Source organism: Salmo salar, chromosome 05 (assembly GCF_965601325.2).
Source record: "Salmo salar chromosome 05, fSalSal1, whole genome shotgun sequence".
NCBI lineage: Eukaryota > Metazoa > Chordata > Actinopteri > Salmoniformes > Salmonidae > Salmo > Salmo salar.
Window position 1 is genome coordinate 53,330,001 of NC_138295.1, and position 60,318 is coordinate 53,390,318.

General features: G+C 42.4%; 5 protein-coding genes across 6 annotated transcripts in view; 1 reads left to right on the plus strand and 4 right to left on the minus strand.

Annotated features, from left to right (window-relative positions):
• Window positions 1–11,094, minus strand: part of LOC106605077 (zinc finger protein 407) — a 157,684-nt gene extending 146,590 nt beyond the window's left edge. The window contains exons 1-2 of one of the 2 annotated variants that reach the window (XM_014200355.3): window positions 10,988–11,094; window positions 4,666–8,290 (exon numbers count right to left, since the gene is read on the minus strand). In XM_014200355.3, the coding sequence (XP_014055830.1) occupies window positions 4,666–8,209 (3,544 nt within the window). In that variant the 5' untranslated portion in view covers window positions 8,210–8,290; window positions 10,988–11,094. Of the gene's footprint in view, window positions 1–4,665; window positions 8,291–10,983 lie in introns of both variants that reach the window. The other variant, XM_014200354.3, reaches the window with a different exon arrangement.
• Window positions 11,095–21,463: 10,369 nt separating this feature from the next.
• LOC106605079 (nuclear receptor subfamily 0 group B member 2) lies at window positions 21,464–23,436 on the plus strand. The gene is made up of 2 exons (XM_014200357.3): window positions 21,464–22,328; window positions 22,643–23,436. Exons 1-2 carry the CDS (start codon window positions 21,797–21,799, stop codon window positions 22,882–22,884), a joined length of 774 nt encoding a protein of 257 aa, XP_014055832.1. The 5' UTR covers window positions 21,464–21,796; the 3' UTR covers window positions 22,885–23,436.
• Window positions 23,437–30,616: 7,180 nt separating this feature from the next.
• Window positions 30,617–36,720, minus strand: LOC106605080 (uncharacterized). Its single transcript, XM_014200358.3, has 4 exons — window positions 36,414–36,720; window positions 34,744–35,864; window positions 34,307–34,384; window positions 30,617–31,502 (listed from the first exon to the last, which is right to left on the minus strand). Exons 2-4 carry the CDS (start codon window positions 35,843–35,845, stop codon window positions 31,411–31,413), a joined length of 1,272 nt encoding a protein of 423 aa, XP_014055833.1. The 5' UTR covers window positions 35,846–35,864; window positions 36,414–36,720; the 3' UTR covers window positions 30,617–31,410.
• Window positions 36,721–52,917: 16,197 nt separating this feature from the next.
• Window positions 52,918–56,334, minus strand: LOC106605172 (trophoblast glycoprotein). The gene is made up of 2 exons (XM_014200550.3): window positions 55,820–56,334; window positions 52,918–55,003 (listed from the first exon to the last, which is right to left on the minus strand). Exons 1-2 carry the CDS (start codon window positions 56,077–56,079, stop codon window positions 53,989–53,991), a joined length of 1,275 nt encoding a protein of 424 aa, XP_014056025.3. The 5' UTR covers window positions 56,080–56,334; the 3' UTR covers window positions 52,918–53,988.
• A 151-nt stretch (window positions 56,335–56,485) lies between these two features.
• On the minus strand, window positions 56,486–60,111 carry LOC106605173 (transmembrane protein 222). Its single transcript, XM_014200551.3, has 6 exons — window positions 59,920–60,111; window positions 59,559–59,643; window positions 59,406–59,437; window positions 59,189–59,285; window positions 58,808–58,938; window positions 56,486–57,992 (listed from the first exon to the last, which is right to left on the minus strand). Exons 1-6 carry the CDS (start codon window positions 60,039–60,041, stop codon window positions 57,905–57,907), a joined length of 555 nt encoding a protein of 184 aa, XP_014056026.1. The 5' UTR covers window positions 60,042–60,111; the 3' UTR covers window positions 56,486–57,904.
• Window positions 60,112–60,318: the final 207 nt, after the last annotated feature.

The following is a 60,318-nucleotide window of genomic DNA, read 5'->3' on the forward strand; positions in this document are numbered from 1 at the left end:
ATTGACTGTAAAACAACCAGACACCCTGAGTCCAGGACATACATCAAAATTATTAAATAAGCTGGTTGAGAGAACGCCAAGAGTGTGCAAAGTTGTCATGAAGGCAAAGGGTGGCTACTTTGAAGTCTAAAATCTAAAATATTTTTGGGTTACTACATGATTCCATTTGTGTTATTTCATAGTTTTGATGTCTTCACTTTTATTCTACAATGTAGAAAATAGTAAAAATAAAGAAAAACCCTTGAATGAGTAGGTGTGTCCAAACTTCTGACTGGTACTATATAAAAAACAAAACACAAGCTCCTACAGGGAGTACATGGCTTTTCTCTCCTTCAATCTACTCCTCTCTATCTTTCCCCGTCACTCTCTCCATCTCTCTCTTACCTACTCTTCCTTCTTTTGCTTCTGGATGCGTAAATTGGATACCAAAGGTCAGGCAGAACACGTAAATCAATTTTGTGTGCACTCACTACCACGTTCCATCGTTAAAAGCGCTAATCACTCTGCCTGGCTTTGCAGGGAGGTATCCTTCTAATTATTCTCATTAATAAAATGGGGAGGGTGGGGTGGCAGTGGCATTTGAGAGAGTGGCACAGTCTCTGCCCGCCATTTGTCATTTAAGAGCAGCAGAGCGAGAGAGGGGGCTGCTATGGATCGTCAGCGCCCATGATGGCTAGACGGGACACCACCCCCTAGGCTAATAGAACACACTGACTGGGGAAGGCCTATTCAATCAAACAGGCGCTGCAGCATGCCGCAGAATAGTACTGTAGCATTGTAAATATGCCCCAAAATAATAGTCCAATGCTGTTTCAGTTAGCCTAGTTATAATATTTATGCATAAGTCAACTCATGATTGCAACAACAGTGCTATTTTTTCCTAAATGAATTGAACCCCAGCCGTTGTTATTTCTTTGTGTAGATAGAATATACACAAGATGTGTATGCAATTACAAGTAAGGGCCATTCATGTGGATGGTGTCGCACAGACTAGGGCCAGGTCCCATGCAGACAGACTAGGGCCAGGTCCCATGCAGACAGACTAGGGCCAGGTCCCATGCAGACAGACTAGGGCCAGGTCCCATGCAGACAGACTAAAGCAGCAGTTCTCCAGTACGACACACTAATCTGACTGGAAACCTCCTATAATATACTCGCTATGCAATCCGCTCTCCCAGTGAATATCCCAAGACTCATTGCAATATTTATTTCAGGGGCAGCCGCTGATTTGATTAAGCACTTTGTGTAGATTACTAATTTGTTCATACACGGTTCACTTGCCGCGAGCTGGAAGTACGACACGTTGAATTTTAAGCCGGTAACGAAGATTGAAAGGCAAGCGCGTGCTAACAAGGCCCGCAAACAGGCGAGGGAGGGGCGTTAACACATGAGCGCCGGTGAATCGGGCCTCTTCATTTAGCATCGATACACACCCCTATGATGTGCTCCCCAAAACAAACATACACACACGCCCAAGCCGAGGTGAAGCGAGTGACAGGCGCAGAGGATCTGGCCAGATGGCTGTGTGAGTGAGTATGAGACAGGAGGAGAGAGACGTAGCATCCCTCCCTTCTCACGTCTCATCATGTTAATACTCCACCACTCCACTTAAACAGCCTCCATGAAACTGAAATTGACTATTGAAATTGTTAAATTAATATTGCCAACCACACAGGGGCAATGTGGCTCCCTCACATTCCAGATGAGATGGGTAATGACCCGCAATGCGCTTTCTCTCTCTCTCTCTCTCTCTCTCTCTCTCTCCCTCTCTCCCTCTCTCTCTCCCTCTCCCTCTCCCTCAAGGGATACTTCAGGATTTTGGCAATGCTAGCAGATACCCATAGACTATCAGTCATTGTGCTAATGCTTGTTAGCATTAGCTCTCAAAAGTACCTCTAACTTCCTTCCTACTGGACACAGAGACATAAACATGGTATCCAGGAGTTCCTCTGACTCTGGCGAAGTAGATAAACCCCTTTTAAAACATATTTAAAAAGGGACAGATTTTTTTTCCCAGTGTTGAATTTTCAATCAAATGTTGTGGGAACATAACATCCATGTTTGTCTACCACCCCAGGATCAACTTTTTCATCAAGAGAGGCCCGATCAGACATCGTACAGCCAGACCAACACATACAAATCAAGTTCCTGTAACTCGTTTTTTTTTTTACACCTTCAGAAACTCATTGTGTGTGTGTGTGTGTGTGTGTGTGTGTGTGTGTGTGTGTGTGTGTGTGTGTGTGTGTGTGTGTGTGTGTGTGTGCGTGTGCGTGTCTGTGTGTGCGTGTGTGTGTGTGTCGTGTGTGTGTGTGTTTGTTTGTTTGTTAGAGAGAAAGAGTGTGTGTGTGCATGTTTGGCAAGTGTGTGTGGTGATTATGTGTGTGTGCCCATTACTTCAACCCACCCCAGGCCTCAGAAGGTCAGACAGCTCTCTCAAGTGAAAAAGTGACCAATTTAGCTCAAAATGCAAATCCAGTTGCATCCTCATTGGCAAAATGTAAGTATTTTTTTCCCCCAGGGGACAAATTGACAAATATGCGTGCAGCCTCCCACCATCTCCTGATTTCACTGATTAATCAAGTAAATAAAAAATCTTGGTTTAATTAAAACGATCTGGACGTGCTCCCAGTCCAAACACTGGTGGACCCCACAGTCCTGTTCCACAGCACTGGAAGAAGTGTACACGATAAATGACCACATACAAAGAGAGAATAACTCAATGTAATGAGGGAACTTAGCAATAATAATAACTAGCATACGGTGTCAAAATGCTAAGAAATAGGTGCATTCTACAAATAGGCAAAGAAAATGAACAAACTCATAAATAAGGAGATAAATAAGGAGATAATTCAATCGAAAAAGCCACCTAAAAAATAACGACAATACTCAAATCGAGACCTCCAAATGTGCCCTTGACTTTGATAAACACATCTTCTTAAAGTGTCACTGTTTTCATTTGCTTAAGTAACACTTTTCCTCAGCTGGGACCAGAGTAATGGCGTTGTTTACATGGCAATATGAAATACTGTAGCAGGCTCATAACAGAATATTACAAATTCAACAAAATATCACGCAAAGAATACATCAACATGTTGATCATTTGGCCTCATAATCTTTCTCTTATTGATGTTGTCTGTCCTTTCAGACTACTCGCCTGTACAACAAACAGAATTTCAATTCAGTCTTACTGTACAGTATGTGTGAGTCTCCCCATGCCACGTAACCACAAAGTGTGGTTTTGTTGAGCCACAGAGAAATGAGGGGAATGCCAAAGTAAAGACAGTTAGATGCTCTGCTTGTATGTTTTTATTTTTCTGAATTAATCAATCGTAAGACGTACCCCAGCAAAACAGACCATATGCCAACCTGAACCAGTTTGCAATGGTGAGACGATGGCGACTCTTCACCCCATATTAGAAGTTGAGAGGTCATCCCAAACAGAAGTAGGCCTAATCATGTCGTCTCAGTGATGGGTAAGGGCACACACTTAGAGAAAGCAGCAGCAGCCTGAGTATCTGAGCATTCTGACCCACATGACTACCATAGTGCATCGTGGCAGTACCTCTCATTGACTCTGCTACTGGCAACCTCTCCGTCAACTCTCCGAGACGGTCCACACACCTTAACCCTCCTCGGCCATTAGTCAGTCACTCCACACACAGAGAGAGAGAGACACAGACACACACACACACAACCTCAGACACACGCACACACAGAGAGACACATAATACACCCAGAACGACCATAGAGCTCTGTCTGTACTCCAATTAAAGTACCATTAAAGTTTGGGCTGAAAGGGGGACGGACCGGAGGAAGCAGAGAAGGGCATTTATTGATGGCGCCCTCACTTCTCATTCCTACATTAAGCTGATTTTAAAAGCAATTAATACACATGGTCAAGGAAGAGTAATGGAGCGCCCTCTATTCTTAACCCGCCAGACATTCCCCAGTCATAGACCTGACCAGCCGAACCCTGATTTGCATTATAAATGACAAGATAAATCTTAATGGATTGAGGATAATCAGCTCACCGTGTAGGCTGACACACACACACACACACACACACACACACACACACACACACACACACACAAGGGAAATGAAGGGCTTTGAATACGCCTGCATTGATTATTTTAAATTATTAGCCCACCTCCCTTTTGGGTCTCCAATGCTTTTAGCCAAAGCTTTAACACATTTACAGAGACTTATTGACTATAATTACAACCGAGTCTTGGTAATGGACACATCAATTATGAGTCGCACATGTCTTTGACCAGGCGGTGCACAGGGAATCCCAATCCGTGGTCCATTAGCATCTCCTGCAGCTCAGTCTTTTTCCGTCTCCATTCCTCCAATGCATGGCTTAAGCTCACACCACTACATGAACCATGCCTCTCCTCTGATACCTGGTCTGGCCCTGATACCGCTATATAGGCTAGACTACAGTATCTCAAAACCTGATGTTCAACACATGTAATGATTGACAATGCTGGTACATTCTAAGTGGTGTATACACTGTATAATAGCACCTATGAACATTAGTGATGCAGCTATCAATGACTTTAAAATAACTCATTTAAAAAAACGAGGTATGTTATCATTAACAAAAACCAAAAAACAATAGCAGTGAAGGTTTTCTAATAAATGTTTTGGGAGACAACGTACCTGTGTGTGTGCGAATGTGCGCCAGGAAGGCCATGGAGTTGCTGCTCTTGCACACCTTGCCGCAGTGCTTGCACACGCTGCCCTGGTTCTCCTCGCGCTCGCGGTTGATCTGCTCCGTGTCCTCCAGGACGTACTTGTTGACCTCGCGCAACAGCTCCTCGTGCTTCTCCTTGATGTGCACGAACAGCTCCTGCTCCGTCTCGAACGGGTCCGTGCACTTCACGCACTTGAAGGTGGCACCGCCTTCCGGAAGCTCCTCGATGCTGGCCTGCTCGTTGCGCAGGTGGGCGGCGCTGGTCAGGTGCTGGTGCAGGTTGCTCTCCGTGTAGAAGGACTTGCCGCACAGCATGCAGTGGAAGTGCTTCTCCTTGGACGGGTGCTTCATGGAGATGTGCACATTGAGGCCGCTCATGCCGTCCGCCACGAAGCCGCAGTCCTCGCAGCGGATGCGGGGGTTGGGAGTTAACCCCTTGGACAGACCTGAAGACCCTACAGGTTTGGTTCTTTTGATCTTCTGAAAACTGCCCGCCCCGGCCAGGCCAGAGTGGCCCTCAACAGAGTGAGCCATGCGTTCTTCATGCAACGCCAGCTCGGCTTCAGTCAAGGACTTGAGAGGTATGATGCAAGCGTCGAACGGCAGCGCCCTGGTGAGCTGTTTCTCTGGGGAAGAGATGTCAGGTTTCTCATCAGCCATCTCAACGTCGTCGTCTGAACAGAATAGTTCTGGTTCCGCCTCGGGCTCGGCCCCTTCCTTCTGGCCTTCCTCAGGCGGTGTTATGGTGATTTCGGCTGGTGCTTCCTGAGGCTCAATCGTACCTGGAGCTTCGTTGCTGGTTTGTTCCGAGCCACCACAGGACGCCTCACCAGCCACCTGGATCTCTGTGTTTTCCTCAACAACAGTGCCACTAACTTCCACTATTGGGGCTGCATGCTCATTGCTCAAAACGTCAGAAGTCTGTGTGGGGTTAGTGGTAGTATGCTCTGTGTCTGTGGGCTGGTCTGTAGCTGTGTCTGTGGGTTGCTCTGTATCGGTGATAGGGGGCTGGTCTGTGTCTGTGATGTTGGGCTGCTCTGTGTCAGTGGGTTGGTCTGTATCTGTGTCTGTGGGTTGTTCTGTGTCGATGATAGGGGCCTGGTCTGTGTCGTTGGGCTGGTCTGTGTCTGTGGGTTGGTCTGTATCTGTGGGTTGTTCTGTATCGATGATAGGGGGCTGGTCTGTGTCTGTGTCGTTGGGCTGGTCTGTGTCTGTGGGTTGGTCTGTATCTGTGGGTTGTTCTGTATCGATGATAGGGGGCTGGTCTGTGTCTGTGTCGTTGGGCTGCTCTGTCTCTGTGGGTTGATCTGTATCTATAATGTTAGGCTGGTCTGTACTTGTGCCTGTGGGCTGCTCTATGTCTGTGTCAGGGGGCACTGATGGGGAGAGATCCTCAGTGTGAGCATTGTTGTCAGCATCAGGGTCAGCTCTGTTCCCCAGCTCCATGGCCTCCTCCTCCGGCTGTGCCAGGTCTTCCGCCACAAAGCTCTCCAGGTTCTCTAGGTAGACCTCACTCTTCTGCTTATGCTTGTCCGTGGCGGCGTGGCGAGACATCTCTCGACGCGTGACCGCGTAGTAGCTGCACGCCAGGCACACAAACTCAAAGTCCCGGGTGTGTCTCCTCTTCACGTGGAGGTCGAGGGAGGGAATCGAATGAGCTACGAAGCTGCAATGGCTGCAGGAGTTGACCAAGTCGTACTTGCTCTTTTTCGGGCTGCTCACTTGTGCTTTGACGTCGTCTTGTGACAGCTCCCCTGTTTTGTCCGTGGCCCCCTCCTCTCCTTTGGACCCTGCTCTGACTGGACTATTCGGATGTATAGCCTCACCCTCGCTGACCTGAGAGCCTGACTCTTTACTCACGACCTGCACTGATGTATCCAGGTCCACTTGGCCATCGCTGCTAGCATCCTCCACGCGTTTAAGGTGCTTCTTTGTGACACAGTGTCGGTCCATGTCGCCTTTCGTCACACAGTTGTAAGAACAAAGCTTGCAGGTGTAGCTGTACTGCCGGCTGTGCTTACGACGAATATGCACATTTAGATTGGTACTATTGGAGGCGAGAAGGCCACAGTATTCACATGTAGTTGCAGCAGGCCCCTTTGGCCTGCCTCTCCTCCTCTTGGGGGGGCTTTTCTCGTCCGTGTTCTCTTCCATGTTCTCCAACACGGCTTTCGCAGCCTCAACAGCTTCCTCATTAACATCAGATCGCAGCTCTCCATCATGTCCGATGACCCCTACCGCCACGTCATCTGTCAGCATGTCGTCCCCGACCGAATCTGTGCTCACCTTCTCAACGCACTCCTCAAAGGAGGACCCTGTGTTTTTCTCCTCAGCCACACGCTGGTGGCTCTCCGAGGACACATGTGTGTCCATCCACTCGGATGTAGCGGTGTAGTAGTGGCAGACGTTACAGAGGAAGCGATGCTCGCCATGGTGCTTTAGCCGAGCGTGGCTCTCCAGCAAAGCAGAGTTGCTGACCCTGAATTCGCAACTCCCGCACTGCAGCTGGAACCTGGCACCGAGCGCACGCTTGGACGCCCGGGTCTGAGTCGTCGTGGGGGCAAAGATTTGAGCCTGTTCGGCTGTCTTCTTGTCCATGGGTGACGAGAGGCCAGAGGATTCCCTGCTTTCCGCGACTCGTTTGTTGTGCTTGTTACTAAGACAGTGCTTTTCGTAGTCGCACTTTGCCACACAGGAGTACAAGCAGAATTCACAGAAGTAATTCATCTCTTTGGTGTGGCGTCTCTTGATGTGTGTATCTAGGCTTGGCTTGTCCCTAAACTCGTGACCACAGTAGCTGCAAGCATGTATAGTCTTGGGCTTGGGGCCCCGTTTACCTACTATCTTCTTACCGGGGGTCTTTTCTTGCTCCTCCTCTGCAATCTCCTCTGTAGCAATTGTAGTCACCTTCATATCAAAAGTATCTCTCCCTGTCCCTTGTTTCTCAGCAATTTCCTCTTTGGCTATTATTGAAGTCACCTCCCCCTCAGAACCCTCTGCCTCTGTGCCCTGGCTCTGACTCTCTGTGGCATCCTGCTGTCTCTCACAGCTGCTCACTTTCTCCTCAGTGTCTCCACCTGTCTTGTAATTAGAACTCTGTGCTGTTGCTCCGGTTGTGGAGCCATCTATTTCAACAAGTACCTCAGCTGAGCTCAGACCCCTGGTCTTTCCTCTACCGGTGTGCTTCCTCTTGGAGTGAATCTTCAAGGCAGTTGGAGTTTTGGCCACAAAGCCACAGATGGGACAGGCACGGCCGTAACCTGTCTCCGGGGTAACGTTCACCTCAGCCCGAGGGGGCTGGTCTGACTCCTTCCCATCAGCCACCTTACTGCTGGTGTCCTCCTCAATCTCTCCTGTGCTGTCAGCTGTGACATCATCAGGCCTGGGCCTCTTTGCTAGGGAAGGAATTCCTCCACTCTCCATTTCCTCTGTGCAGACATTTCCTGTGTCCCCATGATGAGGCACCTTGTCCTCATTAATCTCCTTCCCTGACCTTAATTCTCTGTCCATGTTAGACAACTCCTGATGTCTTTACATGAGAAGAGGAAATTGGACTCTGTTCCAGCAATCAATGAAGTTATGATCCTGTTCCTGTAAAGTAAAATTTAAGATGGGCAATCCTCATATAATTGACTGTGAAATTAGCTGAACAAAATAAATACAACATAACAATACTGTGTTTCATATAACAAAACTGTGTTTCAAATGATATAGATGGAGTAGGCTACTCAGAGATCATTCCACATGTTCAAAAACGAAGTTGGCCAAATGTAGGTATTGGTCGCCATCTAGTGATTTCAGAATGAAACTGTTCAATGATAAGGTGGTTGACGTTGCATGCATGTGATGTTGCATTTGATTTTAAAAAATATTTTAAAAAACAGGGAAAGGCAGTGAGTGGTCAGTAGCATAAATTGAAGAAAATTACAATTAATTAGGCCTAGATTCTATTTACCTCTCCCCTTTAAATCTATTTAACTTCAAAGATACCTAATTTATAAACATTATACAATAGATTTAGTACAGCTGATGGTTGACACAGACGAGTCTCCTAAGAACTTAGCTGGCTTAGATATTTCACTCTCCCTTCTTGTGACCTATCTACTGTAGTCTACATTTAGGCACCATCTCTCTGGATGGGGTGCCAATCGCTTGTGAGAATTTTGGTCAAAATCTCATTGCTATGCAATATCTTTTTCAACCTGATGCCAAAAATATAATTCCCAAGTACGTGGGACTTCGCGCCACCTTGACATTACATGAACTAATTTTTGTTCCCCGTCGAATTTTATGACTACTCTCCTCAAACATTTAGATAATAGGTCAAATGAATTATATGCGTGGTCAAGTTTGCTTTAAAAGCAGGCAATGATTTATTAAAAAAAAAAATGGAAATGAACTAAACCTGACCTGCTCCTCTTACCACCTGTTCCAGTAGCCAGTCTAGCCACCCTCTCACATGCCTTGCCAGGACATGTCTTCAAAGTATTGATTTATCTCAAGATAGTGTCCAAATTGGTGAGAGATTACATGGTAATAACAAAAATATAAACGCAACATGCAACAATTTCAAAGATTTTGCTGAGTTACAGTTCATATAAGGAAATAAGTCAATATAAATAAATTAGGCCCTAATCTATGGATTTCACATGACTGGGCAGGGGAGCAGCCATGGTTGGGCATAGGCCCACCCACTTGGGAGCCAGGCCCAGCCAATCAGAATTCGTTTTTCCCCACAAAAGAGCTATATTACAGACATAAATACTCCTCTGCACCCGCCCCTCCCACGGGTGAAGAAACCGGATGTGGAGGTCCTGGGCTGGCGTGGTTACACGTGGTCTACGGTTGTGAAGCCGGTTGGACATGCTACCAAATTCTCTAAAACTACGTTGGACATGGCTTATGGTAGAGCGATTAACATGTTATTGTCTGGCAACAGCTATGGTGGACATTCCTGCAGTCAGCATGCCAATTGTGCACTCCCTTAAAACCTGAGACATCTGTGGCATTGTGTTGTGACAAAACTGCTCATTTTAGTGGCATTTTATTGTCCAGCACAAGGTGCACCTGTGTAATGATCCTGCTGTTTAATCAGCTTGTGATATGCCACATCTGTCAGATGGATGGATTATCTTGACTAAGGATGAAATGCTTAGATGTAAACAAATGTGTGCATATTTTTTATTAATACGTTTGTGTGTATGAAACATTTCTGGGATATTTTATGTCAGCTCATGAAACCAGCACTTAAAATGTTACGTTTGTTTTTGTTCAGTGTAATTTAAAGATTTGAAGAAAGTCAGGTGGTTACTGGAGTGAGAAAATACAGTATGTGACTAAAGTAAAATAATAAGAGCATGTTAGGGAGTACAATTATCTGACGAACTGTGCTAATCACTTGACAGCCAACCGGGTACATTTCACATATAATTGCATGAATTCAAACTTTATTTTCCTGCTGAAGACTCGTTTTTCAGTACGTCTCCACGTTGCCCTGGACAGAGTGGAGTGTTAAGCAGAGCTAGGCTCTTGCAACTGGGAGTCCGGCTTTCCTACCTAGTAACTCCTTAGCTAACTAGCTTAGCATTAGCTAGCGTTAGCCAGTTACAGCCACGAGGGTCTAACTAGCTAGCTAGCATGGGTGGTCCGGTGGTTATGCATGTACGATATAGTTAAGGTCGACGTTCTGCATATATATTGGCAGCAAATTGACTAACGTCAGCTAATTTGAAGACATTGCTGGTCGGCTATCACACTGCCACTGGCTAGTTGCTACCAATGCCAGAGTGCTGCCAAAAGTAGCTAAAGTAAAACTTCTCAATATATGGGTCATCCTTCCAAACGTATTTCTTCTAATTTAAGAACAAGGGTATCAAGTAATATTCGACTTTTGGGAAATTAGCGTCAAGGTCGGTTTGGATGTAGCTATTTCATTCCGACTGGTTCATATTTGTGTCAACCATCATTCCGATACCAATATGTTCAAAATATTCATGAAAATACACAAGAGCCAGAAATTTGAGTTACGTGAAGCCAGTCCTATCAGATAAGAGTATTTTCACTGTCGTCCAATGAGTGCGGCATAGAGGTGGGACTTGTTTGCTCTTATGCCCTAAAAACGACGGCAGCACAGAGGCCCAAAAAGGAAGCTAATGTCGACCTTTGAAATACATGTGTTTATAAGCTAAACAGTTGCTGTACATAAATTGTAAATATCCACAATGCTTTAGGTATTACAGACCCGTATTTAAGTAATCAATATGATGGTAGTTTTAACAGCTTACCTACAATTTCCCCAGTATTCTCAATGTCCGCGCTTTTCCCCCTTGGTCACAAGTGGCGTACCGTAGCACGTACCATACGTCACTCTAGCAAGCTGATGTGGTGTTCAGGACAACTCGGAAAGTTCCGATTTAGATGGATGATGGACACTTCAATTTGAAATTTCATCCGTCGTTATATCTTCTCCCGTTTTGGTGGCTTCAATTTCATGTTACTTTGTAACAATAACATTTATAAGATTCCTATAAAAATTATCTGCTGTTCATAGACAGGAATTCTTAGCGTGGTCGTTAATATATAAACAATTTCCCTCCGCATAGGTATTTCATTTGGAACAATATGGATATTTTGTATAGAAACAAGTCTTTATTTTTTAAGAACTGGTTTACTAATCATATCTTGCTGGTGAGTCAACTTTGTAATGCAGAAGGATTGTTACTCAATTATGAGGATTTTTTATCTCATTACAATATCCCTGTTACACCTAGAGAGTTTGCCATAGTCTTTGATGCTATTCTATCTGGAACTCTCATGTTGTTTATGGTGTAACCAGACCTCACCTTCTTGACATACCCTCGCTTAATCCAGTTGACTCTCCAATAGGAAAAAATGCGTTTCTCCTTGCTCCATCAGAACAACAGATTTATACGGGCTTTATTTCAAAGGGATATTGTATGCATTCCTTATGTCACAACTTACTGGAATACATTTGTCAATAATATCTTTTGGAAAAAAGTATGGTTCTTACCAGACAAATACCTTCTTATTAACAAGGTCAAAGAGGTCTCTTTCAGAATGATCCATAAGTAGAGATACTCTCAAAGATTGGCTATGAAAAAGCCAACTGACACTCTTGTGTTACTGACTTGTTGCACCCTCGACAACTACTATGATTATTATTATTTGACCATGCTGGTCATTTATGAACATTTGAACATCTTGGCCATGCGCTGTTATAATCTCCACCCGGCACAGCCAGAAGAGGACTGGCCACCCCTCATAGCCTGGTTCCTCTCTAGGTTTCTTCCTAGGTTTTGGCCTTTCTAGGGAGTTTTTCCTAGCCACCGTGCTTCTACACCTGCATTGCTTGCTGTTTGGGGTTTTAGGCTGGGTTTTTCTGTACAACACTTTGAGATATCAGCTGATGTAAGAAGGGCTATATAAATACATTTGATAAGTATTACCCTGCAAATCATTACCTGAAGAAACTCAAAAAAGACATTAACATTAACTGTACTTTTTGTGTTGAGCATCCAGAAACAGTCTTACATTTATTTTGGCATTGTCTACATGTAAAGAAATTATGGCAAGATATTCATAGTTTTAGAATTGTTAATATTCTTGATGACTTTAGTTTTTTTATGGGATAATGTGCTGCTCGGTTTCCTTAACTATAATAAGGATAAAGAAAAACAATTTTACCTCATGAATCTAATTGTGCTAATGGGAAAACTTCAGATTCATAAATGTAAATTCACAACAACAAAAAAACACTCTTCCTTGTTTTCTATAAGGAATTCGAACAGTATATTAAGACCATTCTATTTTCGTCTAATAAGAAAGCTGTTAAAACAATCAATACGTGTGTATATTTGAATCTTTGTATAATCTGTAATTTGTTGTACCCCCTAGCCTAGCATATGTTATCATTGTCTGTTTGTATACGTCTTGTACGTATACTGGGTTTTCTACGATTAAAAAACGAGAAAAAAAAAGGATGATGGATTTGGGTTTAATGCTGCGTTCATTGCTAGCCGGAACTGAACTGATTTGTTTAACGCAGCACGTGTATAACTACAACCAGTTAGCAAGTCGGACATTTCAGAGTTTCCTAGCACATGAACGCGCCATTATGGTGGGGACATCCGAAGTATCATAAACAGCACTGACCAAGATTCAAAACAACTGGGAACTATGGAGGTTGATTACCAGGCTTTCACTTGTAGACCTACATTTCTTACACATCAATAGAGATGGAAGAAATGAGATGGCAGAAAGGAAACTAGCCTACTTTTTAGACAATTTAGTTGCTCAAGAACAGGCATCAAATGAGCACACCTGTGAGCAGAGGCTCAGTTCCAGCAAGGCGAGGGAGGCAGAATCACAATCTAATAGTGTGTAGATTTGGGATGCAAGGTGATATGTAGATCAGCGTTCTGCACAGTCTGACTGCAATGTAGTTGATCTCAAATGCACTACCTAGACTTTTTTTTGTTGCACTGTCCCTGTATTCCACTGCTCTATTTCATTGGCAATTGTATACAGCCCACAAGTGGGAGCATCACTCCAGACAGACACACAATGTGTCAGTTAATTAATCACCGTAACCATGTCACATCCCTGTTCGTTGGTGAAGTTTGAAAATGGATTAATGCATGTGCCTTAGTTGATACGGTAGTCTATCCGGTCAGGAGATGATAAATGATACCCGTGCATTGAGTACACTGTTTACATTCCCAGTAATTTTGCTTAATTCATCACAGTCAAAATCATATGACATGGATGGTTAGAAACGCAGCCCCCATCTCCAATTTTTCATGAGGTTCATTAGTCATTTGTACCCAGCTGTCTCTACTGAGAGAGGAAGGGTTGACTATGTTGGACACTGACTGAAACTCTGCCCGTCTTCCTTGCAGGATATCGTCAATAAATAGATTTCACGCAACAAACCAACAGTTGCTCTTTGGTCCTTTGATTAGTTATCTCAAAGAAACATGATATAATTGCAAGTAGTAATGCAAATAGTTATTGATTTTTAACTACGACGGCTTGATATACATTTTGATGTAACCCCATTGTAAGTAATACAAAAAAAACACTGCATGAAAGGCTGACTATGCTTCTCCTAGAAGAACACTAGAGGGTGCTAAAATGTTGTTCCCATAGTAATACATGTAATAACACATTTCATTTACATCTTTACATTTACGTCATTTAGCAGACATAACCCATAATACCTGCATTTACAGTGCCTTGCAAAAGTATTCATCCCCCATGGCAGTTTTCCTATTTTGTTGTATTACAACCTGCAATTTAAATAGATTTTTATTTGGATTTCATGTAATGGACATACACAAAATAATCCAAATTGGTGAAGTGAAATAAAAAAAATAACTTGTTTAAAAAAAAAAAAAAAGATTTAATTTTTAAATGGAAAAGTGGTGCGTGCATATGTATTCACCCTCTTTGCTATGAAGCCACTAAATAAGATCTGGTGCAACCAATTACCTTCAGAAGTTAAATAAAGTCCACCTGTGTGCAATCTAAGTGTCACATGATCTGTCACATGATCTCAGTATATATACACCTGTTCCGAAAGGCCCCAGAGTCTGCAACACCACTAAGCAAGCGGCACCACCAAGCATCCGGCACCATGAAGACCAAGGAGTTCTCCAAACAGGTCAGGGACAAAGTTGTGGAGAAGTACAGATCAGGGTTGGGTTATAAAAAAATATCAAAAACTTTGAACATCCCACAGAGCACCATTAAATCCATAATTAAAAAATGAAAAGAATATGGCACCACAACAAACCTGCCAAGAGAGGGCCACCCACCAAAACTCACGAACCAGGCAAGGAGGAGATTCATCAGAGAGGCAACAAAGAGACCAAAGATAACCCTGAAGGGGCTGCAAAGCTCCTCAGTGGAGATTGGAGTATCTGTCCATAGGACCACGTTAAGCCGTGCACTCCACAGAGCTGGGCTTTACGGAAGAGTGGATAGAAAAAAGCAATTTCTTAAAGAATGAAATAAGCAAACACGTTTGGTGTTCGCCAAAAGGCATGTGGGAGACTCCCCAAACATATGGAAGAATGTACTCTGGTCAGATGAGACTAAAATTGAGCTTTTTGGCCATCAAGGATAACGCAATGTCTGGCGCAAACCCAACACCTCCCCACAGTGAGGCATGGTGGTGGCAGCGTCATGCTGTGGGAATGTTTTTCATTGGCAGGGACTGGGAAACTGGTCAGAATTGAAGGAATGATGGACGACACTAAATACAGGGAAATTCTTGAGGGAAACCTGTTTCAGTCTTCCAGAGATTTGAGACTGGGATGGAGGTTCACCTTCCAGCAGGACAATGACCCTAAGCATACTGCTAAAGCAACACTCGAGTGGTTTAAGGGGAAACATTTAAATGTCTTGGAATGGCCTAGTCAAAGCCCAGACCTCGATCCAATTGAGAATCTTTGGTATGACTTAAAGATTGCTGTACACTAGCGGAACCCATCCAACTTGAAGGAGCTGGAGCAGTTTTGCCTTGAAGAATGGGCAAAAATCCCAGTGGCTAGATTTGCCAAGCTTATAGAGACATACCCCAGAGACGAGCAGCTGTAACTGCTGCCAAAGATGGCTCTACAAAGTATTGACTTTGGGGGAGGTGAATAGTTATGCATGCTAAATTTTTCTGTTAATTTGTCTTATTTCTTGTTTGTTTCACAATAAAAAATATTTTGCATCTTCAAAGTGGTAGGCATGTTGTGTAAATCAAATGTGTAACGAGGGTCGTATAAAGGGGACCAAGGCGCGGCGTGTAGAGTGCTCATATTTACTTTAATGATAACACTTAAACAAAAACAACAAAAGGACAGCCAACAGTTCCGTCAGGTGATACTCACAAAACGGAAAACAACTACCCACCAAAACCCCATAGACAAACCCCAACTTAACTATGATCTCCAATTAGAGACAACACGAACCAGCTGCCTCTAATTGGAGATCATCCAAAACTCAACCTAGAAATAGAAAACAAGAACAAAACATAGAAACAAAAACATAGACTGCCCACCCATATCACACCCTGACCTAACTAACCAGAGAAAAACAGCTCTCATAGGTCAGAGCGTGACAAAATGATACAAACCCCTCCAAGAATCCATTTTAATTCCAGGTTGTAATGCAACAACATAGGAAAAATGCCAAGCCACTGTAGGTATTTGCCTGGATTAGATCCAATATGGATGGTGTGCAGTACTGCTACCAGGGTTGTGTCGTCTAATCATTTCTCATTCCTTTGTGCTGAGGGGGCCACCAGCTGATTTGCGCTCAACTGTCTAGGTGTTTTAGATAAGTGCAGAAATTGAGATGAGAAGAGTACCCCATTTAGGCTTTTTTCCTGCACCCTAATCCCTACCCAGAATCCTGAGCAATCTTGAATGAGATGGTCATATTTTAAAGGATTTGTCCCTCCAACGTAGACTTTGAAACAATAGGTTGCTTACTGTATAATAAAACAACTATTACAGATTGGCATATTTCAAATAATCCATAAGGTTATTTGAATCAATGAATCATAACCTTATTTTCCAGAAGGATGCTCTGTATGAAACAGAACAACATATGTCACGCAATGCCATGAAAATCCATTTTAATTGTGACTAAGTCATAAACTATCAAATGCTTTCTGAGTTCCTTGTTACTACAGTCTTGCCCTAGACACAACTATTGTAGAATACCTGTAGGTTATCACAGTTCAGCAACCTAGAGACAACAAAGAGGAAGGCCTCTCCTTGGCCTTGAACTCTGCTTTTATGGCAGTATTTTTGAATTGGAGGCAATAAAACGAGAAATATAGGTGGCTTCTGGGTGCTGACACCAAGAGACACAAATCCACTTCAGTCTGAAAAGTATAGATAATTGGGATGATAAAATGTGTTTTTCACAAGGGTCACTCAACTTTGAATTCAACTTCAGAAAGAGTTAGAATACAGATCAAATTCAAATTGAGTTGGAGTATATAAAATGGTGGCAACATATGTCTCCAAAGCTGCAGCAAACTTGTGAGGGATTGAAACAAACGTGTATTTTCCCATAAAACTGAATTTATAGGGAAAATAAGAAAAAGCAAAAAAGAGTAGTCATCCAATCAGTAAAGCAATGAAAATCATATCCTTTAGGCAAGTGTCATGATATACGAATAGATATACTGAAATCTTTTTTTTTTTTACTTTAGTTTATTTAGTACATATTTTCTTAACTATATTTTCTTAAAACTGTATTGTTGGTTAAGGGCTTGTAAGTAAGCATTTCATAGTAAGGTCTACACCTGTTGTATTTGGCGCAAATTATAAATAAAATGTGATTTGATTTGATATTGGCCTACTGTAAGTGATACTGTACACGTTTGAGGGAGCTCCAAGTCCATCGACAAGATCCTTCAGATAATTAGAGAGCATGCCGTTTTGGGAGTTCGACATGCTGTCAAGAGGCGGCGATGTCACCGACCGGCTCTGGTGCCCATATGAACGTTGACTCATGTGAACCTTTGTGACATGCACAGTAGATCAAGGCCAATAAGAGTTGTGCCGGTCACACACAGAGTCAGAGAGGATGGTAATATCCCGCTCTAGAGTTCAATGACCCTGGTAGCAGAGAGGAGAGATGCTGCGCAGCTTACGATCAACCCTTGTGCTTAATAAGTGATATTGTTCAGGGGAAATTGAATATGACAAAGAAATATACCACGATAATTACAATTGTATAGTAAGTTCATGACAATAATTTGAGTCTTGTTTGAACTGTGCAGTTAACATCCTCACCAGTAATGATTGCTGTTACTATCAACTGTTTCTGTTTTTCCAACACAGTATCAACAGTGTAACAAGCTGAAAGTAGAGGCGTTAGACATTGGCTGGGGTGTATTAAAAACAGTGTGAAAGCAATAAAGCATGTCAACAAACTTGTTACAAAGACATTCCTCAGGTGACAGCAATGGCCACTGCGTCACACGTCTCAGAGCAAATGTACCACTTTCGGGATCTTGTTTTCCAAAGACCGAAGAACGCAGCCCTTACGACATTCTTCCAGAATGAAGGACAGTGTTTGATTTTTACTATCTCTGCGGTGATAAGTGTCCGTCCTCCGTGCCAGTCTCAGACTGCTCCTCACCTCAATAAAAAAACAAGCCTTATCAAAGGCATTTACAACTGCCAGCATGCCTCAGGAGTTACAATGCCTGGATGCTTGTCCTGGAAAGTGGACACCTGCATGTCTGACTATTTCCCTGTAGAGAATGTATCTGGCAAAATATCCCCATGTTTTCGTTAAACTAGCTAGTTACGCCCGTGAGCATACAGATACATTACAAAAGCCCTAGAAGACGCCACAATACAGATCTCATACCTCCCTGTGCAGACTGTAACAGGTTATTGCCAGAGAAATGTTGTCTATCTTAAATTCAGTTGCCTTTTTAGCCAATTTGTCTCATCGTCCTTACTCAATAAGGACTATACCTAAAATTATGGATTTCAAGTCAGATGCACACCGATTATGCACACCACTCCACCAATGTATTTCGGCAACCACATCTTGCATCAACCACATCTTGGGTGAGGGCTGGCCTCCTGCGAGCTACTCAATTTGTTATGGCGGAGAGGTTGAGGTGTTTTGCCTAGTGCAAGTGGTGGAACCAGGGTGGATCCTCTTTGGTAGGGTGAATCCTCTTTCCACACCCTCCTCTAAAATCCTCCCAGCCAAGTCCATGGGCCAAATCCCCTCCCCTTCTGAAATTCAGGTCTAGGTGTACCCCGACAAAATCGTGATTATTATGAAGAGTTCTTCATAACCCTCATATCCCACAGACGTAACATGTTGATGTTTTTTCGTCTGTTTGGATAGACTCCTCAAAATACACCAATGGGCACCGTCTCGTCAGAATTATGTGACTAAAAGTGGAAGTCATGCAAGCATTCAGGTGACTGGCGATACCATTGGCGGCCTGCACCTGCAATCTCTTTATTGCAGTTGTTCAGCTCATGACCTTGACCTTGACTACTTTCAGCAGGAAATCTCTGATTTAGACATTTTGATAGCTACGAAACAGTATTTGAAAGTTGAAACAGTGTATCAGAGACTCTAGCTTGATAAAATATTATAAAAAGTATAAAAGATATTGAAGCAATAGTGTTGTGTTAAACAGGGTTCCCCTACTATGCCTCCTTACCCAAAACACATGCAGTGCCTTCGGAAAGTATTCAGGCCCCTTGATTTTTTTTAACATTACAGCCTTATTCTAAAATGGATTAAATTGTTTACCTACACACAATACCCCGTAATGACAAAGCGAAAACAGGTTTTTAGAAATGTTTGCTTATTTATTCAAAATAAAAAACAAAAATACCTTATTTGCATACGTATTCAGACCCTTTGTTATGAGACTCGAAATTGAGCTCAACTGCATCTTGTTTTTGTTTATCATACTTGAGATGTTTCTACAACTTGATTGGAGTCTACCTGTGGTAAATTCAATTGATTGGACATGATTTGGAAAGTCACACACCTGTCTATATAAGGTCCCACGGTTGACAGTGCATGTCTGAGCAAAAGCCAAGCCATGAGGTCGAAGGAATTGTCCGTAGAGCTCCGAGACAGGATTGTGTCAAGGCACAGATCTGGGGAAAGGTACCAAAAAATGGCTGCAGCATTGAAGGTCCACAAGAACACAACGTCCTCCATCATTCTTAAATGGAAGAAGTTTGGAACCACCAAGACTCTTCCTAGAGCTGGCCGCCTGGCAAAACTGAGCAATCGGGGGAGAAGGGCCTTGGTCAGGGAGGTGACCAAGAACCCAGCCGTCTAAGGCGGTCTAAAGCAATGCATCATGTCGGGAGGAAACCTGGCACCATCCTTATGGTGAATCATGGTGGTGGCAGCATCATGCTGTGGGGATGTTTTTCAGCGGCAGGGACTGGGAGACTAGTCAGGATCGAGGGAAAGATGAACGGAGCAAAGTACAGAGAGATCCTTTATGAAAACCTGCTCCAGAGCACTCAGGACCTAAGACTGGGGCGAAGGTTCACCTTCCAACAGGACAACAACCCTAAGCACACAGCCAAGACAACGCAGGAGTGGCTTCGGGACAAGTCTCTGAACCCAATCGAACATCTCTGGAGAAACCTGAAAATAGCTGTGCAGCGACACTCTCCATCCAACCTGACAGAGCTTGAGAGGATCTGCAGAGAAGAATGGGAAAAACTCCCCAAATAGACTGGCTTGTAGCGTCATACCCAAGACTCGATGCTGTAATCACTGCCAAAGATGCTTCAACAAAGTACTGAGTAAAGGGTCTGAATACTTATGTAAATGTGATATTTCAGTTTAACTTTTTTAGTACATGTGCAAACATTTCAAAAAATCTGTTTTTGCTTTGTCATTATGGGGTATTGTGTGTAGATTGAGGAGGAAAAAACAATTTAATCACTTTTAGAATGAGGCTGTAACATAACAAAATGTACAAAAATTCAAGGGGTCTGAATACTTTCCAAGTGCACTGTATGACACATGCTCACATCCTGTTAATTTATCAGACTAATAAAGTAATCAGCTTATCTGGTTCAAACCTCTGTGCTAGGCACTGCAAAGATAACAAACCATATCCACCAGTTTTTCACTATCTAATCAATGGCATGGGGTTGTTCAATGACAGACATGTTTAAAATCTATCAATTGATTGTTTAAGTTCAGAGAGACAAATAATCATGTTTTTTTTTGGCAAAACGCTTAAAATATATTTACATACTTTAAATGGTTGAGTTGGTTGAAACCAGAGATAGAATCTTGATCTTGTGGTTTTGGTCTTGAGATCACACAATGCCACATACGGTAAATGTGGTCTTGGTATTGGTCATTGGGTCTGGGTCCCAGCATCAATGTTCAGGTCTAGGTCGGGATCTCAGCTCATGGTCCCAGACCATAGTTAGTCTCTCAACTCGTGTGGTCAAGATATCTCTTGTCAGAGTTATGTGACTAAAAGTAGTGACACAACACAAAAGTGTCAGGGCACCTTGCTTTTTGTGGAAACCGGATGGGACGCCTTCAGATTGGCCTTGCTCTGTGTCTCGTTCTGGATCTTGTTTTTCCACATTTTAACTGGTCTTGGGCTTGTCAGGCTCTCGATACACTTGGTCTGGATTTCAGTCTCAAGAGTTTGGTTCTTGGTGTGGGTCTCAAAAGGTTGCGTATTGGTTTGGTCGGGGTCTGGTATTAGTTTGGGTATCGAGAAGTCTGCTGGACCGATTTGCCCAGAAAACACATTATTGGTGAGACAGGCTTCTGAGTCAGTGTGGAATATTCGGTGGGGACACATGACTGGGATCAGAGTTTAGGGCAGAAGGGCTGTAGCTTCCAAATCCACACTGAATTCCACCAAGTTTCACTATTATTCCGTCTGTCATTCCTGGCATTGTATACAACAAATCTGTAAGCTTTTGTTCAATGTAAGATATAATGTAACGTAATTTTTATCCAAGAAATCCATTCGGGTATGCAGGCCTACTGTTTTTGGTATATTTAGCCCTTTGGAAGCCTGAACTAAACTAAAGGTTGGGTACATCTCTCAAGGACTTAGCTGACAGGTCAGTGCTCCCTTACCTGTTTACATTGGCCCGTGTCCAGCATAGGTGTGAGCTGGCAATGAGCGGAGCTATATACAGTGTGCTTGAGTACTCCCACAGTCCTTGGTAGCTTGGTACAGCCTGGAGTAATGACAGAGTCACACAGATTAGGCTTACCCCGCCCGATATGGATATGCTCTATCCATTGGTTTTCAATAAGAATACCTTATCTGCTCTTTAGGGGACGCCGTCAGTCGAGTTGTCTGCTCTTTAGGGGCTCTTTGTTTTTCGCCGAGGACGTATTGACAGGTCAAGGTGCACGAGTTTAGCTCAGTGGGTTGGCCTTATAAATAGAAGCACGGTGTAAGGCATCCGCACAACCACACGCCACCTCAACAAGAGCCTGTCTTGGTAGGACAAGAACATTTGAATGTATTTCAGCTTTTCATTTTGTTTTTGAGAGTTTGTTCTGTATCTCATCAAAATGGATAACGCATGTCAATGTACAGATTACAATGACAGGCAGTCAAATGCTATCCTTTACAACATCCTCAATCAAGAAAATTCCAAGTCAGGCCACAACAACCTGAACTACAACTTGATACCTCCTAGATGCAACTGTGAGATGCGAAGGACAGTGTGCTTGAAAAGTCCAGCAGACATTTGCCAAGAGGCATCGGGAGTGCTGGTGAAAACAATTCACTTTATGAAGAACGTACCTGCTTTCAACCAACTCCCAAAGAACGATCAACTATCGCTCCTCCACAGTTGCTGGGTGCCACTCTTTATTTTGGGTCTGGCCCAGGAAGGCATGAACTTTGACGTCATCGACACCCCTGCCAATAGCATGCTGAAAAGAATCCTCTTGAATTCTCAAGAGAGCTCAGAGACGGAAAGAGAGCAGCCCACATTGGCTGGTGTGAACAAACTCAAGTCATGCCTCAAAAAGTTCTGGAGTCTGGATTTAAGTCCAAAGGAGTACGCATACCTCAAGGGCACCATGATATTTAACCCAGGTGAGGTTTGCCTTAAAACTTCAATATTTCAACCAGCCAATGGAAGTGTTTGTTCGGTAGGGATTTTACGTCCTCACAGCTGCTTGATGATCTAATAAACCTCCCTACATATAGAATTCAAACATTAAATAAGACTTGTTAAGGGCTTGTCCACACACGCAACAAAACATAAAATACTTTCAGTGAATCCAGCTGACCAGTAGGTTTACAAAAATCAATTGCAATATCATATATAACTGAACAGTACTGTACTGTACCCCTGTGTATAAAATGTAGCTTGTCCACTCATGATACATTTCTGTCCTCCTCAACAGATGTGAAAGACTTAAAGGCAGCTCTATTCGTGGAGGGCTTACAGCAGGAGGCTCAGCATGCTCTGAGGGAGGTGGTCCAACCACTCCACCCTGGGGACCGAAGCCGCTTTGCTCATATCCTGCTCGCGGCGTCCATGCTCAAGACCATCACACCCAACCTCATCACCGAGCTCTTCTTCCGTCCTGTCATTGGCCAAGCAGATCTACTGGACTTCCTGGTCGATATGCTCTTCAGCAGGTAGCTACTGCAAGGCTGATATACAGAGACCTGATATAATTTCCCGCTGGGACAATAAAGTTGAAACTTGAACTTGAGGGGTTTGGGCTCCCACTGTGAGGGATATTGAGTCCCCGGGACTGAGTTGGGGTGTCTGGTCATGTGGTGAAGAGATTGACAAATAAGAGCTCGTTATAAGGGGAAACAAAATAAATGTGTATTCTTTATTCCCAGTAATAAATGTCTGACCAAATAGGGAAATATTTTTTTTCTCTGGAAAATATGAGAAAAGTTTGCTATTGTTTACATCCAACTATGAATGAGCAACATTTACTGTATATTAGCAACATTTTTGGTAGAAAATTGAGGTCACAATGGCTGGTAGTTATAACAGACATTTTACTGGTTATATCAGACAGGCTACACTACGGTCTACAATACACATTCCTTAAAATCATGTATATTTTGCAGAATACCGTTTAGATACATTGTTTGTTTTCTGTATGTTTGCATGAAAAATGTAAATCATTTCTGGGACTGCCTCCAGAATATTTTCTATAAATATATTTTGATACAATTATTGGGTTATGTCTTTACAATTTGGAATATGGTTTGCGAGACAAGAATAGAAACAGCGTTAGCCAAGCCACAGTAGATTAAACGTCTCCTGTTCAAGAGGTCTATATTACAGCTGGCATTGCCATTCAAGGAGCTCTTCAAGCTCAAGTTAAACATATCTCTTCTAGTAGTAACTACTAATAAGCAGCGCACTGGAATAATATGGGCAGAATTCGAAGCCCACATCCTCCCCCCCCTAATCATTGGGTTAGAGTGTATCTGTGTTGGGAGTTGGGAGTGAGTGGAGTGGAGCATCAGTGATGTTTTCATACATAGACAAGGCATACATAGTACTCCTCAAGTTTACAACTTCCTGCTCCAGTTCCTGCTGATTCATATTGTGTTTGAACCCAAGTTACAGCAAGCTTTATCTGTATTACCTCACTGGTACAGAGGGCACTTTGGAAGGTGGTTTACCAGCTGGGTGCCCTGTACCGTCATCTTGCTGCCTCTCTCCTCTCCCGAGTGGCTCAACGCAGCAACGAGAGACAGCCTCAACGGAACTGCATAGTGACCGTCTCAACAGCCAATAACAGTCACTAAGCTCTCCTTATCATACCAATAAGATATGAGGAGGAATAATATTTTCAGTCTAATGAAGCCAAGGTCGGGCATGAACGAAAAATGTCACAGTGTTCTATATATCTAAATAAAGAAAACAATCTCAACATATGTAGAGTGTCACACCGTCAAACATTAGGTTGTAGTTCAGTTTCCCTAGACTGGACATTTGAACAACAACAAAAATATAGGTGAAAATATTACAAGTACAGTGTTACTGAAAAATAAGTATCTTACTGCTCTTTGAATACACAGTACAGAGTGTTTATTTATGCTGCAATAAAGATAGATCTATCAGATCTCAAAGATATATTATACATGATTTTATTTCTTTGTATTCACAAATGAGTATGGACATTTTTACTGAGCAATTCACAAAAGCAAAACCCTATGTCGAAACCAAGAAAAAGGCTTTGGAGCTTAGGAATATGTCTCCAGAAAACATTTAACATATATATATATAATAAATGCATGTTCAAATCTTCCAAACATCATTTAATGTAGCTAACAGTAAAAGTAATAAAATCAGTAAAGGACTTACACAATCAATACATTGATAGTAGAGAACATGGCATCTTTAAGAGAGAACTGAGAGTGAGGAGGAGCAGGACTTCAGCCCAAGACATGGTGCTCTGTCGCCTCCATGCCTGAAAAAAAAAACAGCTTTTTGGAGGTCCCTCATTTTGGTGTAAACACCAACTATGACAACCATTAAGGGCAGTGTCACACAGATTGACATCACAGAGAGAGGACTTTGGTCTGAGAATGTTGGGGTGAAGAAAAGGAAGGTCGGGAGAGGCTTTAGATCTGCGCTGGTGTCGATGAAGCGATCAAAAGGACAGAGAGATAAACCGGACCATCCCCATATTTTGGGCCATATTCCGTAGCATAACGTTGACCGGTGTAGCGTCCAGCATCCTCAGCTATGATATTATGAACAACCAGAGCACAGCCACTCTCAGTCTCTCTACTCTTCCTGTATTTTCAACACTGATCTTCCAATATGAGTCCACTTCAATAACGCTCTGAGATCCAGCTCTGTGGAACAGCCACTTAGTTGAAGAACAGTCACCTTCAGGATGCAAAGTGGCACATTGCAGGCTGACCTTACCTCCCACACTGGAGAGGAAGGGAGTGATATTGGGTGTTCCACTAGATCCAAAGCCCCTCAGTAGCTCCTTCAGAAGTACAGTACGTGAAGTTTATCTCCGGCCATGATCTTTCTGTGCTCTTTGAGTGTAGTTGTACCACAAGTCTCTCTCTACAGCCCCCTGATGTCTCCTAATTAAAGGTTGGCACGTGAACTTACTCTTTTGCTTTGACCAATGTGAACTAAACTGACTAAACAAAAACCAGATAAATGCATTGTGCTCTATGGACTTATCACAGCTGTAATTTCAACAGCTCTTGGCTGGTGGACAGTGACATATTTCAAACCTTACTTATTTGAGTCTGATGTTCATGCCATCCATTGTGTGGATCATGCTCAATGCGTTTTGAGGATTTAGGCTTGCAGATTTCTCCTAATGCAATAGAGGGATCTATTAAACAAATGATATGGACTCAAGGCAACTTTTGACTATTAAAACCTGAGCACTACAAGGTTATGAGGTACTACAAGATTTTCCACAATATACACTGAACAAAATATAAAATGCATCAATTTCAGAGTTACAGTTCATATAAGGAAATCAGTCAATTGAAATAAATGCATTAAGCCCTAATGTATGGATTTCACATGACTGGGAATACAGATATACATCTGTTGGTCACAGATACCTTAAAAAAAAGTTCACAACATTGACATCAGCAAACCCTTTGCCCACACGATGCTATACACACTGTCTGCCATCTGCCAGGTACAGTTCAAACCGGGATTCATTCATGAAGAGCACACCTCTCCAGCGTGCCATTGGCCATTGAATGTGAGCATTTGCCCACTGAAGTCGGTTACGACGTCAAACTGCAGTCAGGTCAAAACCCTGGTGAGGACGACGAGCACGCAGATGAGCTTCCCTGAATCAGTTTTTGACAGTTTGTGCAGAAATTCTTCAGCTGTGCAAATCCACAGTTTCATCAGGTGTCCGGGTGGCTGGTCTCAGACCATCCCGCAGGTGAAGAAGCGGGATGTGGAGGTCCTGGACTGGCGTGGTCACATGTGGTCTGCGGTTGTGAAGCAGGCTGGACTTACTGCCAAATTCTATAAAACAACGTATGGTAGATAAATTAGCATTAGTTTCTCTGGCAACAGCTCTGGTGGACATTCCTGCACCAATTGCACACTCCCTCAAAACTTGAGACATCTGTGACATTGTGTTGTCTGACAAAACTGCACATTTTAGGGTGGCCTATTATTGTCCCCAGCACAAGGTGCACCTGTGTAATGATCATGCCGTTTAATCAGCTTCTTGATATGCCACACCTGTCAGGTGGATGGATTATCTTGGCAAAGGAGAAATGCTCCCTAACAGGGATGTAAACACATTTCTGCACACAATTTGAGATAAATAAGCTTTTTGTCCATATGGAAAATGTCTAGGATCTTTTATTTCAGCTCATGAAACATGGGCCCAACACTTCACATGTTGCGTCTATATTTTACACACTGAGGCCCAAATCCTATGATACAAAAGCAAGTATTTCATTGACATCAAAGTATGATTTTACACAAAGTTAAGTTCATGTAGCTTCTTGAGCCCTAGACGTAAAATCACCCCAGGCTCAGAAAACACCTTAGCTTCACTGGAACTTCCATGCAATCACACTTGTGGATCTCAAATTCAGATTTCACCCAGAAAAACAGAGTTTGAAATAACCCATTCCCCCATACAGAATCTTTCCAGAACCTTGATATCCTCGTCTGTGCTTATGGACTGCCCTCTTCAATTCAAACCACAGGTTTTCAATGGGTTTGAAGTCCGGGGACTGAGATGGCCATTGCCAAATTTGTGGTCAATTAATAATTTCTTTCTGGATTTTGATGTGTGGTTGGGGTTATTTTCTTGCTGGAAGATCCACTTGCTGCCAAGTTCCAGCCTCCTGGGAGAGGCAACCAGATTTTAGCAGAAATGTCCTGGTACTAAGTAAAGTTCACCATAAAAAAAAGGGCCCCAGGATCAGTGGAAACAAAGTAGCCCAAAAAAACATTGAAGATCCACCAACATATTTTACAGTAGTTATGGGGTTATTTTCTGCATAGGCATCTTTCCTTCAATGCCAAATCCACCACTGGTGTGCGTGGCCACGGAGCTCTATTTTCATGTCATCTGAGCATAGCACAGGTTCCAATCCAAGTGCCAATGTCGTTTAGCAAACTCCAGGCATTTACATTTGCTGTTTTACCTGACAAATAGAGCTCGTTGTCCACGCACAGCAGCAGTGGGTTTGGCGTCGAAAGAAAGGACGTCATGCAGCCTGCTTAGCGAGTACCACTTCCTCCTGATTCGGGTCATACCGAAGCTCGAACCCAGGACCTCTAACAAAGACATCACCTCCAGCCTCACCTCTTTTATTTAGTTTTTTTTTAGATTAGAAGCATTTATTAGTCACATGTAATTGCAACAGTGCAGGTCAAAAAGAGAAGTGAATGAAACAATAATAATAATAATAATAATATAGACACCGAGTATACAGTACCAAACATTAGGAACACCATCCTAATATTGAGTTGCACTGAGTTACGTCAGATATTACCTAACTGCCATTTGTACTTATTATGGATCTCCATTAGTTCCTGCCAAAGCAGCAGCTACTCTTTCTGGGGTCCATCAAAATTAAGGCAGTTAAATACAATTACAAACATGACATTACATTTCACAACACATTGGTAATAGAAGTGACTGTGTGTATGTGTTCACAGAAACATGTATGGAGCCAGCACATGGAGACTTCCAAGATGACTGGACTGACGTACATGTACAGGTGTAACAGTTTAACTTCCGTCCCTCTCCTCGCCCCAACCTGGGCTTGAACCAGGGACCCTCTGCACACATCAACAACAGTCACCCACGAAGCACCGTTACACATCACGCCACAAAAGCCGGGAACAACTACTTCAGGTCTCAGAGCGAGTGATGTCACCCGATTGAAACGCTATTAGCGCGCACCACCGCTAACGAACTAGCCATTTTACATCGGTTACACAGGCGAGACCTGGGATAAACATTTTACTAGACAACTTTTAATTGTATTGTCTTTATTTATTAGGGAATTTAATGGTATCAGTCAATATGGGGGGGGGGGGGGGGACCTGTGTATTCTGCACCAGGATCAGGAAACTCCTGTTGCATATGGGATACCACACAGGAAAGTATAACCACTCTGACATGTCTGCCAAGATAGCCCCAATTACCACCAGACAATATTGTCAATAGGCACAGTACCTGTATCGGCTGGGAATTACAACAAATGATGCACACTTATATTAGTAGAACACTGCTTCTATGGTATTGTGTTGTTTATTCTACATGAACCTGTTAATACATATGGAAGTTATGAAAACACTTAAGTTTAGAATATCTACATAAATTCAGCAATCGCATTCTTCTCATATTACTCTGTAAGCTACTGACCTATCCAAAGCTTCCTCCGGCGTCTCACCATACACCTGCCTGTATTTATTAAACTCAACCTACTGGAGGTTTTGTTGGTGATTGCGTGAGGAGAAACAGCTGCGGGCAAGGTTCTGACAGATAGGTGTGTCTTGGTGTAGCAAGGGCAGAGCCAAGAACCACCCATATCCAACCACACACCCGAGAACCACCCATATCCAACCACACACCCATATCCAACCACACACCCGAGAACCACCCATATCCAACCACACACCCATATCCAACCGAGAAACACCCATATCCAACCACACACCCATATCCAACCACACAACCGAGAACCACCCATATCCAACCACACACCCATATCCAACCGAGAAACACCCATATCCAACCACACACCCATATCCAACCACACACCCGAGAACCACCCATATCCAACCACACACCCATATCCAACCGAGAAACACCCATATCCAATCACACATCCATATCCAAACACATAATCGAGAACCATCATATCCAACCACACACCCATATCCAACCGAGAAACACCCATATCCAACCACACACCCATATCCAACCACACAACCGAGAACCACCCATATCCAACCACACACCCATATCCAACCACACAACCGAGAAACACCCATATCCAACCACAGAACCGAGAAACACCCATATCCAACCACAGAACCGAGAAACACCCATATCCAACCACAGAACCGAGAAACACCCATATCCAACCACACATCCAAACCAGCTCGCGTTTGGCTTCAGTCACGGCCTCCACCATTTCTTGAGCACACCAAAAAAACAAGTCCAAATCGGCAGGTGCATTTCCCCTTTAAGCTGGAGCAGGGCAACAATTTTCAGTTCTTGTGGTACGCTGCTCCCTCTTGTGGTGGTCATTTAAACTGACACCAGGACAAGGAGGATTCGGATGTAACCTTCATTAGGTTAACGTTTCTAACACAATTCAATTCTTCCAAACATAAAATCAGGCATACATGAGTCAAGATGATAACCTCAATGACACAAATCTGTTATCCACGGCAAACTTGGGAGTTTTGTAAGCTAGTTGAAATTTGTCAACATGTCAACATCCAAGAAAAGATACCTTCTCTAAACCGAATGGCACAGAGAATGTATGTATACCGTCATGTGACCTGGCATGAGGTGTTAGTTGTGAAATAACTATCATTTCATGACACCTCACACAGGTAGAACTGGAACGTAGAGGGGGGCCGAGCCAGGGAAAACAGAAACAAAACCACAACAGAGCTTCGGGACACAGAGAGAAATTCTCAAAATCAGGTTCATTTACTTGATAATGCTCCCCTCTGCGATGAACTACTCAGGACAGACGGCAGGATTTTATATCCTTTCTTTCGTCAAAACCAGTCAAACGAGTTCCTCCTTTTTCTCTGAGGGTGGAAATAGGCTGACAACACACTGACCGGGGGTGGGGGGGTAGAGAAGGCTGACAACAGTAATTTGAGAGACGGGGAGAAATACAGAGGTGCTGATAAAGTAGCCCAACAACGTTGCACAAGCATGTTGCTGTGACAGGGAGAGCAGGCAAAACAAGTGTGCAGGAGTAGTTAGTGCTGAAATAATGTAAGTTAACACATTACATTGGAAGGAAAGATTGGAAGCTTGATAATAAATAACCGGTACAGGCCTCTTAAAAATGTAAAGCCTACACTTAGCTCTTTTTGCCCATTCTGCTGCATAACTAACCCAACAGCAAAAACACAAAATCCCAAGTTTTCCTCAATAATACACATCTGTGCATAAACATGAGCAGCACAGAGCAATTTTCAAGACTCAATGGCCTGAATCCATCCTTGAGATCTGTGTTTAACTCAAGTCAAGCATTGGTGTCAATGGAACTCGATCTCAAGTTAGGATGCAATCCAATGTGCATACCGAAACAATAAGCATACTCTATTAGATTTAAGCTAACTATATTATCATATATTAGATAAACAGTTGAATTAAACAGTTGAATTAAACAGTAGAAAGTTGGCATAAACAGGCAAGGGGATTCATTCCTTTTTTTATTTTTATAAAAATGTACCTATAGATTGACTTTTTTTTTTTTAAGTGACCAAATGCTCATTTACATTTTCAAAAGAGATGTTTACACAAACCAAGAAGCAACATTAACTTGTGAAAAAAAAGTTTTGTACAAAGTAACTCCTTTGACACTGAAAGTAAAGTATGAAGCTAAACCTGCTACTGGGTCCAAATGGTAGGGTGTCAATTTGCCCTAACGCACTGTCACATGCACACTTAAACAGGGACGGTTATGCATTAGGGTCAGTCACTTTACTGAGAGCGGAGATAAAATGGCATGGAGTGATTTTAGTGTCTCTGCTTGGAGTGGCAAGGCAACAACATAACTGGTATAAAAACAACTTACAACATAGCATGCAAATACAAAAAAAGTCCATAGTTTTCCCCTGTTAAAAAATAAATAAATCCCCTTGTTTTTCAGATATGTACCAATTGTGCACCAGTAGAGTGGTGCCACCATCTCTCCCTTCCCCCTTTCAAGCAGGCCTCACTCACAGTTCCATGGTTTGGAAGGACATGCTGATTCCACACCAGAGTGAAAAGGCTTCAATAGTCCCACACTTAAGATACTCTCTGTCTCTATAGATGGCCTTCTACTACAGTTCCAGGGAAGCATGACAGTGTTGGAGGAACAATAGGCTGATCAACAAACATTTAAATCACACAACAGCCGGCCCCAGTTCGGTTGAGGCCCTTGAGAATGTTGTGCCCTGGACGTTGCGTTGACCTTGTCATGACGTTCAGAGGACGTGCAGAAGTGGGGCCCCTGACGAGTCAGTCTCTGTGTCATGCTGGTAGTGAGAGTAGGCTGTAGCTGAGCTGGAGGAGTCAGCTAGGAGGGCCGGAATAGAGAGAGATATTTACCAGCCAGTATTGGAATGAACAGAGACTACAAGTTACAGCAATATTTAAAGTTACCACTTTAATGGTTACTGAACCACACGATACCTTATGGGACCGGTTTCCTGTACACTGATTAAGCCTAGTCCTGGATCGAAAAGCTACATATTCTCCATTGAGCATTTTTATTTCCAGGACTAGCTTTAAAATCTGTGTCCAGTAAACTGGCCCTTCATCAAATAAAAAAAATAGAAAATGACATTCTGACAGCTGATATCCTGGCACACTCCCACAGATGCATGTGGTGTGAAAACACCACAATGCCCCTCCATTTAAAGGCAGTGTAACAAGACTCCCCCCTCACCTTCCATTCTCTCCACTGTATAACAAAATAAAGCTGTAATCAGGGTTACTCCCCAAATTCCATAACAAACCGTCGACCATTATGTGGCAGGAATTTAATGTCACCCGATACGCTGCCTGAGGGGACGACATACACCACCTACCCTGAGCGAATGGGGGAAACTGAGATGGGATGCAAGGGGTGTATAGGGTGGCAGACAGGGGGAGGTGGTATAATAGCCAAGAGAAAACAGCATACGGAAAAAGGAGGAATGCGAAGGCTTTTATTCTCCAGGAGTCACATCAAAAGCACGGTATGCCACTGGTAATCAGAGAGGTAAGAAAACACCTGCAGCTGCACTGGGCACTACAGCTGCGTTGACCATAGAGCCCCTCAGCTACCATGACTTACCGGAACAGTCAGCCCAGAGGTTAGGCCTACAACCTCTGCTGCCTGCCGCATAGAACCCAGGGTTGTGTTCATTAGGGCACGCAGCTGGAAACGTTTTAAAACCTTTCGCAATGGAAAATGAGCGTTTCTAATAAGTCTAGCTAGTCCTTCCCTGTTCCAGTCCATTTTCTTCAGTTTGGTGCCTAAATGAACACTGCCCAGGACAGGTAAAGATAACCATTCCATGAACCACAACAAGGAAACAATGTGTTATTGTTCTGAAAACATGTATTGGATCAGATATGGGAGAGTATTTCCAGCTTAGAACAATTACACTGAAATGCTACAGAACCCACCATATTGTAAATAGATGCTGGCTCAGATTCAAGATATTCAGTGCATTCGGAAAGTACTCAGATCCCTTGAATTTTTCCACTTTGTCACGTTATTCTAAAACTGATTAAAAAAAACTATTTCCTCCCCTCAATCTACACACAGTACTCCATAATGATGAAACAAATAGGTTTTTAGAAATATTTGCTAATTCATAAACAGAAATATCACATTTACAATAAGTATTCAGACCCTTTACTCAGTTCTGTGTTGAAGCACCTTTGGCAGAAATTACAGTCTCAAGTCTTCTAGGGTATGACGCTGCAAGGTTGGGAAAAAATATCAAAATACAGATGTGTCATTCTTCTCGGTAGATCCTCTCAAGCTCTGTCAGGTTGGATGGTGAGCGTAGCTGCACAGCTATTTTCAGGTCTCCAGAGATGTTAGATCGGGTTCAAGTCTGGGCTCTGGCTGAACCACTCAAGGATATTCAGAGACTTGTCCCGAAGCCACTCCTGCGTTGTCTTGGCTGTGTGCTTAGGGTTGTTATCCTGTTGGAAGGTGAACCGTTGCCCCAGTCTGAGGTCCTGAGTGCTCTGGAGCAGGTTTTCATCAAGGATCTCTCTGTACTTTGCTCCATTCATCTTTCCCTGGATCCTGTCTAGTCTCCCAGTCCCTGCCGCTGAAAAACATCCCCACAGCATGATGCTGCCACCACCATGCTTCACCGTAGGGATGATGCCAGGTTTCCTCCAGATGAGACTCTTGGCATTCAGGCCAAAGTGTTCATTCTAGGTTTCATCAGACCAGAGAATCTTGTTTCTCATGGTCAGAATCCTTTAGGTGCCTTTTGGCAAACGCCAAGCTGACTGTCATGTGCCTTTTACTCAGGAGTGGCTTCCGACTGGCCATTCTTATCATAAAGGCCTGATAGGTGGAGTATTGCAGAGATGGTTGTCCTTCTGGAGCTCTGTCAGAGTGACCATCGGGTTCTTGGTCACCTTCCTGACCAAGGCCCTTCTCCCGATTGCTCAGTTTGGCCAGACGGCAAGCTCTAGGAAGAGTCCTTACAACTCATGGCTTTGTTTTTGCTCTGACATGCACATTTCAACTGTGGGACCTTATATAGAGGTGTGTGCCTTTCCAAGTCATGTCCACAGGTGAACTCCAATCAAGTTGTTGAAACATCTCAGGAATGATCAATGGAAACATGATGCACCTGAGCTCAATTTAGAGTCAAATAGCAAACGGTTGGAATACTTGTGTAAATAAGGTATGTTTTTTTGTTTTAAAACATTTCTAAAAATGTGTTTCTGCTTTGTCATTATGGGGTAGTAGATTGATGAGGAAAAACATTGTATTTAATCAATCTTAGAATAATGCTGTAACGTAACAAAATGTGGAAAAGGGGAAGGGGTCTTAATACTTTCCGAATGCACTGTATCTTATACAGTAAACCATCTATGGTATAGGGAAGTACAGGGTCTTGATATAGTAGTAGTCTAAATACTGTAAAATAAGTGGCAAACAATGTAACTGTACGAGCAGGTTTGGCCTAGACTAGCTAGGCTAGGGCACGTTTTCTAAAAGCATCTCAGAGGAGTGCTGATCTAGGATCAGGTACCCCATGTCCTAGAAATCTCATTCATTATGATATAAAAACACGAAACTGATCCTGTATCAGCACTCCTACTGTGAGACGTTGTGAATTCATATCCAGAAGTACTTACTTATTCCACTGTAGTGCCTCATCTTCCTGGCTAGTTCGTCCGACCGTGTCAGCTCCGACACTTTCACCTCAGGCTCCACTGTGGTAAAAATACAATGTAGCGTTACTCAAACATAGATGTACATGAATGAATAGAAAAGGGAGACTCAATGATACCGAAGAGATGAGACAACAAACACTAGCGCACCAAAAGCATTTCAGCAGAGTCATCTATGGAGACTATGACTATGATTATAGTTTTGGTATGCAACATAAACATGTGAAGTAAGAATAGGGGAAAGTGGGTGGTTAAATGGGAAAGTAATTCATTGTTGTAATTCAAAGAATTCATTGTTGGATTTAACTTAAATTGAAAGACAAAACTTTGTCACCCTTATTCTCTCAAAACTCTCAATACCTGAAATGCACTAGTTATTTTGAATGTAGTAACCCTCTTACTCTCACTGCTGTTAAAGGTGTACGTCATTGTTTCATTGCCACTGTCAGGAAGGAGGGTCCCTCGGTCGTTGGTCCAGTTTGCGCGCGGCTGCTGGTGCACTGGCTCCTGGGCCTGGGAGTTGGAGTTTTTGTTCTTCTTGCCTTTACGCGTGCTGATGCGGATGACGCCGTGCACCAGCCTGCACTCTGCCTCCCGCTGCTCCAGGTTGTAGTCCTGAGCAATGCTGCAGATCAGCTCGCTGATCTCATTGGTCTTCCTTGAGAACGACGAGTCCGATGTGCACTTGGCCAGTTGGTCGATCTGGTGCAGCGCGTAGAGCTCTAGAAGTTTCTTAGTGATGAGCGAGTCAATGTCCGTGCCGCTGTCGCTCAGGTCGTCCAGATCCAGGTCCTCCCGGGAGTAGATGGTGCTGGTGTTGCTGACAGGACGCTGGCTGTCGCCCTTGCCGCCCGTACGCGTCCGCTTGGGGCCCGACGACGAGGTGGGATAGACCACCGTCTGGCCCCCGATGCGGACGTCCTTGTAGCGGAAGCTGTCACTGGGAGGCAGATTGGAGGGCTGCTTGGAAGGCTTGATGCTGGTCTCCAGAGGGATGCCGCAGGTGGGGTTGGACACGGACACGCCGTTGGGGGGGTTGGGCTGCTCAGGGTCAGCCTTGCCGGGGTGGTCCGTGGAGCTCTCGTTGTTGACAGGCAGACAGAGATCCCGGCTGCCACAGAAGCCACAGGTGAGGACACAGCAGAGGAGAGCCTTGCAGCCACTCCAGCCCATAGAGGCACAGGAGCCACATGCATTTGTGCTCTGGGGTGAGTCCACTGAGCCAGGGATGAACCCCAGTGTCTCTGACCCCCGCACGCTGACATGTCGTGTTGGGGGGGTTCCTCTGCGGCCTTGCTGGCCCTCAGAGTGACGGGTGTGGTCACCATTATACTGTTCCCGTGTGTTGTGGTCGGCATGGGGGTCCTTGTAGGACTCTTGGCTGGCGGTGCTGTCTCTAGAGATGGTGCGGCCCTGCTTGTAGCCGTCGGCCCTGGTGCTGTGTCCCCTGTGCTGTTTGTCGTGGCGGGACTTCTGAGGAGCCCCTGTGCTGTGGCCAGGCATGGCTCAAAGCACCCGGGACCTTTCAATAGGATGGGAACAATGGAATATAAACACTTGATAGTTATATCTAAACACAGTAATTATTACGCTTACTACTAATCTCTTTTGCCAGTCACATGAATCATTTCCTGTTGCAACAAGTAGACTATTGACGCCAAACATTGAACTAATACTTTATTTTGAGATACAGCCCATAGTTAGTTGTTGTAGGCTACTTTGCAGATACATGTTTTAATCATGCAATTGGAGAGAATGCCATAGGAAAAAGTCAAATTCTGATATATTTCAAGTCAATCAAAATCGCGTATCAATTTGACCTGTGGAATTGTCACAACGACTTTGTTTTGGATACATTTTCCGTGCGTGTATTCGGTCTGTTTTGATCGAGTATGCTACCCAGGTATGCTATCTTTGTAGGGTAATAAAGAAATTGGGATGTTTGTTAAATATGACTTTTCAAAAAACAAACATGTCATCTATAAGGTCACTTTATGTCGGGCTAGAGTTAAGCTTGTTCGAAATTAGGATAAGCTTCTTCATATGGTGAACATTTGAGAAGTTAACTTACCGCATAAATCGCTTGGGTTACTTTTGGCAACTCTTGACGCCGATAAAATTACGGAAGTCCGTAAAGAAAACGTTCTTTCTTTGGGTCGAGTTTGTGTGTATCGGTTTCTCAACTCTCCACCTGTTTTCTTCACCACAAAGTCAGCCGATTTCAAGACAAAAAGCTAGCTACCAACCCTATCCACTGAAGCTTCTTTTGGTAAATTCCACAGTGTTCTGTTCCTTCGTCTGCCCGTGTAGGTTGTTACCTGCGGCTACAGGTAAATCCAAATTCTATAACACCCACCCAGAGGGAAGACGTGACGATCTGAAATGTTCAAAATAAAAGTCCCCCACGTAATAGTAGAAAATGTCAATAAACTAATAATTGCCTAAACATGAACAATATTCATATTTGTTCATATTTAAGTGACATTTGCAATACATGTGTGTTTTAAAACATGTTCCAAGGCCAAATAAATACGCCCAATGCAAATCACTGTATATGGAATATTATTGGCGTGTAAAACAAACTATTCTAGGTGCCACAGTAAAATATATTGTAGGGAATACTCAGCAGGGTCCGTGGAATGTAGGCTATATATGGTGTCTTTTCATGGGGCTCTGAATAATACAGAGTGTTGCTGGCCTTTTACTCCACCCATTCCATTGCCCACAATAAGAATCACTCCGCCCTCAAACTCAACTCTGGACCTCGAAGCTAGCTCCACTGCCTGTTTTCATTGTCAGGGACCGATTTAGACCTGGCACAACAGGTGGGTGCAATTGGTTATCAAGTAGAACAGAAAACCAGAGCAAAATCTATTTCTAGGTGTCACAATAAAAAATATTGTAGGGAATACTCAGTAGGGTCTGTAGAATCCATATGTGGTGTCATTTCATGGGGCTCTGAATAATACTGGACTTTTACTACGGCCAATACATTGGCCAAAATGCAAATCACTGTATATGCATTACATAAGGGCTCATAGAGAAAAAAGTATAATTTGTGCTGATGTAAAAGGGGAGTGGGGAGTACTCAGTAGGGTCTGTACAATCTATATGTTGTATCATTTCATGGGGTACTGAATAATATGCAGTGTTGCTGGACTTTTACTGTGGTCAAACCTTTTAAAATGGGTTGCCTGAACACTATACGGTACAAATATAGCACTGTACTGGAAAAACGATTATTTGTGCCGGTGTTTCATTTTTACGTTTTTCTTTCAGTAATTGTAGTGACTTGATTTCACCAGAATCCCAAAAGTTATTTGTGCATTGTTCAGATGTTATGGCATTCTCTCCAATTGCATTCTCTCCAATTGCATGATTAAAACGTATCTGCAAAGTAGCCTACAACAACTAACTATGGGCTGTATCTCAAAATAAAGTATTAGTTCAATGTTTGGCGTCAATAGTCTACTTGTTGCACTTCTGTTCTGAGCAGCCAAACAGCAGAGGTTGGCATTGGCTGTTAATTCCTTGTGCACCTTATATGCGGCAGTGTTATGAAATTACAATGCAAGTTTCTCCCTCTATGGAGCTATAAAAAAAAAAAGTATATATATATATATGTCTGAAAATGTATGATGTTGAAAATGTACTACACAGTAAGGATTCTACTCTTTAATCTTTCCTGCAAATAGGCCTACCCATGAGAACGTTTTGAAATACCTACCGCTTCTCTCCGAAAGAACCCTCTCCCATTCTTCACGAGTCAGTGTAACACACCATTATTTGGAATGGTATGCCTGAATTTGGAGTGGTATGCCTGAATTTGGAGTGGTATGCCCGAATCCGAAATTTGCCTTTCAGTGTATCCTCTTATTTCGACGTCAACCTCTCCAGTTACATGCTGCTCATCTAATTGCATTTTGTCATAGAGCTTTATATTTCCTCTTCTGATAAACCTTTACCACAACTTTCTGGGTGGGTTGCACAAATATGTATTAACTCTTAAACTGGGTTAAATCAAGGTTGATCTATTAATCTTGTTGCACCAAATGTTAAAGCTAGTTTTAAATTAAACCTAGTTAAATTAAATCCTTCCTCTAATCTAAGTTTAGTTTTCACTTTAAACCTAGATCAATTTTAAGCCTGTTGCTCAATAAATACAAAATAATATATCAACTTAGATTGGAGATTAATTCTAAACAGCCACTTGAGGTGGTTTAACCTGATAAAATGGCAGCATATCTACTGTGGAGAGTTCCTCAGAGAATAATTAGAGACAGGTTTAATCCTGTTGAGTTTTATGATAATTAACTCATTATTAGTAGGCTATTTACATGCCCATTTTGTACAACAATTGAATTGGAGTTCATGATATGCCCAGACTTGGTATGAATGATGATTTTATGCAATATGCTGTAACGGGCCTGATAACGGTAAGATTGTAGTGAAGTAGCATTAACATTAGTTTTAACATGCGTTATACACAGTAAATTTGAAAGTGTTAAATCAACACTTTAAGTGTTAAATTTAACACTGTCAGCGAGTACATATGGTCCCACTATACACAGAGTACAAAGTACACTGATCATAGTGTTACATTTCTAGTGTTGATTTAACACTGAGGAGTGTAAAAAGTTAACACTCTACTACACTGGCCGGTGTTGATAAACATTTAACACTAAGAGGTAATCAACACTTTGAGTGTTATAATGACACTCACTAGTGTTGATCTACAATGACTCCTATTAGAATAAAAATGTGTTTATTCTATTCAGTGTTAATGTATTTACTCTTCCCCCAAGTAAATGGAAATTATATTTTGAAAAAGCACTTGGAATTTCACAATAAACTCAAGCAAAGCTGTTTCAACATTCAAATATGTTTATTATGACCAAACCATAAGTCTCAGCCCTGGCTTAAATTGTCATAAAGTGACAGTAGAATGTAGTCAAAAGAATCATCTGCTCCATATGACATGAGAAAATCAATAGGTTTGTTGGAAAATGCTGACATTTACATTAAAAACAAATATGTTTCTCACAACCTAACCATAAGTATCAGCCCTGGCTTAAACTGTTATCAAGTGACAGTAGGGGGCAATGTAGTCAAAAAAATCCCCTTGCTCCATATGACATGAGCAAATAATGTATCATGAGGTGGTGTTTCGGTAACAGATTTCTATCAGGAAACAAATACTTGAAAAGCCTATGATGTTCCGCAATTAAGTGCTTCAGATAGATAGTCATGCCCTCTGTTAGTATAGGAGAAAACACAATATTTACAATTTGTAGTAGTAACAGAAGCAGCTGCCAGTATTTATCATCTTTCTGTACCAGATCACCAAATATCAAATTACATTTACATTTACGTCATTTAGCAGACGCTCTATCCAGAGCGACTTACAAATTGGTGCATTCACTTATTATATCCAGTGGAACAACCACTTTGCAATAGTACATCTATATCTTTTTTGGGGGGGGGGGGGGGGTTAGAAGGATTACCTTATCCTATCCCAGGTATTCCTTAAAGAGGTGGGGTTTCAGGTGTCTACGGAAGGTGGTGATTGACTCCGCTGTCCTGTCCTTACGGAGAAGACACCAAGACTGAATAGCATTTAGACCCAAATCATTGCTCCCATCATCCAATTTGAGTGCAGGTGGATGATTCCTCCTCTCTGTGTAGCCATATTTAAATGAATGAACTCTACCTTACACATTTTTAGCAGTCACAAAGTTGACTTGTATATACTGTAACACAAGTTTTACCTCAAGTGGTGCACCTCCTTCTAAAATGTAATGCATTATATCAACAGAAATATTGTCTGTAGTATTGAAGTACTGCAGAGAGTTCAATAAGCAAGCATGCTTCACACCGTACACATGAGGTAGTGTTACGTTTGACTGAAGAGTTTGACAATTTTCTTAATTTTAAATCTGGATCAGTAAATCTATGATGAACGGTTTTAAACTATGATTAGTGACATGTTGCACCAATATAAGAGGTATTTCGTGAGTTGAAACGGAGTAGCTGACAAATGAGGCCACACAGTTGCTGTTCCTTGATAAAACAATAACAATGTAAGGTTAGAACTACTGCAACTCCATCGTGAAATGTTCTCATGGGTTGGCTGATTTGAAATAAAATCCGTTATTTGCCAGGACTAGACAATGCATAAAATATTATTTATTATTGTCATTACTTAACGTTATTTATTCATTTATTTTTGTCCGTTAGCCACCTGATCATGGCCCTTCAAAAAAAGTTCACATTTCTCCGCTTATGAAAAAAACTATTGTCGGAGCTGATAGAGGAATTTATTAACATAACTGTTACTGGAGGATAAAAAGACAGACAACACGACTGTCAAAAAGAAATATGACGCCTGGGCCATTTTATGCGACAGATTTAATGGATCGACACGGATTAAAGAGAAGAGGGACACAAAGCGTGCTGGGAAAAAAAACTTAAAAGTGAAAGCCAAAAAGGATGCAGCAGCCCGGAACCGGAGGGGGGCCTCCGTCCAAGTGAATTGATACTATCACCCAAAAGATATCCGAGACTCATCCCCAGCAGTTTGCCCCTCTTCATAACCCCTATGAAGACGACGGACAACTCGACCCACCAATATTTATTTAGTAAGCATAAATAACTTGTAAAGATCAATGCCTATAATAATGCACGTTATAACTAAAGTTAATGCAACTTCACTACAATGTTACTGTTATCAGGCCCGTTACAGCATGTTGCATAACATCATCACTCGTATCAAGGCTGGGCATATCATAAACCCCCATTCAGTTGTTGTACAAAATGGGCACGTAAATATCCTACTACTAATGAGTTAATTATCATAAAACTCAACAGGATTCAACCTGCCTCTAATTATTCTCTGAGGAACTCTATCGTTTTGGTCTCTCCTCAGTAGATATGCTGCCATTTGGTGCAACAAGATTAATAGATAAACCTTGATTTAACCCAGTTTAAGAGTTAATCCATGTTGGTGCAACCCACCATTAATCATAGATTTACTGATCCAGATTTAAAATTAATTGGTGCAAACACATCTCTGATTAATTTTAAACCTAGATTTACAAAACCTAGATTAGCTCTAATCCTAGATTCATTTAAACCATGTTGGTGCAACCCACCCTCTGTCTCTAAGTGGTACTATTCATTCCCAATATCTGGGGTGTCTGAGATTTGATTGAGCTGCACCACTGACACTTCCTCATACGAACTATTGGCTACATCCGGATGAAAATCAGAAGCAAGTTCTTTATCCTCAAAAGTCTGTACACTTTGCATACAGTATTTAGTTGGCAGTCTGAGGGTCTCCTCTGAATAGTTGACATTCCCTCATTTAAACTCTCCACAGGCAATATGTTTTGAACCTGAGCCTCATTTACATTCTCTGTTTGTACTATTTTGTTTAATCTCACCTTGTTGTCATGAGCAATAGAACGTATACATGTGTCACAGTCATACAGGTATGACAGCCCATCATTGTTGCAGTCTTTGAAGCAGTTGGCTTCTTAACAAATCACCTGCCAATAATCAGTATTTGGCACTACCATTAGCGCAAGGCAAGAGTGCATGAAAGTCATGTATGGAATGGCGTTTTATTTCACGCTAGGGTAAGCAACAACAAAAAGTGTTAAGGGTTTTGTTTTTCCAACTGATATTCAGAACACAAAAAAAGTCTATTAATTTATTGTTTTTGGAATTCATTTAACATGCAGGACTCAAAGTAGGCATTAGAAGAAAGACAGAGTAATAACCAGCAGGCTGTTCAACACAGTCCCCTGAAAACGGAACATAGTTGGTTAGTAGAACCCCAACTGAGTATTTTCCACCCAAGTTTATTTGAGACAGGTAATAACGTTTTATCTTTACCAGTGTGTGGTCTAGCAATGACTAAAATATGAAATCACATTAATATGCTTTTGGGCCACATATTTGCCTGACAGTGACAACATAACGTGCTAAAATGGTAGCTGTCCATGGTGCTGATATGTGTCTCACTGTTCAAATGTCAACATAAAGCTTCCTATGACCTGGCTTTTTGTTCAAACTCACCTGTTTTGTATTTTAGGGACTGTAGTGTGTAGACTGGACCCTGGTTTTATGGACACACAATCAATCATTGTACAGTGCTATATTTGTACCGTACAGTGTCCAGGTAACACAGTTTAAGCTGTTTGACCACAATAAAAGTCCAGCAACAATCCATATTATTTAGAGCCCATGAAATGACACCCTATAGATTCGATTGACCCTACTGAGTATTCCCTACAGTACTTTTACTGCGGCACCTAGAACAGTTTTTGCTCTATAAGCCAATATGTATTCCATATACAGTGATTCGCATTGTGGTCAATGGAATGGGTAGAGGAAAAGTCCAGCAACACTTCGTATTATTCAGTGCCCCATGAAATTACTCCATATATATTTTCTACAGAGCCTACTGATTATTTCTTACAGTACTTTTACTGTGGCACCTAGAATAGTTTTTGCTCCAAAAGCCAATATGTATTCCATATATAGTGATTCACATTGTGGTCACTGGAATGGGTGGAGTAAAAGTCCAGCAACACTCTGTATTTTTTAGAGCCTCATGAAATAACACCATATATAGATTCTACAGACCCTACTGAGTACTGCTGACCCCACTTTTACATAAGGCACAAATAATAGTTTTTCCTGTACAGTACTATATATGTACCATATAGTGTCCAGGCACACCATTTTAAGCTGACCACAGTTCAAACTCATCTGATTTGTATTCTAGGGACTCTGGTTAGTAAGTAGACTGGACCAATCAATAGTTTGTTCTGTACAGTGCAATTTGTTTTTTCAATACAAAAGAAATACAGTTACTTTTCTTAAACAAAATTGCATTCTTCAACAATAGTACCAGTAAATGAACTAGAATCCTACTATCCAAATAATTATATATTTTTAAAATTGTAATTGTTGATTTCTTTTACAAGTAGGGTATTATTATGTTCTTGATATTAATTTACTTAAGCTCCAACCATTTCTCAATGTGCTCCACCTTATAGTTTTCTTTATCTTATATAAAGTAGTAATTCTCTTTAGTTTTTCCCCATGTAATTATAATTTTAACATTATGCACTATGCAAAGCTGCAAAAAATATTGATTTCGAATCATACACATAGCGTTTTACCGTGGACTTTTATTTTGAAGGCAAAATCCGAAAACCGGAAGTTTAAACGCTAAATGCCATGATGCCTATCACAGAGTTTCTAAACCCAGAGGTGCAACATCGCGAAACTTCCGGGAACGCCCCAGAACAGACCAAACAGACCAGGCCGGGGTTTGGGGTTTAAGAAGTTAATGAGAGAAGTGGAACATTCTTCTTAATTGTTAATTTTCTTGAAATGTAATGGCATAAACTAGATTCGAGCCAACGTCTGTAGTAGTTGGACATGTTATTACTCCAACCTCGTGAAAGTGGAAAACTAACACGTTGTCATTTTTGGCAAAAACGACTTTATATCGAAGGAGTGCGTTTGATTTGACGGCCTGCACATGCGCAGTTCGGTGCCAGACGACCGTTAAACCTGATGATGTGTATCTACAATACCGGTCAAAAGGTTTTGAACACCTACTCATTCAAAGGTTTTTCTTTATTTTGACTATTTTCTACATTGTAAAATAATAGTGAAGACATCAAAAATATGAAATAACACATATGGAATCATGTAGTAACCAAAAAAGTGTTAAACAATTCAAAATATATTTTACATTTGAGATTCTTTAAATAGCCACCAAATAGCCTTTGATGACAGCATTGCACACTCTTGGCATTCTCTCAACCAGCTTCATGACGTAGTCACCTGGAATGCATTTAAATAAACAGGTGTGCCTTCTTAAAAGTTATTTTGTGTAATTTCTTTCCTTCTTAATGCGTTTGAGCCAATCACTTGTGTTGTGACAAGGTATACAGAAGATAACCTTATTTGGTAAAAGACCAAGTCCATATTACGGCAAAAACAACTCAAATAAGCAAAGAGAAACGACAGTCCATCATTACTTTAAGACATGAAGGTCAGTCAATACGGAAAATGTCAAGAACTTTGAAAGTTTCTTCAAGTGCAGTCGCAAAAACCACCAAGCGCTATGATGAAACTGGGTCTCATGAGGACTGCCACAGGAATAGAAGACCCAGAGTTACCTCTGCTGCAGAAGACAAGTTCATTAGAGTTACCAGCCTCAGAAATTGCAGCCCAAATAAATGCTTCACAGAGTTCAAGTAACAGACACATCTCAACATCAAATCTTCAGAGGAGACTGTGTGAATCAGGCCTTCATGGTCGAATTGCTGCAAAGAAACCGCTAGTAAAGGACACCAATAAGAAGAAGAGACTTGCGTGGGCCAAGAAACACGAACAATGGACATTAGACCGGTGAAAATGTGTCCTTTGGTCTGGAGTCCAAATTGGAGATTTTTGGTTCCAACCGCCGTGTATTTGTGAGTCGTGGTGTGGGTGAACGTATGATCTCTGCATGTGTATTTCCCACCGTAAAAAGCATGGAGGAGGTGGTGTTATGGTGTGGGGGTGCTTTGTGGTGACACTGTCTGTGATTTATTTAGAATTCAAGGCACACTTAACCAGAATGGCTACCGCAGCATTCTGCAGTGATACACCATCCCATCTGGTTTGGGTCTATCATTTGTTTTTCAACAGGACAATGACCCAACACACCTCCAGGCTGTGTAAGGGCTATTTTACCAATAAGGGGAGATTGGAGTGCTGCATCAGGTGACCTGGCCTCCACAATCACCCGATCTCAATCAAATTGAGATGGTTTGGGATGAGTTGAACCGCAGAGTGAAGGAAAAGCAGCCAACAAGTGCTCAGCATATGTGGGAACTCTTTCAAGACTGTTGGAAAAGCATTCCAGGTGAAGATGGTTGAGAGAATGCCAAAATTGTGCAAAGCCGTCATCAAGGCAAAGGGTGGCTATTTGAAGAAACTCTAATATAAAATATATTTGGATTTGTTTAACACTTTTTTGGTTACTACATGATTCCATATGTGTTACTTCGTAGTTTTGATGTCTTCACTATTATTCTACAATGTAGAAAATAGTAAAAATAAAGAAAAACCCTTGAATGAGTAGGTGTTCGAAAACTTTTGACCGGTAGTGTATGCATGAGTTTAGCTAGCCAACATCGCCATGATGTCGCCTACAAGTGTGATCAGGGATTTCTATTGGAGAAGCAGTTTTAGCCTATCTTCATACTGTACTGTCTTTGTGCTAATGAGGTGAAGTCCACAGTATGAGTCATAATACCCATAAAACCTAGTGGTCAAACAGGGAAATGGTTTCAATTGTTTTTCCACCATTCATTTTTCCCATAGGGGATTTTATAAACACTTAAATTAAGGGCTGTGTTTCCTGTAGGCTTACCATGGCGTGACGTTTTGTTAACCGTGTAAATCTCTCTAGGATAAGGTTACTTTTATCAATATATTCGCCTGTATTTACCCCCCAAAAATGAAATGCTAATTAGCTTCTAATGTGGCTACCATAATCTACAAATGCCATGATGATCTGGACGAGACTGCCAAATCAAGGCAACGGTAAGAATCTCTGGATAAACTAAGTGTAGTAATGAATAAATTGGAGAAATTTCTTTAAAAATTGACAATTCTGTGAACTGTCTTGTGCAAGTTATAAATTAACACAATACCTGTTAGCAAAGGTGTCAGTTAGACTTGCAGGAGCTTGCAGGGATTTGTAGTTTTGCATGATGTGTACTTTGATGCTAATTAGCATTTTAGAGTCTGAGAGTAAAGAAAGCTGAAAATATTGATAAAAGTCACCTTGTCCAAGAGAGATTTGCATGGTTATGAAAACATCACGCCAGGGTAAGCCTACACGAAACACACCCTCATTTTAAGCCTTTCTAAATTATTATGTTCTTGTGGTCAATTTGCAGTCTCAAATCAAATCTTATTTGTCACATGCGTCGAATACAACAGTGAAATGCTTACTTACAGGCCCTTAACCAAAAATGCAGTTTTAAGAAAAATAAGTGTTAAGTAAAAAATAGATAAGTAAAGTGACTATGCATAGATAATAAACAGAGAGTAGCAGCAGCGTAAAAGAGTGGGTGGGGGCAATACAAATAGGCTGGGTAGCCATTTGATTAGCTGTTCAGGAGTCTTATGGCTTGGGAGTAGAAGCTGTTAAGAAGCCTTTTGGACCTAGACTTGGAGCGCCTGTACTGCTTGCCGTGCGGTAGTTACAAACATATTTGTAATTATGTTCTGGCCCCCCCGACGTTCGCTCCAGAAAAAGTCGGCCCGCGGCTGAATCTAGTTGACGATCCCTGACCTACAATATTATGTTTTTCTAAGTAGTGAGAACATTAGGGAGCAGGCATGTAGCAAAGTAATCTTTACATGTTCTACTTTTCTTAAATGTATACTGAACAAAAATATGAATGCAACATACAACAATTTCAAAGATTTGACTGAGTTACATAAAAGGAAATCAGTCAATTTAAATAAATGCATTAGGACCTAATCTATGGATTTCACATGGCTGGGCAGGGGCGCAGCCATGGGTGAGCCTGGGAGGGCATAGGTCCACCCACTTGGGAACCAGGCCGGGCAGGGGAGCAGCCATGGGTGAGCCTGGGAGGGCATAGGTCCACCCACTTGGGAATCAGGCCGGGCAGGGGAGCAGCCATGGGTGAGCCTGGGAGGGCATAGGTCCACCCACTTGGGAACCAGGCCGGGCAGGGGAGCAGCCATGGGTGAGCCTGGGAGGGCATAGGTCCATACACTGGGGAGCCAGGCCCAGCCAATCATAATTAGTTTTTCCCCCACGAAAGAGCTTTATTACAGAACAAAATACTCATCAGCACCCACTCTCCCCACTAACAGGAATGTAAACAACATTTTGCACAAAATTTGAGATAAATAAGCTTTTTGTGTGTATGGAACATTTCTGGGATCTTTTATTTCAGCTCATGAAACATGGGACCAACACTTTACATGTTGCGTTTATATTTTTGATCAGTATAGTTTTGTAATTGACTAAAACAAACAGACAACCAGAAAACTGCGTTTGAAAGAGGTCATGTTTTTGCTGTGAACCAATGGGGTAACCTAGGTGACCACAGGTTGTTTCCCCCACAGGCGGGAAGGGCCACGATGTTCTATCTAATACCGACTGAGTCTATCCCAGCTGCACTTGGATAGGGAGAAACTCATCAAAAAAACACAAGAACAGACAAACTCTTCTCCTTGCTGCCATTCGCCTCGCAATTAATTGTACGTGCATCGACCACTCCATGAATCTTATTCCATAGAGCAAAGTCAAATTCTTCCGCCACTCCAGAAATGGCAGGTGCCCTGCTTCGAAGATCAAAGCACGACACATCATATTCATCAGTTCCAGTGAGATCCAACTGATGTTTCTTCTGATCAACAGATACACAAGAAATTAAAACAAGCCCACTTCTCGTGATTTTACTTTACCCATTGCTTTCTTCACCAGTTTTGATATTTTTTTATATTCGAGCCATTTAGCAGACACTCTTATCCAAAGCAACTTACAGTAGTGGGTGGGTACATTTTGGTCGTTTTTCCCCACACTCGTCCCCCATGGGAATCAAACCCACAATCCTGGCGTTGCAAGCGCCATGCTCTACCAACTGAGCCGCACGGGATCACTAAGTTGGGGTCCACACGGATCCACTAAGTTGGGGATATCTTGTTAACCCCCAAAACACATTCCTACTAGATACGATGGGGTTTCTGAAGCACTAGACACATTTACCACAACAACTTTCCTCCCCTTTCCATTCTTTTGGACATAAGTCCACTCATCCTTTTTTCCACCGCCCTCATATTCAAGCTCCACATCCGTTTCCGCCATTTTGCAGTGTGTCGGCCACCAGGCGGATATCTATTCATATGACATGTTTATCATCCAGTAGTCAGCGCAATTTGCAAAGTATCTGACCAGAGATCTACTGATATGTGTAGCATCAGAGATATGGAATGCCCAGTGTCACTTGAAATAAATACATTTCAGTCAAGAAATAATTAAACGTGGAAATTAAATAGAGAAATAGAAAATGCAACACAAAAATAAATAATTAGCCTAGACCGATCAATTGGAAAATAAATTCTGAAATGGAAAATAAAATACACAAATAAATAAATACATAAATTGAGGATTATACATGGAAATAGATGGTTCAATCATTTTATTAATTTCCATTTCTATTTTATTATATTGAAAGTTTTCTTTATACTATTCCAATCATAATGCCTCAAACTATAATTTTTTTAAAGTAATTTAAAACCTAAACAATTTAACACACATTTTAGAGCAAACAAAAAGTACATTTTATTAGCAAAAGTTGAATATCTTATATTGGTAATCTGGATAAAATACTGTTTAGTATAAAAGGTCTTGAAATTCTGACCCCCAATAGCTCAGGGTTTTCAATTACAATTGAAGTCGGAAGTTTACATACACTTAGGTTGGAGTCATTAAAACTCGTTTTTCAACCACTCCACAAATTTCTTGTTAACAAACTATAGTTTTGACAAGTCGGTTAGGACATCTACTTTTCCAACAATTGTTTACAGACAGATTATTTCACTTATAATTCACTGTATCGCAATTCCAGTGGGTCAGAAGTTTGCATACCCTAAGTTGACTGTGCCTTTAAACAGCTTGAAAAATTCCAGAAAATGATGTCATTGCTTTAGAAACTTCTGATAAGCTAATTGACATAATTTGAGTCAATTGGAGGTGTATTTGTGGATGTATTTCAAACATAGTGCCTCTTTGCTTGACGTCATGAGAAAAACTAAAGAAATCAGCCAAGACCTCAGAAAAAAAATTGTAGACCTCCACAAGTCTGGTTCATCCTTGGGAGCAATTTCCAAACACCTGAAGGTACCACGTTCATCTGTACAAACAATAGTACGCAAGTATAAACACCATGGGAACACGCAGCCGTCACACCGCTCAGGAAGGAGACGCGTTCTGTCTCCTAGAGATGAACGTACTTTGGTGCGAAAAGTGCAAATCAATCTCAGAACAACAGCAAAGGACCTTGTGAAGATGCTGAAGGAAACAGGTACAAAAGTACCTATATCCACAGTAAAACGAGTCCTATATCGACATAACCTGATAGGCAGCTCAGCAAGGAAGAAGCCACTGCTCCAAAACCACCATAAAAAAGCCAGACTACGGTTTGCAACTGCACATGGGGACAAAGATAATACTTTTTGGAGAAATGTCCTCTGGTTTGATGAAACAAAAATAGAACTGCTTGACCATAATGACCATCATTATGTTTGGAGGAGAAATGGGGAGGCTTACAAGCCGAAGAACACCATCCCAACCATAAAGCACGGGGGTGGCAGCATTGTGTTGTGGGGGTGCTTTGCTGCAGGTGGGACCCGGTGCACTTCACAAAATAGATGGCGTCATGAGGCAGGAAAATTATGTGGATATATTGAAGCAACATCTCAAGACATCAGTAAGGAAGTTAAAGCTTGGTTGCAAATGGGTCTTCCAAATGGACAATGACCCCAAGCATACTTCCAAAGTTGTGACAAAATGGCTTAAGGACAACAAAGTCAAGGTATTGGAGTGGCCATCACAAAGCCCTGACCTCAATCCTATAGAAAATCTGTGGGCAGAACTGAAAAAGCGTGTGTGAGCAAGGAAGCCTACAAACCTGACTCAGTTACACCAGCTCTGTCAGGAGGAATGGGCCAAAATTCACCCAATTTATCGTGGGAAGCTTGTGGAAGGCTACCTGAAACGTTTGACCCAAGTTATACAATTTAAAGGCAATGCTACCAAATACTAATTGAGTGTATGTAAACTTCTGACCCACTGGGAATGTGATGAAATAAATAAAAGCTGAAATAAATAATTCTCTCTACTATTATTCTGACATTTCACATTCTTAAAATAAAGTGGTGATCCTAACTGACCTAAAACCGGGAATTTATACTGGGATTAAATGTCAGGAATTGTGAAAAACTGAGTTGAAATGTATTTTGCTAAGGTGTATGTAAACTTCCAACTTCAACTGTATCAGTAGGTTGGTGAGTGCCTCCCCTTCTTTGTGGAGCAATCGAGGTTGATGCTGGTTTGACTTCCCACTCAACTCTATTCTGCTTCGCCTGTCCACCAAACTCTGACACGTCCAATATCTTAGGAAGTGAAGAAAACGCATTGCTTAAGTCTTGGTAGAAAACAAAGCTATATATAAAGTGCAGTTTTTCATTCATCTTGTTGCCTTTCCACTGGACTCAGGTGTCAATTCAATGTTAGTGCAACATAATTTCATTGGAATGACATAGAAACAATTTTGATTGAACCAATGTGTCCCCAGTGGGTTGCTACCAAAGTATTGTGCCATCTTATGGCCTTTCAAAGACTTCCTCATACCCCCAGTGCCCTTCACATCACTCTACCTGTAGAAGCCATCTGAAGCTGGTCAGGCCTATGCCACCCAACACACAGAAGATCTCTCCAAGCGTATGAACAGAGGCCCAAAATACACATCTTTCGGCCTCCTATTGATTTCTCCAACCTTCCTCCTCCAGACAGGTCCGCTCGATCCTGCTCTCTCCCCACTCCCAAGCTCAGTTAGTCGGGTAAGAGGTTCTCCAAACATGGCTCCACACCTGGGTGTATTAGCATCTCTGATGGTATGGTGAGATCTTTGTCCGGTGGTGGACTGTGTCATTGTCCAGCGTTCGTAGATATTTCTCAGAACTGGCTGCGTGTCTATGTTGATGGGTGGGATGCTGGCCCATTGCTTCGGGATCAAGGGGGGCATCAGGGATTTAAACTGCCTAAACATCTGTAAAGCAAAAACACCCACCCAGATGACAATACTGACAAACTTCATTTTGGAGTCAAACTTCAAAGTAATTTGTCTATAACGAAGTACAAATTGAAAAAGCAACCTTCCCTCAGGCGATTTGTGATGTTCATTTTGTTTGATTGGACTCTTGGAATTGGGTTGTTGTGGCGCTGCAATACAGTGTCACAGAAGGCAACATGCCATCCCTTTGTTAGATATGACCATAGAAATGACCATATAATTAGGTCACTAATTCTAACAGAAACATAGTATAGACTCATGCCAGTAGAGGGCACCCTCATACATTTGATTTGACCCAAACGGGTTGGATTCCTGAAGAGTACATTTTTTAAACCCTGGCCTAAACCCACTATAGGAGCTAGTTGCACAATAATAGCCATGCCTCAGCCTAAAAGTGGCAGAAGCTCTGTATATTTTTCACTTTACTGCATTAAATAACTGATGTGAGTGGAGCTTGCTGGTGTAAAACAGCTGCCTGGCAAATCTAGCTGGTGTGGTGAGATGAACTGTTTAAACACATTCAATGTCTATATCATAGATTTCTGTTTCCAATTCAAATAAGGGTGCAATGCACCTCCAGTAGCTGAAAAAGCATAGAGCAAAACATGGGCTCATCAGTCACGTAAAACCATCGAAACGCTTCCAGGTCATGTTTGCTTTGAGCTTACGAACCTTTTATCTCCTCTCCTTTTTTTGTGCTGACTTTCTGTAGGTTATGACCCTCTCTTCCAACAAATAATGAGTGAGCCGGGAGGAATGCGCTGCCTCTTCTGCTCCGAGTGCATGTAATTAGAGGACTGGCTTTGACCTTACTCAGTGCATGGTTAATCTCAGCCCATTTACTGTCTTCAGGAGAGTGCACGTAGACCTTGCTGGGATTATTGACGATAGCCAGCGTTTCCAGGTGTTTTAGAAATCCTGCCAGTGCGTACCACGTCCTCCTTACACCGCCATCCTTTTGACAGCAACCGAGGCCTGTCCCTCGTGTATCAGTGCAATACGTCACTTGCCTTGGGATGACATATGTTCTTTTAGCTGAAAATACCACTTCATAAATGACAAATTTAAAAAGATGGACATGACATCCTTGAAAACATGATCATACTTTACAGGTGTGCAGCAAGCAATCAATCTGTTAAAAACCATTTGCACTTTACATTACTGCAACCACGCATCAGACATCGTTTCGTGCTATGACATATAATAAGATCACTAAAATATGCTTACGGAATAGATCAACTCACACACACCAGAGCCAGAGCCAGTAGTATTGAGGTGGAGATTAATATCTACTGTCAGTGTTGCTTTGGTCAATAGCGATCATTAGTTATAAAAGTCCTGCAACTGAACTCACACACAGGATAGAGAGATGCACCGAAACCTGCAGAGCTAGCAGGTGCAACTCTGACTAGCATCCTTCATCTTGTCCCACTTTTCCCCCCTACAGACACACTTAATCATCTCCCTTTCCCCATCTGCGCTAAGCAGGAGAATCACACTAGCCCTGCACATAGTAACAGAACGGGGCAATGGAGCAGTGGTCATTCCAACAGCTCCCTGTAGAGTTGTAAAGTTACTTTAAGACTAAATGGAAACTTACTGCAAATGCTTTTTGGATAACATTTTGAAAACAACATGTTTTTATTGAGCACCACAGAGTTTTTTTTTTTTACAATTGTTTCATTTCAATTATCTTACATAACACTGGTAAGTTATGCACATGAGTTTATACACCACACTAGATCCTGCTTCATCACTTCAATACCATATCACTTCTACACTCTGGAAATATGTGCCCTTTCTTTCTTGCCCTGTCACGTCTGGTTACAAAGTCAGTTAAGGATGAAAATATGACTTAGTGCAGTGTAGAATCATTCAATCTTCCCAAAAGAGTAGACATTCAAGGTTAGTTTTGCAGTCAAGACCCTTCAGATAGGCTATATTGCTTTGGTTCCATCTAGATATGTCAATAAGACCAACAAAGTATAATATAATAATACATACAACACCAAAGACGGATAGCAACTTGGTTAAATCTATGCAAGTTAGTAAAAATGTGGCCACAGCAAGAGAGGCATCAAGGCTATGCAGGTACAACGAGCCCGGCTGTTCACACTTAAAATAGGCTCTCCATTAAATAGCGTAATTACATCACTTATGTAAGCATAAACTGTAGAACTGTTCTACAGTTTTATGCTTACATATGTAATTATATTCAACATATTGTACAGAAATGTATGATACAGGTAAGTCGCTCACAAATGTGTGCAGGGTTGGGCAGAAACTGATTATATGTAATCTGAATACAAAAGAAAATGTACTTTTAATCAGTTATGTTACCAGTCAAAAATATTAGATTACAGATGCTTTTGAAAAACTAGATGATTACTTTCAAATTCATGAAGGATGTTTGCTGTTTTCTCAATGACATTTAATTCAGAATTGATAAAAGAACAGGTTTAAATTAGTTCCACCAGAGCAAGTCTGACCACAAGTCAGAGACCACTATGATGACACACCAAATGTGTGTATATGGATAATTTTTTGTCTACTTCTAATAAGGGGAAAGTAAACCGATTTACATTACTGAGTTTGGGTAATCCAAAAGTTACGTTTCTGATTACAATTTTGGACAGGTAACTAGTAACTGTAACAGATTACATTTAGAAAGTTACCTACCCAACCCTGAATGCAAGTTCACTCCAGTCCAGTTCCATTCCAGGGAATGAGGAATCACAAATCCACCGAGATGGAGCCTGGTTTGAGCTGTGTGTCTGAGGGGATCTGAACTAAACAGGTGTCAGTGGGTAGCTGTGATAAGCGGTTATCTGAGTGAGCCTGTCCAAAACTACTGTTTGTCGGTGACTTCTGTTCGACTCTGACGTCCTTTGAGAGGTATTCCCGGCGTGGGTCAGTGTCGATCTCATAGCGGTGGTGATACCCCTCCAACACTTCATGGCAGGCATCTCGCGTCTCCACCACCCACTTTTTAATACCTTGCCGGTTGAGGTAGAGCACAAAGAGGAAGACCATGCCCACAAAGCCCAGCACCAGACCCAGGAGGACGTAGGAGGTCTGCAGGGAGAGGTTGCCCACCTCGTCTCTGATTCCGACCAGAGGTGGTGAAGTGGCATGGCATCCGATAACTTGGACCCCGAGCTCCCGCAGGGGCCTGTCCTGAAACTCCCAGGGTGAGGTGCAGGTCAGGGCTTCTGCATCCCCCACCTGAGCCTGGGAATTCTTAAGCCACACAGCAAAGTCTTGGATCTCACATGTGCAGACATAGGGGTTGTGGCTCAGCAGGATGCGGGGGGCTTGCCCCAGCCTTTCCAGCTCCCCCAGAGCATCACCTTGGAACGCCCTGAAAGAGTTGCGGGTCAAGTCAAGCAGCTCCAGGCGGCGCAGGCCAAAGAAGGTGCCGTTGTAGACCGATGCTAGGGAGTTGTTACCAAGGAAGAGGTGCTGCAGGCTAGGGAGGTGGGAGAACATCCCTGGGGGTAGGAAGACCAGGCGGTTCCCGGAGAGGTCTAGGCTGAGCAACCCTCCTAGGCCTCCCCAGCGCAGTGCGGTGGTGAGATCAGTCAGTGAGGTGTAGTTATAGAGGGAGCGGCTAAGGTTGAGCTCCTTTAGAGGACTCCCTGGGATGTTGAGGGCTTCAGGGTGGATGAGAGTCAGATGGTTGCAGCTCATGTCCAGGGAGCGCAGGTAGGAAAGGGTAGAAAAGCTGTGGGATGCAACCTCTGTGATCCTGGGGAGACAGATGTACCATGTTTACAGTCCCCAAACCGCATATTGGACTCGGAATTAATGTTTGCTGAATTATTGTCATGCTTAAATAGGGTATCTAAATATTTCATAAGTTGGTGTGATGGCATTCAGGAGAACATGGAATAATAATTTTATTGTAGTTTAGAATCATAACTCAAATCGTCAGAAATGTATAGGCTAGTAAATTATGCATATGTCTCAATGGTTGAAAATGTTGAATCTGCAATGGCAAGAACACAATTTTCTTTATTTTATTCATATATATATTTTTCCTGCTATGTCTCCCCAATTTTGTGATATCCAATTGTTAGTTATAGTCTTGTCCCAATGCTGAAACTCCCGTATGGATTCGGGAGAGGCGAAGGTCGAGAGCCATGCATTCTCCAAAACACGACCCTGCCAAGCCGCACTGCCAGGGTTGTGGGTTCGATTCCCACGGGGGGCCAGTACAAAAAATAAAAAATAAACAAATACATCAAATGAAAATGTGTGCACTCACTACTGTAAGTTGCTCTGGATAAGAGCGTCTGCTAAATGACTAAAATGTAAAAATGTTCTTGACACACTGCTTGCTTAACCCGGAAGCCAGCCGCACCAATGTGTTGGAGGAAACACTGTACAACTGGCAACCAGGGTCAGCTTGCAGACCCCCGGACCCCCACAAGGAGTTACTAGAGCGCGATGGGACAAGGACTTCCCGGCCGGTCACGGCTGGCTGTGACACAGCCTGGGATTGAACCCTGGTCTGTAGTGAAACATCAGAATACAATTCTCTTTGATGAGAATATTTACTCACCTATTGTTGCTCAAAATGATGTTGGTGACATTTTTCAGTTCTTGAAATGTCTCTGATCCAATTCTGAATATATTGTGTCCTGTGATGATCACATTCCTTGTGTATCCTGGAATATCTTGTGGTATGGCGCGAAGGTCCTTGGAAACGCATTTCACTGTGCGCGTGCCAGCAAAGCATTGGCAGCCTGATGGGCACTCCAAGCACTGGTGGGGCGCACAGAGTAGCGCACCAAAAAGTACAAGGATTACCAAATTATGCATAACTCAGCAGAAACGTTATAAACTGAGAAATACCAGAATATGCAGGAGGAGCAGGTGACGGTGAGTCATATTACGCCGTATCATGCACATCAAGGAGTAAAAAAAAACCTCAAGACTCCGGTATAACGGTAAAATGAGGTGTTAGCCTTTCTTTAGATGGTGCCAAATGATAGCCCAGTGGTTTGTGTCAGCATTGAGTGAAAATGATGTTTCGTCTGCTGAGCAACAGGACCGGCGAATTGTTAGCTTGACTTGAAATACCGGCGCAGAATCAAGGAGAGGAACAGTGAACGTTTTTTAAAGGCACAGACACGAAAAATATTATACTACACAGAAGAGTAGACCTCTGTGGTGTCTTTGTGTGATATGATTTAACAGTTTATAAACAATGAACAAGTAGGCTATGCATATTATGTACATTTATTTATATTTGTTCCTATAAATAACACAAAACAGAGGGTAGTGCCCACGGCCCAGTGCATATAATAATTTGGGCGGTGCTTATATTTGTCCTGCTACACACAAGTGTGTAATGGAAATGTTTTTTGGGTGGCATATGCCAACTCCCCTGAGACACCCGCAGGGAGTGGGGGGTCACGGCCAGGGTCGCCATTGTCCAGCGCCCCTGGAGCAATTAGGGTTAGCAATTAGCGACAGATTTGTTTTTCTCCTTGTGGTTCCGGTATTCGAACCCAACGTTCTAAGCTCGAGGCTACGTGCCGCCCTCACTCGGGCCGAGCTCCCTGTCATCCAGGACCTCAATAACAGGCAGTTAATGACTCCAGCCATCCAAGTCATAGACTGTTCTCTCTGCTACTGCACGGCAAGCGGTACCGATGTACCAAGTCTGGAACCAACAGGACCCTGAACAGCTTCTACCCCCAAGTCATAAGACTGTTAAATAGTTCAGTTAAATAAATAACTACCCAGACTATCTGCATTGACCCAATTTTTGCACTAACTTTTTTGACTGATCACATACGCTGTTGCAACTGTTTATTATATATCCTGTTGCCTAACCACTTTATTCCTAGTTATATGTACATATCTACCTCAATTACCTCGTACCCCTGCACATCGACTCTGTACTGCTACCCCATAGCAAGGTTAGCGTTACGCTGTATTTATTATTACTTTTCTATATTTTCTGTCTCTGCATTGATGGGAAGCATTTCACTGTTAGTCTACACCTGTTGTTTACGAAGCATGACAAATACAAATTGATTTGACTTTACTAGCCTATGGTATAGCTTATTGCCCATCATTTCTGTAATTCTATCGAATGAGTGGTCATGATTATGGACTACTGTACAGTATACTAACATTCCCAAGCATGTTGCTTCAGAGAACTTATTGCATGAAAAACGAACACTGTCTGATAAAATACAGTAAACAATTACAAAGTAAAATGATGTTGAGTGGGTATTAGCTGGGGGGCATTTAAGAGTGAAGGGTGGCCCACACTGGTTAAATGGGGTTTAGGGATCAGTGAGAGAGACCAATTTGAATTTATGACCTTAGACAATATATTGACATTTAAATGATCGTCATTTAGCAGATGCTATATCAGTTCTATATGTATGGTTATGACTATCCCCAGCCAAACAGTCATTTATATGACATTCCTTTCTGAATCTAGTAAAAGGCACTTCAAAACATGCCAGAACAGCTGGACATAACTACGAGTGTGAATATTAGTGCTGCACAAAGAAGTATCCCATCGAAACGTTTATTCTTCTCCTTTCACTTTTATGATTACGACGGAGCAGTAAAATCCCTTGTGTTATCTCTCCACTCCATCTGCCTCTCCGTGTCCCTTGCGTGGTCAGTGCAGGTTGAGCGTTAGGATGAAGGTGACGAGGGCTCCAGTCAACATAAGGAAGGGCAGCCAGGTCTTGAGGAACGACACACAGCTGGGGAAGGACAGAGGGAGAGAGAGAGAGAGAGAGCACAGTGAGAGTAGTAATGACAGTCATTCAACCCTCACATTTCAGCTGTTGCTCAAAAACACAAGACATTTGTCATCTATACTGCCCTACAAAGGCAAAACGCAGTAACTACACTTTTTTGGGGGTCAAAATTGAGTTAAGACTGAAATCAGGGCACTGAGGGCAGACCAGCTCCCTTATCTCCCAGAGATTTACCCCACTCCCTTCACCTCACTCCTTCCCCGTCCTCCACCCTTGTATCACCCCCGATCCAGCAGTGGGAGCCCCGGCAGAGAGTTGATGTGGTGATGAGGGGGCCACATCTAGCAATGATGAATTACACGGCGCCCCACTACTTAAGGACGTGGTGCCCTCGGACGATAATGTGGAGGCTGCACAAAGCAGTGACACTAGCTCCCTATGTGGGTCAGGGGAGAATAATGAGGGGGTTTCTCAACAGCATATGTTTCCCCGTGTCTGGAGCTCCTCTGTCCCTCCTGCAGAGCGTTGCCTGCTGGCAGGTGCATGCTTGCTTGTTCAGACTCGGTGATGCTGTTTTGCATAGTTTGCTTCTGCCCATTTCATCAGCATATCTGATTCTACTCCTTCCACACCAGTTAGTCAAATGATCCAGAGGAAACGCACATACACACAGAGTGATTGGTCAGTCAGAATGATGCTTTGTGGGTGGCAAGTATTGTTGTACAGAAGGTTCTGTGTTCACGGTTAGGACAGGAATGAGCATACTCTGTTGCATACAATAGAGTACCTCTTCATTGCATGATTGCATGGTATCTCACCTGACATGCTTGCCATGGATAAGGGACTGCAGGCATAGGTTGACCATGTTCCAGGACGTTCTGTTGTCGTAACGCATGAGGTTAAGGGCCAGGGCCACGTGAGAGTGGCAGTTATCACAGCAGAGGTTGTGCTACAAGAGACAGAGGAAGAAGGCTAGTCAGGTCTAACTCTAGGCGTTTTTGTCAATATCGCTACAATGGGCCTTTACAATCATTGTACAAAACATGTACCTTTACCCTTTACAATAGGCCTTTACTGAAGATGTTCAATAGGCCTTTTTTTTGGAGATGTTCAATAGAACCTAGGAAGGAAATATAATTCCACTACTAGACCTTTCTGTCTGTCTGTCTGTCTTATTATGACACTGTCAATGTTCATACCGGCCTGCATTTGTACTCCTCCGATGCATCGTGCACTGCCTTGTCCCAGGCAGCTGAGCCAGTGCCACACACCTTATCAACATCAAGCTTCCAGTACCTGTTAAGAGACAAGCAATGCCGCAGATACCTTACTACGTAACTGCAATGCCTGCATGTCAATTTTGAGCACAATATGCCAGGCCTAGCTCGAAGCATTGAACGAACAAAGCCAACTTACTTTGTTGGTCTTCCAAAGGCCATATTATCTTCCTGAAAGGAAAGATGGGAAATTTTGAGGAACTATCGAAACAGATGGTCCAATAATCACATTAGGCTTATGCACATAAAGTTGTAGGCCTACTGTCATAATGCATGATCTGCATATACTCACAGACACTAAGTACGATCCAGCGAAGTCTCTTATCACGCCTGCAGAAGTACAGATCCCCATGTGACCAATGAAGGGGAGCAACCACCTGAACAAAACAGAGGTACGGCACTGTATTGGGGGGTCCTGGGAATAAAGAGTGCTTGTATATTATAGGGCATCTAACGGTATGGGCATTTTAATTCCAGCCCATACAGTATTTGGAAATTCACTAGCTATAATGCAAGCTAGTGATTTAAATGTCCAACTAGATGTGATAGCCTACATGACCATCGATGTTTATCAACATGATCTGTCACGTAAATAGTGTCTCCATTTCGGATGGTGAGAGCGAAAGAAAACAACCGGAAAAGTGGCTACTCACGACAGTATTGGAATAGGTGTCCAAACGATACAATAAGGATAACGGCTGTTTTTCCGGTCTATTTTTTCGAAACCCCCTTGATAATTAATCATTATATCTATTTCGTCCGCCTCCTGCGCCATCAATAATTTTGACACTGTGCGGTAGCCTGTCGCTGCTAAACTGACAGCGCGAAAATGCGTAGGCGCGTAAGGCGGCCGCGTTCCAGACCGTCTGCAAAGCAGTCACGCACCAAATCTCACAAAGCCAGCCTGGATATTAATTAAATGCCCAGTGCAGACTTTTTTAGATCAATATCAAATCATTTCTTGGTAACAGTTAAGTACCTTAGATTTCCATTAAAATGGGAGAATGGCTTTTTTTAGCAAAAAACTACTTCTCAAAGGTTCAATGTGAAGA

What these genes read in the sequence shown, in the direction of transcription:
- LOC106605173 (XM_014200551.3), bottom strand. Translation starts at nt 60,041, where the DNA reads ATGGCGCAGGAGGCGGACGAAATAGATATAATGATTAATTATCAAGGG. An exon ending in ACACCTATTCCAATACTGTC is followed by an intron (nt 59,644 to 59,919) that starts GTGAGTAGCCAC and finishes TGTTTTGTTCAG; the next exon opens with GTGGTTGCTCCCCTTCATTG. An exon ending in ATCCATGGCAAGCATGTCAG is followed by an intron (nt 57,993 to 58,807) that starts GTGAGATACCAT and finishes GTCCTTCCCCAG; the next exon opens with CTGTGTGTCGTTCCTCAAGA.
- LOC106605079 (XM_014200357.3), top strand. Translation starts at nt 21,797, where the DNA reads ATGGATAACGCATGTCAATGTACAGATTACAATGACAGGCAGTCAAAT. An exon ending in CACCATGATATTTAACCCAG is followed by an intron (nt 22,329 to 22,642) that starts GTGAGGTTTGCC and finishes CCTCCTCAACAG; the next exon opens with ATGTGAAAGACTTAAAGGCA.
- LOC106605080 (XM_014200358.3), bottom strand. Translation starts at nt 35,845, where the DNA reads ATGCCTGGCCACAGCACAGGGGCTCCTCAGAAGTCCCGCCACGACAAA. An exon ending in CACCTTTAACAGCAGTGAGA is followed by an intron (nt 34,385 to 34,743) that starts GTAAGAGGGTTA and finishes TTTTTACCACAG; the next exon opens with TGGAGCCTGAGGTGAAAGTG. An exon ending in GAGGCACTACAGTGGAATAA is followed by an intron (nt 31,503 to 34,306) that starts GTAAGTACTTCT and finishes CGGCCCTCCTAG; the next exon opens with CTGACTCCTCCAGCTCAGCT.
- LOC106605172 (XM_014200550.3), bottom strand. Translation starts at nt 56,079, where the DNA reads ATGCATAATTTGGTAATCCTTGTACTTTTTGGTGCGCTACTCTGTGCG. An exon ending in ATCATTTTGAGCAACAATAG is followed by an intron (nt 55,004 to 55,819) that starts GTGAGTAAATAT and finishes CTGTCTCCCCAG; the next exon opens with GATCACAGAGGTTGCATCCC.